This window comes from Hyperolius riggenbachi, chromosome 1 (genome assembly GCF_040937935.1).
Source record: "Hyperolius riggenbachi isolate aHypRig1 chromosome 1, aHypRig1.pri, whole genome shotgun sequence".
Lineage (NCBI taxonomy): Eukaryota > Metazoa > Chordata > Amphibia > Anura > Hyperoliidae > Hyperolius > Hyperolius riggenbachi.
The window spans coordinates 563,505,727-563,577,815 of record NC_090646.1 but is presented as its reverse complement, the minus strand read 5'-3'; the positions used below and the strand labels follow the sequence as shown (position 1 = coordinate 563,577,815).

The 72,089-nt window shown below is 45.3% G+C and overlaps 1 long non-coding RNA gene across 2 annotated transcripts; it reads right to left on the bottom strand.

Moving 5' to 3' along the window:
• Nucleotides 1–14,245: 14,245 nt before the first annotated feature.
• On the bottom strand, nucleotides 14,246–59,147 carry LOC137557556 (uncharacterized). 2 transcript variants are annotated; one of them, XR_011029591.1, is made up of 8 exons: nucleotides 59,059–59,147; nucleotides 40,816–40,946; nucleotides 38,268–38,360; nucleotides 32,620–32,756; nucleotides 29,895–30,032; nucleotides 26,350–26,538; nucleotides 16,734–16,871; nucleotides 14,246–14,504 (listed from the first exon to the last, which is right to left on the bottom strand). It is a non-coding gene; the product is annotated as an uncharacterized lncRNA (long non-coding RNA). The 2 variants fall into 2 exon arrangements; XR_011029590.1 differs by lacking the exon at nucleotides 59,059–59,147 and adding an exon at nucleotides 58,784–58,871.
• Nucleotides 59,148–72,089: the final 12,942 nt, after the last annotated feature.

Sequence of the window (72,089 nt, the reverse complement as noted above, 5' to 3'; positions counted from 1 at the left end):
AATGGGGAATAATGCAGGCAGCGGAGGACGGCAAGAGACCGATGAGCCTGAAGGGGGCTGAAGGAAGTCCCAGGTATGTATATTTTTTATTTCTTCGGAACTCAGGTACACTTTAAAGGAGAACTGTAGTGAGAGGTATATGGAGGCTGCCATATTTATTTCCTTTTAAGCAATACCAGTTGCCTGGCTATTTAGCCAATCCTCTACCTCTAAAACTTTCAGCCATAGGCCCTGAACAAGCATGCAGGAGATCAGGTGTTTCTGACAAATTAGACAGATATGACAAGATTAGCTGCATGCTTGTTCCTGGTGTGATTCAGACACTTCTTCAGCCAAATAGACCAGCAGGGCTGCCAGGCAACTGGTATTGCTTAAAAGGAAATAAATATGGCAGCCTCCATATCCCTCTCACTACAGTTCTCCTTTAACTAGGAGGTAAATGGCAGGTTGGGTTGTCTTGCTCTCTAAGGCCCAGTGCACACCAAAACCGCTAGCAGATCCACAATAAGCTAGCGGTTTTGGGAGCTGATTTCAGAGAGATTCTAGGTATGTTTAGAGAGGTTTTCTAAACATACCTAGCGGTTTTGGGTAGCAGATTACACATATTGTTACAGTAAAAGCTGATACTGAACAGCTTCTGTAACAAAAACGCCTGGCAAACCGCTCTGAAGTAGCGTTTTTCAGAGCGGTTTGCGTTTTTTCCTATACATTACATTGAGGACGAAACGCTTCTGCAAACCGCAAATGTGCAGCAGGAGGCAAGTTTGCGGCTTGGCAAAAACCTCAAACCGTCGGTGTGCACCATCCCATTGCAATACATTAGCCAAGCGTTTTTACAGGCGGATGCGGCCGGCGGATCGCTCCAAAAACCGCTCGGTGTGCACTAGGCCTAAGGAAGCGGGTTGCAGGTATTTATGCGGTTCACCACCACTTATACTGTAGTACTGGATTCTCCTTGGAATTAGATCTTTTTGACTGCTGCTTCATATGACTGCATCTCATCCACTGACTCTGTGAAAGTCATCAAATTCGCAGATGACACCACTATCATTGGCCTTATCGGTAGAAACGGGGAGTTGGAGTACCGCAGCGAAGTAGAGAGAATATGCAACTGGTGCAAGGACAACAACCTAGTCCTCAACGCAGCAAAGACTGTCGAGCTAGTCGCTGATTTCAGGAGAAACCCTCCCACCTGTCCTCATTGGGGGAACCGAAGTTTCTAGAGTGACATCTGTGCGGTTCCTCGGCACGACTCTGACAAAACAATCTGAAGTGGGAACAGAACACCACCAAAATCCAGAAGAAATCTCAGCAGAGGCTGTTCTTCCTGCGCCAACTGAAGAGATTTGGCATGCCCAGGGAGCTGCTGACTAGTTTCTATACTTCCACCATAGAATCCATCCTCTGCTCCTCAGTCATTGTCTGGTATGCTGGTGCAACGGTCAGCGACAAACACAAACTGCAGAGAGTCATAACGGACGCGGAGAAGATCATCGGATCTCCTCTTCCACCTCTCGACCTCCTCCACTCAAATAGGATGAGGAAGAGGGCCACCATGATCTCCCGTGACCCCGCTCACCCTGGCAGCCGCTACTTCAAGCTCCTCCCGCTGGGCCGTCGCTATAGGGCTATACCATCCAAAACCACCAGGCGGAAGAACACCTTCTTCCCCCAAGCTGTTCGACTTCTGAACTCCAACCTCCCCCTATCTGGCCCGCATACCAGCGCACTCTAGCTGGGCTCATCGAAATTGACTCGTGGCCACTACCTGCACCTTTACTATTATCATTATTTACCTGTGTTTGTAATAGCAATGCATTTAAAGTGTACATGTTGTGCGTCTGTCTTGTATTATACTAATTTAGGCCTATGCCATGTGTACCACAAATAATTCCGATTACAGCTTTTGCTGTACTTGGCGAAATAAAGTGATTCTGATATGACATATAGGAGTCATATGGGATATTGATTATCTTGGTACTGGTACTCTATACGGCTTGCACTTTACCTGTGTCGCACTAGGCATATAAAGATGTTTTTATTAGATTTGTACTTTTATGATTATTGACTGTTTTTGAGGCTTATGCGATTGTCTTATAGCTGCACATTTTCACTGTGGTTATCCGCAATTATCTTACGTGAGTTGCTTGTAACTAATTTACTGGAACCCATTGCCTGTACTGTGTGATTCTATACTAATTTGCATATACTTATGTACAGTGTTCCCCCACTGACTACTTTTTTGCTCCAATTGCATATACTATGCAGCCACCTGTCCCCATTGTGGGTTTTTAATCTGTTTTGTCTCCCTCCTTTTTGTAAGTTTCCCTGTGTGGGTTTTTGTCTATGTGTTAATTGATTCATGACTTATTAATACAAATCGATACTTCTAAAGAAACTGAAGTTTAAAACTTGGTTTCACTTTTTGATTAACCACTGAAGAGATTAAGCATCAGTGTTTATTGTATGGGAAGAGTACAAGTGGTAACTGATAAGCACCAGACACTTTGATTTGGGTAAGCACAGAGCAGTGAATTTCTTCAGCAACTATATATGGAAGAAAGACATTTCATTGCGTGCTGTACAAGAGTTTGATTCCACCAACTCTTTTCTCTTAACCTCTCTGGCATTCAAATCCTGCAGGACTTCTGTACAAAAAACTGTTCAAATTATTTTCAGAAATAATCAATGGAAAAAGTAAAGTAATATATTGTAGCATGTCTGTTACTTCATTATGCAAATAATGTAACATTTATTTGAAGTATAGCTCATCTCCAGGCAGGAATCTAACTATATCATCAACTGGTTTAGCAATGAGAGTACCCAAATGTTACCTACTTGAGTGAAATGGGGTTACCGCATCTAAAATTCCTGTCTTAAAACTGTAACCGATAGTCTTGCTTCCAAGCTCTGCTGGCTAAGAAGCATCACTTTGAGCACGACCCTCCTCCCTGGTACCCACCAATCCCAACAGATGAGGAAGCAGATTCGGGTCTTGTCCTTCCCACAGAGGTTTGGTGGTACTGAAGAGTTTGGGCGTCAACGTACAGTGCTGTCCATAATTATTCATACCCCTGGCAAATTTTGACCTAAAGTTACTTTTATTCAACCAGCAAGTACTTGTTGATGGGATGACACAGGTGTCTCACAAAAGGTAATAAGACGATGTACAAGAGGCATTAATGTGGAAAAAAACAAACATTTCTCAGCTTTTATTAACATTTGAGCAAAAAGTGTCCAGTCCAAAATTATCCATACCCTTCTCAATAATCAATAGAAAAGCCTTTATTGGCTATAACAGCAATCAAATGCTTTCTGTAATTGCAGACCAGCTTTTTGCATGTCTCCACATTTATTTCTACCCATTTATCTTTATCAATGAGCCCCAAATCTTTCAGGTTGGAGAGTCTTCTTGCCATCACCCTGATCTTTAGCTCCCTCCACAATAGGACTCAAGTCAGGACTCTGGCTGGGCCACTCCAAAATGTTAATGTTGTTGTCAGCTAACCATTTCTTCACCACTTTTGCTGTGTATTTTGGGTCCATGGCTATCATTCATAAAGCATTTCCGCATGCGGTAATGCAGAAAACAGCTGACTTTACCAAGCACTTAGCAAAATGTAAATTCATAAAAGCAGGCAGTGAGGTAAATTACCGACTTTTGCGGTAATTACCTCAACACGTCAGTAAATGTCAATTCATAAAGATTAGAGCAGGTGGTAATGGCACGAAGAATACCGTCTACTTTGAGGAGGTGATAAAAGAGCGATAAGAGCAAAGCTAATGGAGAATCACAAACAGAAGCAGTGAAATATCCCCAGCTATATACACAGCTTATAGTCCTACTGAATAGACTGTTGGAATTTGTATTATGGCAAGAAAAAAGCAGCTAAGTAAAGAAAAACGAGTGGCCATCATAACTTTAAAAAATGAAGGTCAGTCAGTCCAAAAAATTGGGAAAACTTTGAAAATGTTCCCAAGTGCAGTCTCAAAAACCATCAAACGCTACAAAGAAACTGGCTCACATGCGGACCGCCCCAGGAAAGGAAGACCAAGAGTCACCTCTGCTGCGGAGGATAATTTCAACCGAGTCACCAGCCTCAGAAATCACAGGTTAACAGCAGCTCAGATTAGAGACCAGGTCAATGCCACACAGAGTTCTAGCAGCAGACACATCTCTAGAACAACTGTTAAAGGAGAACTGTAGTGAAAGGTATATGGAGGCTACCATATTGATTTCCTTTTAAGCAATACCAGTTACCTGGCTATCCTGCAGATCCTCTGCCTCCAATACTTTTAGCCCTAGACCCTGAACAAGCATGCAGCAGATATGGTGTTTGACATTTTTGTAAGATCTGACAAGATTAGCTGCGTGCTTGTTTCTGGTGTGATTCACACTACTGCAGCCAAATAGATCAGTAGGGCTGCCAGGCAACTGGTATAGCTTAAAAGGAAATCAATATGGCAGCCTCCATATACCTCTCACTACAGTTCTCCTTTAAGAGGAGACTGTGTGAATCAGGCCTTCATGGTAGAATATCTGCTAGGAAACCACTGCTAAGGACAGGCAACAAGCAGAAGAGACTTGTTTGGGCTGAAGAACACAAGGAATGGACATTAGACCAGTGGAAATCTTTGCTTTGATCTGATGAGTCCAAATTTGAGATTTTTGGTTCCAACCACCGTGTCTTTGTGCGACGCAGAAAAGGTGAACGGATGGTCTCTACATGCCTGGTTCCCACCGTGAATAATGGAGGAGGTGGTGTGATGGTGTGGGGGTACTTTGCTGATGACACGGTTGGGGATTTATTCAAAATTGAAGGCATACTGAACCAGCATGGCTACCACAGCATCTTGCAGCGGCAATATTCCATCCGTTTGCGTTTAGTTGGACCATCATTTATTTTTCAACAGGACAATGACCCCAAACACACCTCCAGGCTGTGTAAGGGCTATTTGACCAGGAAGGAGAGTGATGGGGTGCTGCGCCAGATGACCTGGCCTCCACAGTGACCAGACTTGAACCCAATCGAGATGGTTTGGGGAGAGCTGGACCGCAGAGTAAAGGCAAAAGGGCCAACAAGTGCTATGCATCTCTAGGAACTCCTTCAAGACTGTTGGAAGACCATTTCAGGTGACTAACTCTTGAAGCTCATCAAGAGAATGCCAAGAGTGTGCAAAGCAGTAAGCAAAGCAAAAAGTGGCTACTTTGAAGAACCTAGAATATGACATATTTTCAGTTTCACCTTTTTGGTTATGTACTATACTTCCACATGTGTTAATTCATAGTTTGGATGCCTTCAGTGTGAATCTACAATGTTCATAGTCATGAAAATAAAGAAAACTCTTGAATGAGAAGGTGTCCAAACGTTTGGTCTGTACTGTAGGTGTCCATTAAAAGTACTTAAAACAGAAAGACAGATCCTAAAATGAGTCAGGAAAGAGTTAACTGAAGTGGAGATCACTGCTGCCATAAACATCTCTGGCTAACAAGAAAAAAGGGTCATAAATCTAGGGTTAGAAAAAAGGTAAAAGGAGTCATTCTGACAGCTGTAGGAGAGAGTGAGAAGTAACTATCAGAGCTGACATTCCTCTGTAGCAGTAGAGTATTGTACAGTATCATCCTGATTCAAAACTTCTTGAAATTCCTCTGTTAATGTGTGCATTAAAACTGAATGCAGTTCTGTCTGCTTTACTGCAAACTTGCACTTCTCACACAGCAGCATGTATGTCCATCATACAGAGGACAGGGTCATCAGCAGATATGCAGGGAGTACGGGAACTCTGGAATTTAGACATCAATGCAGAGCAGGGCGCTGTGCTGCGGACCAGAAGAGATGATTTACCTTAACATATGACCTCTTCTCTCTCCAAGTCCTGCCACCCTTCTGATCTTATCTGATTTTATCGCCATGGCCTTTGTGGCCTTCCCAGAAATACAGCCCTCACTTCTATCACAGTTGTGAAAAAGTTTATGAAATACCGAATGCGGTATTTTCCCGACCAGATTTTTTTTTACTGCACATGTTTTATGAATGATGGCCATTGTCATGCTGGAATGTCCACTGGTGCCCAAGGCCAAGTTTCTCTGCAGACTGCCTGATGTTGATAAGAATCCTCATGTATTGCTCTTTTTTCATGGTGCTGTTTACTGTGATTAGGTTCCTTGGTCCATTGGCTGAAAAACACCCCAAAAGCATTAGGTTTCCACCACCATGTTTGACAGTGGGGATGGTGTTTGGGTTGAAGGTTTCTCCTTTTTTACGCCAAATGAAGGAAACATTGTGACCAAACAATTAAATTTTTGTTTCATCTGATCATAACACAGAAGACCAGAAGTTTTTTTCTTTGTCCAGATGAGCATTTGCAAAGGCCAAGCAAGATTTTGTTTGCCTTATATGGAGAAGTGGCATCCTCCTTGGTCTGCAGTCATGGAAGCCAGCAGTGTGCAGTGTCCATAGGATTGTCTGACTAGAGACATTGCCACCAGAAGAGCCCAGATTAACCAGGATAGCTTTGGTGGTGATCCTTGGATTCTTTGTCACTTTTGGCTTCCGACCACGTCCTCTGAGATTTCCCACAGTGCGGAACATCTTGTATTTTGTAATAATACTTTGCACTGTAGCCACTGGACCTACAAAACATTTAGAAATGGCCTTGTAGCCCTTTCCCGACTTGTGAGCAGCCACAACGCGCAGCCGCAGGTCCTCACTGAGTCGAAATTTTCCAGGGGTATGAATAATTAAGGGCAGAACTGTAGATTGCATCAGAGATGTGTGTGCGGCGGCTATCACAAGGGGCAACACACAATGATATCGACCAGTTCCACTCTGATGGGAAACTAAGATTTCGAAAGTGAATTGAAAAAAAATAATAATATACATTTCCTAATAAAAAACTGCAGATGTCTATGTCCACCTGTGCACATGAGTGCCACCACTGTACACACACATATTATAATATATATTGAATGGCCATAAAGAAATTACAGGATAAATGCAAAATAATGAGCAATGTGTAAATGCACAAAAAAAAAAAAAAAAAAAAAATTCAAGCTGCAAGTGTTATACTGTATTACACGGAGTACCGACTTTTACCTTTCTTTTGATTACTAATAATATATGATACCACAAACCTTTTAATAGAAGTTCTATTCGAAAAGTACAGTGACTGTTAGTGTACAATCAATAATTGATATATAGAAACCGTAATAAAACAAAATTATCCAACATCATAAATACAGTGCAAGTACTGTGAAGAAGATATTGGGGGCGATTAGCAGCCACCCTTGTTTACACATAGTTCGGGGCATTAATTCACCTCTGGTTGTCATTAACATTTCTGCTGGTTCCGTGAGGCTGGGCCACTGCAGATGAAAACCCCCAGCACTGCCAGACTGATACATGCCATTGCCTTTGGCTAATCATTACGCTACAGATTGAAAGATTGATGGGTTGCATTCATGTCATCCAGGTCATGATGCCAACTAGCAATATTGTCTACCTTTCTACCACTTCCTGGAGCAGACTATAGCAGCAGTGCTGCACAAACAACATCTTGATCTAGTCATCCTACTTTTACGATGATATTTTTGCCATTTGTATGTACATTTCTGGGTGGCATCGACAATGCAAGACACTCAGCTCTCCATTCTAGTCACCAATGTGTTCAATGCTCTGTCTCAGGGACCACTGCTTTCAGCCTTTTATTCCTCCATGCACGCAACTTTTATTATGTACTTCTGGATGGTGTTATTAATGCACTCTACCCAGCTCATGTTGCCAGCTAGCAATTCGGTCTCCCTGGTGATAGTTGACCAGAGGTCACACTGCTACTGCTCTCACTAACCCACACTCTGTCTCAGGTCCTCCATCCTTGAGCCTAACGTCACTGTGCTACTTCTAGACACCTTTATGGGTGGGATTCATTCCAGATGTCATCAAGTTCATGATGCCAGTTAGCAATGCTTTCTCCTGCTCTTTTGACAGCAGAGACTGCAGCTAGAGGGCTGAGCAAACAGGGAGCACCACCGTTTCTTAATATCAGGTCTAATGTTACCATGTCCTAGTGTTTACCATGGCCTAATGCTTCCGCTGCAATATGTAAACTGCCCATCACTTCCCCTCCCCCCCCCCAGGGACCCGGCCATTTTTTTTACAATTCAGCATACTGCAGCTTTAACATCTTATAGCTCAGCCATACAACTTAGCATGAAAATGAATTGTGCCTCCTTTTCTTTCCACCAACAGAGCTTTCTGTTGGTGGCAGCTGATTGCTGCAGCGAGTTTTTTTTATTATTAATTGCATTTTTCCCCCGAGATCCAAGCAGTCTGTGAGTGGGATTGCTTTGTCAGCCTCTCCTGGGCACAGCTCAGTTACTCAGTGGAGGTGCGTGCGTGATCCCCGCTAATTCCCCCCCCCCCCCCAGGACTTGACGCCAATCTGCGTTAGGTGGTCCTGGGGGAGGCACTCTGTGGCTGCCGATCGGCGTTAGGTGGTCGTAGAGTGGTTAAAGGACAACTGAGTGAGAAGAATATGGAGGCTTTATTTCCTTTTAAACAAAACCAGTTGCCTGGCAGCCTGCCGTTCTATTTGGCTGCAGTAGTGTTTGAATAACACCAGAAACAAGCATGCAGCTAATCTTGTCAGATCTGACAATGTCAGAAAAACCTGATCTACGTATGCTTAATTAGGGTCTGTGGCTACAAGTATTACAGGCAGAGGATTTTTATACAGTTGACCATGACATCTTGAAAAGCAGGCTCCATGAATACTGTGGCATTGATGGCATAGTTCTCCAGTGGTTCCAATCCTTCTTGAGTGGCAGAACCCAAAAAGTGTCTATGGGGCACTTCCTGTCCACCTCCGTACCAATTAAGTATGGGGTGCCCCAGGTTTCAATCCTTTCTCCCCTGCTTTTCACAATTTACAGGTTACCGCTTGGAAAACTAATCCAAAAACATGGCCTGACATACCACTGCTATGCTGATGACACCCAACTATATCTTTCCTTCAAATCTGATGTGACAGACCCAACTCAAACTATAAACGCCTGCTTAGCTGAACTACAGCAATGGATGAGTGACAACTGGCTTAGATTAAATGCAAATAAAACTGAAGTCCTTCTGATCGGAGGGCAGCGCATGACAACAAAACAACTTTACCTGCAGTCTTCACCACTGGGTATAGGAGGCACAGATCTACACAGCTCTGCGCATGTGCGTAGCCTGGGAGTTCTAATTGATGGGGATTTAAACTTCAGAACCTGAAGGACACTGCGAAAAACAAGCACCTCATCCGCCCAGAAGATCTGCCAACCTTCGTCCGTGCCTTTATTACATCCTGGCAGGACTATTGTAATGTTCTCTACGTCGGCCTTCCAAAAAAGGACTTGTTCCGCATACAGCTGATACAGAATACTGCTGCCAGACTGTTGACCAACCAACCCCGTCACTGCCATGTAACATCAGTCCTACACTCCCTTCACTGGCTACCCATAAAATGGAGGATCCTATTCAGCCTACTGACATTTAAATCACTGCATAATCTGGGCACTGGATGCATGAAAGAAATGTTGCAGCTCCGTAGCAATCCCCGCAATCTCAGATCCACAGGTTCTAATCTAGTCAGTGAGTTAAGCAGGCCATACACTGGCTCGATTCACGGCCGTTTCGACAGCAGATCCGATCCTGGGATCGAATCTGCTGCCAATCGCTTGCGCTAAACGCACCCGCCGATCCGATTCCCTCCCGAAATCGGATCGGTCCGTCGATCGCGCTGTGCGGGAAATTACCCTCGATCGCCCGGCGGTAGGAGCGCGTCGCTTGCGGCGTTCGATTCGGGCCCGATCCGAGCATGTGTACATTACCTGAAGCTGGCTCCGGGGTCCTCTTCTCCTCGCTGCACCGCATTTCTGCATGTCCCAGTGTACGCTTATACTTCCTGTGTCACTCCGGTGACCAGGAAGTTGAAATAGAGGGCGCTCTATTTGAACTTCCTGGTCACGGAGTAACACAGGAAGCGCCGGGATGGAGCAAGAATAGCGGTGCGGTGCAGTGCGGAGAAGACGCCCGGGAGCCAGCCTCAGGTAATGTATACGGGGGGGGGGGGGGGGGGGGGGGACAGACGGCAGGAGCAGCTGAACAGATTGTGATCGGTTTCAGGCTGAAATCGATTCACAATCTGTTTGCAGTAAAGGCAGCCATACGATCCCTATCTGATCAGATTCGATCAGATAGGGATCTGTCAGCTGGTCGATCTAATGGCACATCGACCAGTGTATGGCCACCTTTAGCTAGGCCCCTTTGTTAGGTAGTTAGCGCCCAGCCCAGTACACCGCAGTCACTGATTAGTCCCTGATTAGTGTCATCACTGTCGCTAATCAGCATTGGTAATATATAGTATCTGTAAGTGATCAGTACTGATCGCAGTCAGATCTATATCAGTACATTAGGGTCACCTTAGTGTAGGCGCCACTAAAAATGCAGTGTTTGCCCGATCAGGCCTGATCATTCACCCACACTTGCGTTCAGCTAACCCCACCACAGTGACAGATTTATTTTTTTCCGGATCACTGCAAAAAACACAACACAATAGCTGTGGCGCTCTAAAGATCAGTATTGATATTTTTTATCAAAACTGAGCGATCGCAGCTTTTTGACTTCACAAGTACTCCTGTTTGCTAGACAGGTTCTCTTTTTCCTGGGTAGTCTCAGAGGAATAACCCCTAAATTTAGCAGTCCTACATGGCAAGAAAGGGGTATTCCCTGGAAGAGGCCTACAGGATTCTGTCCGAGAGCGATTGGGACGCCTCATCCGACGAATCATCTGGGTCAGAACACAAACCTGTAGAAAGCAGTGGCTCTCTGACTGATAACGATGACGAGGTTGTGGTCCCTAATAGCGCCAGGCATACCAGACCCCATGTCATTGGACCGCAGGATCAGCCTTAAGGGCAGCAGAGTGGTGCTACCGCTAATCCAGGTTTTCATGGTGAGGCATACACCAGCAGTGCAGCACATCCTGGACTTGGCACGAGTACTTCCGTATACCCTGGTGAAGTGGCGAGCACCAGCATGGTAGTTGAAACTGGTTCGGTGGCACGTGCAGTAAGACCCCGGTCACAGCCACCAGAAACAAGGGCCCGTAGAACCACTACACTCTCAGAGGTGCTGGCAAATACCAATTGGCAACCCCCTGGGTCCGCCGCACGCATGGTGCCCCCTTTCACCGCCCAGTCTGGAGTCCAGGTGGAGACAGATCATCTAGGATCGGCCCTAGACTTTTTCCATCTGTTCTTTACCGAGGATCTCTATGACTTACTCGTGGCAGAGACCAACCGTTACGCCACACAATACATCACCACGAATCCGTGAAGCTACTATGGTTAGCTTTTTCGGTGGAACCAGTTCAAGTTTCCAAATTTAAAATCTTTTTGGGCCTTCTCCTCAACATGGGTTTAACTACAAAAAATGTATTGCGGTCCTATTGGTCTACGCACCCAATACATCACATGCCCATGTACTATGCTGCCATGTCCAGGACATGTTTTGAGATGACCCTGCGCTTCCTGCACTTCAGAGACAACACAACCTGTCATCCAAGAGGCCACCCTGCTTATGACCAGCTCTACAAAATTCGGCCCATCATAGACCACTTTTCATCAAAGTTTGCAGATGCTTACACTACTAAACAGAACATCTGCGTAGACGAGTCCCTGATACATTTTACCGGGCACCTTGGCATCAAACAATATATCCCAAACAAACATGCCCGGTATGTGGTCAAGATGTATAAGCTTTGAAAGGGCCACAGGCTATACTTATCGTTTTATGATCTATAAAGGAAAAGAAGGTCGGATGCCCTGACTACTTGGGAAGCAATGGCAAGATTGTGTGGGACTTGGTGTCACCCCTATTCCAGAATGGGTACCATCTCTACGTGGACAACTACTACACAAGTGTGGCCCTCTATCAGCATTTAAAGTTAGTCGGAATTCCCTGTTGTGGCACCGTGCGACCTAGTTGCCGGGACTTCCCCAATGACTCAGTAGTACCGGATTAGCACGGAGGAGGGCTGCCTTGCGTAACAAAGACCTTCTTGCAGTGAAAAAGGAAGGACAAGAGGGACGTTTATCTTCTGTCCACCATTCACGGAGACACAACAGTCCAAATTGAATGAGCAATAGGAGTCGTTAAAAAACGCCCCTCGCCTTCCACGACTATAATTTAAACATGGGAGGGGTGGACTTCAATGACCAGATGTTGGCTCCCTATTTAAATTTACTGTAGGACCAGGCGCTGGTATAAAAAGGTGTCTGTATATTTGATTAAATTGGCAATGTACAATAGTTTTGTTCTCTACAGTATGGCTGAGAGAATGGGATCCTTTCTTCAATTTCAGGAAGAGATCATTTCGGAACTCCTGTATCCAGGAGGGGCCGTGCCCAAAGCCACTGCTGTGGTTAGCCGGCTACATGAAAGTCACTATGTTTAGGTCTTTTCGAGTGCCCCATCTCAACGCAGCCCAAGAAAAGCTTGTGTCAGCAAGAAGGCTGGAATAAGGCATTACACCACTGTTTACTGTCCAACCTGTCCTGAACAGCTTGCCCTATGCATAGGGGAGTGTTTTGAGAAGTACCACTCACAGATATGCTATTAGAAGTAGGAAACTCGAGACATAGCAGTAGGCACACAAAGGTCTCTTAAGGCTCATTCACACTGGTGTGATGCATTGCGGCAAATTGCCTAGCGAAAGTCCCCGCTACGCTGGAAGTGGTTGACTCAATGCTAGTGCATACCTACGTTACGCGCGGCTCCTGCGGCGATTTTTGTCGGCCCCGAAGTCATGTTAGTGTATGGCAAGGCGTTGTGGCAAATTGCATAGCAAAAGTCCCACTTTGCGGTCCCCACTACGCCGGAAGTGGTTGATTTAATGCTGTTGCATACCTATGCTACTGCGTGGCTCCTGCGGCGATTTGAGTTAGCTCAGAAGTCATGTTAGTCTATGGCGACGCAAATATTTTTTACTTCCTACTTGGTCAAATGCCAGACAGGGAATACCATGTACTAATGCGGTATTCCCTGAAGGTCCGTTTTCAGCGATGCGGTGCGGCGGGCGCAACCTACCGGATACGCCAATATGCAGTGTGAAACCAGACATCAGGTTTCGAGAGACCCTCAATACACAGGGCTGCCAGAAACCTCTCCTATCACTTGGGACAAAGTGCATAGTGTACTTTGCCACATCTCTGTGCGATTTGTGCTTTGCACACTGTCCCATGGGGAAGGAGAAACTTGTCTTTGGAAGGTAAGTAAAAAAAAAAAAAAAAAAACACAGGTAAGCAAAAAAGTTAAACGTTCCAAATGTTAATGTTTGGTTAAAAAGGTTCAATAAAGTTTATCAAAGTTAATGTTAATGAATTTATTGCATTGCTGCTTGCTTTTCTTCTCTTTTTCCATCTTTTCCTCTTCCAGGTGGACCGACCAGCTGCAGCACTGATGGCGCATTCTGACAGAAGCATTGCACATCTGTCAGATTACACACAAGTCGGTGCATGCAGCAATGCAGACTAGATTTCTCCTCCGCAGTAAGATACGTTTGTCGAGGCATATGAGCTGAGGGGAGGTGTTGGAGTTTGGCAAGCACTTTGTGTCAAGATTGGCAAAAAAATTTTCATCCACATCGAACGATGTGAATGGAGAAATTGGTTGTGCCAGGGCATACGAGCCAAGTGGGTTTGGACAGTTTGGGCGGAGCTCCTATGTCCTGGCAGATGCCTTGCCTCTCTTTTTTTCAAATTTTTTGGGAGATATTTTTTCATCCACATTGATCAATGCGAATAAGCAAATCTTTGACGTTTATTTTTCCATTCATAGAAAAAAAAAAAGTGCATCACCCGTATGCCCAATATAAGGAGTATAGCAGAAACTCCTCATACTGGCCATATATGTAATGATTGCGGAGACCCTAAAATGCCAGTACAGACCCCACAAAGGACCCCATTTTGGAAAGAAGACACCCCAAGGTATTCACTGAGGGGCATGGCGAGTTCACAGAAGATTTTTTTTTTGTCATAAGTTAGCAGAAATTTTTTTTTTCTGACAAAAAAATAAAATTTTCTATGAACTCACTATGCCCCTCGTGGAATAACTTGGGTTGTCTTCTTTTACCCAAACCAATAAATAAACACTTATTGGATTTTTTATAATCAAAGACCTGTAGCACAATAAATTTGGACAAAAACTTGTATAGAAATGTTACTTTATTTGAAAAATGTTACCACAGAAAGTTAAATCTATCATCATCAAAAAAGTTTGTTTTTCCTTTTGTGGTCCTGCTTGTTTTTAGCTGCCAACTGTCTGTGCCTCCTCTTCAGGCCACTCCACAGCTTCTGTCCTTGGAAAACAGACAGCGAGGGCGCTGGAATCTCACCAGGTTGCCCCTCGGGCTCTGGGATATGACATTTTTTTAAATCCGTATTTGAGAGGACTTCTGATCATTTTCTAAAAAAGATAAAATGTAGAAGCCATGATTATTAATCGTGTTACTTATGAGAATATGAATACAATGCTACTGCAAAAAATAATAAAATTTAAAATACATATAAAATGTACATTTTTCCCCCAGAAATAAAATGCACTATAAATTACTTTTATACCATGTTCCTATCGCTTACTGTAAGCAGAAACAAAAAAAAACCAACAACAACAAAAAAACACAGATCTGACAGGTAAGTAGAAGATAGGCTAATCCAAAACCTAAGAGGGTTTCCCATGTCCTCTTGAAGAACAACACCGCTGCCTGGGACTCTGAAAGCTTCTGCTTGTGCAGATGCAGCCATACTTGTGCAGGTGCAATACGTCAGGGAGCATGGCCAGGGGTAGAGTATATATCCAATAAGCTCTTGTCGGATATGTTCAGAGGGTCTCTGCGCAGCATCTGTGGCTTCCATCTACCTACCGTAAATAAGCTAATTTTTTTTTTAACTGCCTAGGGTTCACTTTAAATATCTATGTGCATCACTACCTTTCCCTTTGATATCCCCAGTTATATAGGTTACAATATGTGTCTCTAGATAGAAGAAGCATCATATGGTTGGAAAAAAAGTTTAATATGAACAATATAAAATTCTATGGACTTTTAGATTACCAATTGGATATCACACAATGTGCAGTAGAGGCAGAAAGGCACTATGTGGTTGAATTACAAAAACCATTAAAACTTAAAGGAAACCTGAGACCGGGGAGGGGAATATCAAATATATATCCGGAGGAGTATGGACACCGTGCGGAGGCTGCAACAGGACAGATAATGTGCAGCCTCTAGATGGTTCTCAGCCAAGGAGGCACCTCTGCCAAGAATAGGGCATGCAGGAGAGGACTGGGGCCATTTTGCTGGCCTAGCCCCAGCTTTTAGTGCGTTTCTAGCTTTCGAGTTTACCCCACAGCATATCTATAGATCTTTAGTAGGTGGTAACTGCTGATGATGGCAGGGATCACCTCTGATAAAGACTTTTGTCACCTATGACTGCAGACAAATATTGGGAGCTGCCTACGACTGCTGAGAGATAATGGGGGCCATGTAAGACTGCTGAAAAATATTGGGGGTTAGCTATCAATGTTGGTTTAGGAAGGCTCATATGGCCACAGCCAGATACTGGGAAGCACCACTTACGACTGCTATAAAATAATTGGTGTTACCAATTAATATTGGCAGGTATGGGGAGGCTTATAGGACTGCTGGCAGATATTTGGGGTCACCTATAAGTGCTGGCCGATAGTTGGAGGCTGCCTAAGTCTGCTGGAGATTATTGGGGATCAACTATTTATACTGGCAGCACCCCAATACCTCCCACGCTTCTACAAGAGATCCAGACTGCCAGATCATCTTGTAGGAGTGCTGGCAGAGGCCCTTTTTCTCCTTAACCCTCCTGCCTGTCAGCCACTTAACAACTCTACATAGCTCTGCAGGCAACTGCAATGGTTTGTGTGCAAACCTCAAACAAAACAAAAAATGGGGGACCAAGTAACCTACCTGTATGTTTTTGGGTTCTGGGAGGCAACCAAAGTATCCAGCCAAAATGTACACAAGCCCGCAGAGCTCATACAAACTCCACACACACTGTGGATGATTCACCAACCAGCCGTTAAAATAGCACATGTAGTGCAAATAGCTCAACTTTAGTTGCTATCATGCATGTTGCTTCAGTAACACGTTAAACAAGTAGAGTACCACTTGTTATACTAACAACATGCGTGTAACTTACAACACCGCTACTTCCATAAGTAATCCATGAGCTCGTTGCACACCTCAACCCCATCGTGTCAAAGCTTGGTTTTAAAGCTACTGATTTGGGATGAAGTTCAATCCTTGATCACGGTTTCACTTTAAACTAGGAACCCTAGCACTGAAGGGAAAAGTGCTATCCAGCAAGCCACCCAGTACCAAAGTAGACAACCAATGTTATATAAAAGTACAGGAATACATGGCATATCTTAAGAAAAAAAAACAAAACAAAACAAAAATGCACAACTCAACTTTTACTATTTCTATTGCATCTCCATTCCAACTCATCTGTTTGCTTCCCACTTTCAGGCAATGTGGTGAAGTTACTAACCCATTGGGGATCCTATTGGGTGGAAGAAGCAGTAAAGCACAGCCTGCTTTGTGTGTCGGCAAAACAGGGGACTCCCTGTAGTGCAACAATGTGGTATGGGAAGCATAACCCTCACCTTTAGGACCACGTTATGATGTAATCCAGCAAAGTCTATGGCCACAAATTCTCCAAACATATGGTCAAAGCCAAACCAAAATCAGAGATTTTCACATGGCCAACGTTATCTGGGAAGATACTCTGGAGTTTCAGTTCTCTGTGAAAGCAAAAAGCCAGTTATTTCTACAAATATTTCCATTCTTCAGTTGAGCAGCAGATAACATATTTGAGTTGCAAAATGGGTGTTCATAACAAAAAGATTAAAAAAAACAAAAAAAACACCAGTATTACTGCACAAATGAATGTTTTAAAGAGAACCCGAGGTGGGTTTGTGATATCCTATTTGTATACAATGACCAGCCTGTGTCCTTCTATAGTGCGTCCATCCCCCCCGACTCTGCTGTCCCCCCATTATAAAAAAAAGCGCCAGGCTAGCGACATGCACATTGTCGCTAGCCTGTTATTTACCTCTGCCCTGCCACTCACCGCCGCTCCCCGCCTTCTGTATAGCGCTGCCTCCCGCCTGTGTCCCTTCCCTCACCGCCTCTGTAAGCCAATTGGAGGGAAGGGACAAAGACTGGGAGCCGCTGCTGGACGCGCTATAGAAGGCCACAGAGGTCATTGTATACAGAATATGCCTCTGTGTCTTCCACAGCCATATTCATGAAGGAATGTCATGCACAATTAGGCATACAATCAAAAGAACAACAGTATATCTACGCCCCTTGAGAGTTCATCTTAGCTGTAGGGGCTTACATATTTCGCCATTCTTCCCCAATGCTGGCAGTTAGAACGCTGATCGGTGAATGGGAACATGTGTTCCCAAAGCCAATCAAAGTGTCAGTAATGAATGATCACCAGCATTAGCGAGATGTTGGAGGTCATTCATAAAATGTAAGTAAAAACAGATACACAGTACACAGGCATTAATCGTGGGGACATCTTGTGGACAAAAAGTAAAGTACATTATTTTCACTTGAGTTCTTTAAATGTTGTAATAACCAGGACTAATGAGCAAATATGTGTGGGTTTTATCTACAGTAGCATGGTTTCTTTTTAAAACTATAAGGGTTGAAAACAGATAAATAGTATATTTTCTTATTTTTCACTTTAACCACTTCAGCCTTTAGTGATCCTGGCCATGGATCTAATAGGAAAATCCACAGTCCCCTCAGGAGTGCACTCCTATATAGAAAAAAGGACCGACAAGATACAATCTTCGGGCCCATATACTGCATAGCCAGGTCGGAGCCGCCATCAGGGGGGGGGGGGGGGGGGAGGGGGTAGCAGGGACAGCCATCACAACAGTGATGGGCCGCATGCTCTCAGGGAACTACAGGGGGCCGGGGGCCCCCGGATTTCCACAATGCTGTCTGAGCAGCAGGAGAGCTGGGGTTGTTGCCTCTGTCCCCAGTCTCTCCAGCGTGGTGCACGGCAGAGAGGAGAGTCCCTCCTCTCCTCTCTGACACTGAGGGGCGGGGCTGAGAGGAGACAAGCCGAGATTTGAGCCAGGAGGAGGAAGAAGTTAGACAGACAGCACAGATCAGACTAGGAGAGAGTGCATTGTGTGCAGATCTGCAGGTATTTTGCACACACACACTTGGTCCTGAGCTGCTGTAGATTCAGTGACCAGCTGTCTCCCTCTCCCCCAGCCTGAGCAGCTGTGACATCAGAAGCTGCTGAAACAGGGCTGCCTGGCTCTCCCCTCCTGTCCTGTTAGCTGCCTGGCTCCTATCACTTGTCTCATCACAGTTCAGCTCTCTCTCACATTTCAGTTTGTTAATTATGCAGTGTTCCCCTTCTCCTCCCCCCACACAGTCATTTCCCTTCATTCCCTAAAGCCGCATCTACACGCGCTGATGCGGCTCGATCGATAAGATCCGACAGGACGGATCTTGCTTCCGCCGATTCCCGGCTCGCTTCCCACGAGGGGACAATGGCAGGGAATCTAGCGAAAGATAAGCGGCGCCGGCGGGGACAAGCGGGGTATCGAATCCAGCGCCCGCGCGGCGGGAACACGGAAGAGGCGATCCGGCGGCTAATCGAGCCGCCGGATCGCCGCCTCACCTACACGTGTAGATGAGGCTTAAAGGTAGCCATACATCTAGCAATGTATGGACAGATTCAACCAAGAGATAAAAATCTCTCTCTTATCAAATCTAGTAAGAGAGAGATCTGGCAGCTGCCCTTACACCGCAGGCCGATTCTCGATCAATTTCATGCTGAAATAGATATGGAATCAGCCTTGTGCGTCGCCTCGCTGCCCTGACGCTGTCCCCCCTAATGTAAATGTCGAATCCCCCGGTGCCCTGTGTAAAGTATACATTACCTGTCCGTGGCCTGTGCTTGTCCCCCGTTGCCCCTGGGATATCTCCTCTGCATACATGCTCACCCCACGATGTTTACTAGTAAGGGCATGTGTGATGTCACACGCGCACCTCTACTAGGAAACCACATGGGGCGTGTGTGTATGGAGAGGAGAATGCGCTCGGAGCAGTGGAGGGACAAGCGTAGGCCACAGACAGGTTAATGTATACTTTACACAGGGCACCAGGGGGACATTCTTCATTGGGGGGACAGGGCCGAGGGTTTCGACGCGTTCGTCGTTTGTCAGGAAGTTGCACGCCATTCCCGCCGCGCACTCAATCGTGCAAGTCGCCCAACATCTTGCAGCATGCACGATCAAGAATGCAACCAATTTTCATGTATGGCCAACCTTTACTCTGCTATTCACACATGGGGTGTTCCTTTTGTTATTCCTGCCATAGTAATGTCCTACCATATTATTATGTTTCGCAGCACATTACAGATTACATAGTCAAGTCACTAACTGTCCTCAGAGGTGCTCACAATCTAATCCTACCATAGTCATAGTATAATGTCCTACCATATTATTATTATTATGTATTTATATAGTACTGACATCTTCTGTAGCACTTTACAGAGTGCATAGTCATGTCACTGACTGTCCTCAGAGGAGCTCACAATCTAATACCTACCATAGAGATAGTCTAATGTCCTACCATATTATTATTATGTATTTATATAGCACTGACCCTTCTGCAGCACTTTAAAGAGTACATAGTCATGTCCCTGACTGTTCTCAGTCAATTTAATCACCTAATCTTGTGATCAGTAAACTTAACTTGAAAATGTTATCCCTTTTCCCATAATTCTATTATATCCCATAATCCTATTATCTAATTCCTAGCCTCCCCCTTTGGCCAAAATGCCTAGCCTTTAATCTCTCCTACTAACTAAACTACAATTTGTTTGTAAATACCTAATACAGTACCCTGATCTATCAGTATCTCTAACCTCCTTCCTTTTCCTATGTCTGATAACCCAATCATAGTCAAGCTGTTTTCATGGGGCAACCGGAGGCACTGGGCCTTGGGCGGTAAAAAGTACAAATTTGGCCCTGCCAACGCACTGGCATTAAAAAGAATACCTTAGTGGAAAATATGAAAAAGCGGCGGGAGCAGGCATGTGTAGTGGGCACTCCACATGGCCACCGATCCTCCGTCCCCCTCCGCTAGTCAATAGCGACTCCCCAAACTCACTTCTGGGTCGGGGTGGTGATGGTTTACTGCACAGGCACTGCCTGGCGAAGCGTATCCTTGTATGCGTTTACGCAGCCAGGCGGGAGTGCTCTGTGCAAGCGCACTATGTAGCTGTGATGTCACAGCTACGTAGTGAGCATGCGCAGAGTGCTCCTGTCCACGTAAATGCATACAAGGATATGCTTTACTGGGCATCACCTGCACAGAAAGCCGCCACCGCCCGACCCAGAAGTTCGGGGAGTCGCTACTGACTAACGGAAAGGGACAGAGGAGAACGGAGGAAGCAGTGGCCATGAGGAGAGCCCACTACACATGCCTGCTCCCCCCGTTTTCCACTAAGATATCCTTAATCCTATGCTATGAAAGTTACTGGCGGGCACGGGGTGGAGTGGCTAGTGGGTGGACACAGTAGCCAGTGGGTGGGCCGGGGGGCCCAGTCCTGATGATGTGTGAGGGGCCCCAAAATTTCTGATGGCAGCCCTGAGTCAGGTAGTAGGCAATTCCCAGAAGTAACAAATCTTCTGCACCATACACAATTAGATCCTTCCATGTGCTGTGATCAAAAAGCACGCCTCTGTGTATAACACACTGACGCCCTTATTACAGACACAATGTTCGTGTCTAACCTCTACTCCTCATGCACATAATCCCCTAGAAAACAGGGCACCGGAGACTCACGTGACCCAGCAACAGTGCGGACGTTGCCAGCACGGAGGACTCAGAACCCTCTATTCCTGCAGCGTGATCATAGTGTTGAAACCAGCCAATCTAGGCGTAATAAAGCGGGCATATCGGCATCTGGTGTGCGGAAAAAGGAGGAGGAAGAGAAGCAGAGGCACGGGGAACGCTGGGGCGGCATAGACTTCCGGGTACAGCCTCCTCACGTGACAAGTTTCGTCACTAAACACGTGACTTCCTCAGACGTGACGTCAGCTGCGTGGTTGCGCCCTTATATAGCCATAGCAACCACGTCGCAGGCTTGGTTAGATGCCAGGAGAGATATTAGTTTAAAAACAAGTCACCAATGCGCTTTTAACAATTAATCATCAGCAGTAAGCCAGAGTGGCACAGCGCAATGAGGGTAGAGTCACAAGAAGGCACTCCACAGGCAAGAACTTGCGTTCAGTTTTATTGCATGTCGATACACACTACATGTTTCGGGCTCCACCCTTCATCAGGTGTAACCTCCCACCACCTCCATCTTCAATTTATACTCCTGACCCCACCCTCTCCGCCTGAGCACATCCATCATCATTTTTTCTTTCCCCTCCTTGGGGGCTTGCTTTACACTGATTTTTATGTTTAATTTTTAGTCTATGTTGATTTATCATCATTGTGTATTTTTGAAATTGTTCTGGTTATACCTGATGTAGGTGATAGCTTTATAGTATCTGTGAAGTAACAGATTATACCTGATGTAGGTGATAGCTCCATATTATCTGTGAAGTAACAGATTATTATTAAGGATGTGATGTTTAAAGTAAATATCAGTATGTTCACGTGGTGACTGACCCGCCCGGAGAGGGTGGGGTCAGGAGTATAAATTGAAGGTGGAGGTGGTGGGAGGTTACACCTGATGAAGGGCGGAGCCCGAAACATGTAGTGTGTATCGACATGCAATAAAACTGAATGCAAGCTCTTGCCTGTGGAGTGCCTCCTTCTACTATACTATACTCTGTATCACTGTGTGGAGCAGGGGTGGTGTGCCTGCTTGGAGAAGTTGCACCAGCACTGGCTCTCCCGTAGAGGATTGAGCTTCCAGAGTCAAGTTCTATCACTTACTATTGGATTACAGTCACAAGAACACTTAAGTTCAAGTCCTTACTCCGACCCTGCGGGGATAGACTGCCAATCATATATAAACTTTGACTCCTTCTGCAAAAGTTGTTTATCATAATCGCCCCGTCGGGGGCTGATATTTAGTTTATATATCCCCATAAATTTTGAATTTGGTGGATCCATTTATAGACAGAAGAGGGGGGTGACCATGGGGGCTGAATGTTCCCCTGCCTATGCTTGCCACCACCTAGGTTATTGGGAGCAGGAGGTGGTGAGGGGCAGGCCTGGGTACCGGGAACACGTAGCCCTCTGGTTAAGGTTTGTGGATGATGTCTGTGCTGTGGAGGGGTACCAAACAGGATCTGGATTTGTTTATTGCTGACCTAAATGTAAACAACAGAAACATCTTTCTAACGTATACTAGTGACCCTTACTGCTGATGATTAATTGTTAAAATCGCATTGGTGACTTGTTTTTAAACTAATATCTCTCCAGGCATCAAACCAAGCCTGCGACGTGGTTGCTATGGCTATATAAGGGCGCAACCACGCCGCTGACGTCACGTCTGAGGAAGTCACGAAACGCGTCACGCGAGGAGGCTGTACCCGGAAGCCTACGCCGCACTAGCGTTCCCCGTGCCTCAGCTTCTCTTCCTCCTCCTTTTTCCACACACCAGATGCCTATATGCCAGCTTTATTACGCCTAGATTGGCCGGTTTCAACGCTATGATCGTGCCGCAGGAATAGAGGGTTCCGAATCCTCCGTGCTGGTGATGTCCGCACTGTTGCTGGGTCATGTGAGTCTCCGGTGCCCCGTTTTCTAGGGGATTATGTGCATGAGTAGAGGTTAGACACGAACATTATGTGTCTGTAATGAGGGCGTCAGTGTATTATACACAGAGGCGTGCTTTTTGATCACAGCACACGGGAGGATCTAATTGTGTATGGTGCAGAAAATGTATGTTACTTCTGGGAATTGCCTACTACCTGGCTATACAGTATATGGACCTGAAGATTGTATCTGGACATGTCAGTCCTTTTTTCTATATAGGAGTGCACTCCTGAGGGGACTGTGGGTTTTCCTATTAGATCCATGGCCAGGATCTTTTGCTTGTTTTTAAAGGGGGCGTGTATGTGTGTTCACTGTATGTAGCTTTTTCTAATAAATTTTGTACTCATTTTTGGAACCAGTCTTGCGCTCCCTGTACTCCTTTTTTGTAAAAGTATTCGGCCCCCTTGAAGTTTTCCACATTTTGTCATAATACTGCCACAAACATGAATCAATTTTATTGGAATTCCACATGAAAGACCAATACAAAGTGGTGTACACGTGAGAAGTAAAACAAAAATCATACAGGATTTCAAACATTTTTTTTTTTACAAATAACTGCAAAGTGGGGTGTGCGTAATTATTCAGCCCCCTTTGGTCTGAGTGCAGTCAGTTGCCCATACACATTGCCTGAATGACTAAATAAAGTTCACCTGTGTGTAATCGAATGTCAGTACAAATACAGCTGCTCTGTGACGGCCTCAGAAGCTGTCTAAGAAAATATTGGGAGCAACAACACCATGAAGTCCAAAGAACACACCAGACAGGTCAGGGATAAAGTTATTGAGAAATTTAAAGCAGGCTTAGGCTACAAAAAGATTTCCAAAGCCTTGAACATCCCACGGAGCACTGTTCAAGTGATCATTCAGAAATAGAAGGAGTATGGCACAACTGTAAACCTACCAAGACAAGGCCGTCCACCTAAACTCACAGGCCGAACAAGGAGAGCGCTGATCAGAAATGCAGCCAAGAGGCCCATGGCGACTTTGGACGAGCTGCAAAGATCTACAGCTCATGTGGGGGAATCTGTCCATAGGACAACTATTAGTCGTGCACTGCACAAAGTTAGCCTTTATGCTTCCATAGGGGCAAGAAGAAAGCCATTGTTAACAGAAAAGCATAAGAAGTCCCGTTTGCAGTTTGCCACAAGCCATGTGGGGGACGTAGCAAACATGTGGAAGAAGGTGCTCTGGTCAGATGAGACCAAAATGGAACTTTTTGGCCAAAATGCAAAACGATATGTGTGGCGGAAAACTAACACTGCACATCACTCTGATCACACCATCCCCACTGTCAAATATGGTGGTGGCGGCATCATGCTCGGGGGTGCATCTCTTCAGCAGGGACAGGGAAGCTGGTCAGAGTTGATGGGAAGATGGATGGAGCCAAACACAGGGCAATCTTGGGAGAAAACCTCTTGGAGTCTGCAAAAGACGAGACTAGGGCGGAGGTTCTCCTTCCAGCAGGACAACAACCCTAAAGATAATGCCAGGGCAACAATGGAGTGGTTTAAAACAAAACATATCCATGTGTTAGAATGGCCCAGTCAAAGTCCAGATCTAAATCCAATCGAGAATATTTGGCAAAATCTGAAAACTGCTGTTCACAAACGCTGTCCATCTAATCTGACTGAGCTGGAGCGGTTTTGCAAAGAAGAATGGGCAAGGATTTCAGTCTCTAGATGTGCAAAGCTGGTAGAGACTGGCAGCTGAAGTTGAAGCAGAAGGTGGTTCTACAAAGTATTGCCTCAGGGGGCTGAATAATTATGCACACCCCACTTTGCAGTTATTTTTTTTTTTTAATGTTTGGAATCATGTATGGATTTTCGTTCCACTTCTCACGTGTACACCACTTGTATTGGTCTTTTATGTGGAATTCCAAAAAAATTGATTCATGTTTGTGGCAGTAATGTGACAAAATGTGGAAAACTTCAAGGAGGCCGAATACTTTTGCAAACCACTGTATATCTTGTTTTTTCCGCTGGAATATTAAGGAAAAAAATGGGAAAAACATTATTTCTCAATTATCGGACATTATAGTTTTAAAATAATACATGCTACCGTAATTAAAACCCACGTATTTTATTTGCCCATTTGTCCCGGTTATTACACCATTTAAATGATGTCCCTATCACGACGGAGCAGTCTCATAGACGGCGTCGTTTCATATGGGGACTTAGATCAATGAATGGGAACTGTGTTCCCATTCATTGATCTCCGGGCTAAAGGAGGGCGGTGGCAATAGCACACGGCGGCCAGTGGCAAGCTAATGTAGTAACTAGTAACCTCCGCATTGATCTCTGGTTCTATCTGATGTTTACAGTGTTGCTAGACTTAGGGGCCCTACTACTTTGAGGAGGCGGCTCCTATAATCAAATCGCTACGTTTTAGGTCTAGGACTTGCTTTCCTTTTTGTAAGCCAACCACAGGATCCTTTATTGCGTTATGCACACAAATGTATGAGGTCACTTTTTACAGACTAGTTGCATTGCCTCATAGACTTGATTTTACTGTAGCCGTTTTGTTCCTGCAGTTGGTGATGCACCTGCGGCCTCTCCCTCCACCCATATGCTTCCATGTGCTACCGATATACTCCTGGATGGTTCCTATGATGTTAGATAAGCCCCACTTGATCTTAACTGCATGCCCTACTATTGTTACGCTAGCACAAGCACAGGTTACAGCTACTTAGCCTGACCAAAACCCCTTATGTCCAAATGGGTGATAAGGGAAGGTAGCAGGGGCTCACTGCTCCCTTTGCATGCCTCTGTATGCTTTAGAGCCTAAGTTCTCAACGTGTGGTATGCGTACCCCTGGGGGTACTTCTGATGGTTCCAGGGGGTACTCAGGCTTGACATACCTAACCAAGAATAACAAATTTCGAGTTTTAGAGTATTATAAATCTTATTTAAACAACACAAAAGTAGTATTTTAGCTAATTAAAAGCAATAGTAAATGCTAGGAAATTGTTTAGAACCAATTATCATGTACTACGATTAAATATATATTTGTCAAGGGGTACTTGTGATACGGTTTACTATGCTAGGGGGTACTTGGTGAGTACAGGGTTTTAAAAGGGGTACATACCAATAAAATGTTGAGAAACACTGCTTTAGAGTACCTAGACATTCAGGACAATCTCATGTTCCATTCTTAGTGGTGACAGTTATGGGAACAACTAATTTACGTTCCTAAATGACTGCACACCATTGGAAAAAGCAAAGTCCATAAAGAGATGGATAAGCAAGTTTGATGACTGGTTTTACACTAAACCCATTAAAACATATTGGTAATGAATTATAGCCGATTGCTCGCTAAATTACAGCATACACTACAGCATTTAGTGGGCCAAATCCCAAACAAAGCCTATGGATTAAGATTGAAATGTCAATTAAGTTCATGTGTGTGTCAAAGCATGCATCACAATGGGGGGGGGGGGGGGGGGAGGAAGAGGGTTTGTTTTTACTTTTGTGGTCCTGCTTGTTTTCAGCTGCGAACTGTCTGTGCCTCCTCTTCAGGTCACTCCACAGCTTCTGTACTTGGAGAACAGACAGCGAGGGTGCTGGAATATCACCAGGTTGCCTCTCTGGCTCTGGGGCAGGACTTTATTTAAGTCACTATTTGAGAGGACAATGTTGTGCCTTCTGATCATTTTCTAAAAAATACAAAAATTTATAACCCGTGATTAGAATTTCTGTTACTTATGAGAATATGATTTAAAGGCCACTATCACAAAAAAAATGTAAAGTTTAAAATACATATACAATGTACATTTTTCTCCAGAATAAAATGCACTATACATTACTTTTATACACCATGTTCCTGTCGCTCACTGTTAGCAGAAACAAAACAGATCTGACGGGTTTTGGATTAGCCCATCTCCTACTTACCTAAGAGGGTTTCCGATGTTCTCCTGAACAACAACACCGCTGCCTGGGACTCTGTGAAAGCTTCTGCTTATTGTGCAGAAGCAGATATACTTGTGCAGGTGCAATACGGCAGGGAGCATGGCCACAAGAATATATCCAATAAACTCGTAGGATATGTTCTGCGCAGCATCTGTGGGGGGAGCTTCCATCTACTTAAGTAAGCTACTTTTTTTTTTTCCTTTTTAACTGCCTAGGGTACACTTTAAAATATGTGCATCACTCCCTCCTCCCTAGATATAAGAAGTAGTATAAGTGGTTTGCAAAAGTATTCGGCCCCCTTGAAGTTTTCCACATTTTGTCAAGGCTTTGGAAATCCTTTTGTAGCCTAAGCCTGCTTTAAATTTCTCAATAACTTTATCCCTGACCTGTCTGGTGTGTTCTTTGGACTTCATGGTGTTGTTGCTCCCAATATTGTCTTAGACAACCTCTGAGGCCGTCACAGAGCAGCTGTATTTGTACTGACATTAGATTACACAAAGGTGCACTCTATTTGGTCATTAGCACTCATAAGGCAATGTCTAATACAGTAGAAGAGTAGATCCGGGCACCAATACACTGCGAATTCCACTTTTATTTCATCCCACACACAGACAGATACAAGAGCATGGGGCTGGAGACCAGCCCCATGCTCTTGTATCTGTCTGTGTGTGGGATGAAATAAAAGTGGAATTCGCAGTGTATTGGTGCCCGGATCTACTCTTCTACTGTATTGGATATATGCCCTATTTACCGGAGGCACATACTAGCTTTGACCACTGACCCCCGCAAAGGTGCCATTCAGCAACTAGTGCCGCCTCCTGCTTCTTTCTACTGACTGACAGATAAGGCAATGTCTATGGGCAACTGACTGCACTCAGACCAAAGGGGGCTGAATAATTACACACACCGCCCATTGCAGTTATTTGTAAAAAAAAAAATGTTTGGAATCATGTATGATTTTCGTTCCACTTACCATGTGTACACCACTTTGTATTGGTCTTTCACATGGAATTCCAATAAAATTGATTCAGGTTTGTGGCAGTAATATGACAAAATGTGGAAAACGTCAAAGGGGCCGAATACTTTTGCAAACCACTGTGTATATATCGTTCCCTCACCGACCTCCTGTACTGCCTGGATCTTCTGCAATTCACCTATATTTCAGGTACGCTAACGGTACACCGCTGTCTACTGTTCACATAAAATAACGTGCTCTAGAAGCCTCCAAGACTGCAGAAAAATATTAGGGGTTAGCTATCACTACTGGTAGATTTAGGAAGGCTCATATGACTGCAGCTACACACTGGGAGGCACCATTTATGACTACTGTAAAATATTTGGTGTTACTAATACTGGCAGGTATGGGGAGGCTGATGTGATTGCTGGTGGATACAGGGAGCTACTTGGCAGAAATTTGGGGTCACCTATAATTGCTGGCTGATAGTCTGAGGAGGCTGCCTAAGACTGCTGGAGAATATTGGTGATCAACTATTTATACTGACATAAAGACTCCTGTGAATTAAGAGCAGCCTATGTCTGCCAGCACCCCAAGCAAACCTCAAATATAAAAAATGTAGGGGGGGGGGGGGGACATTTAACCTATGTTTTTTGGGATGTGGGAGGAAACCAAAATACCAAGTCAAAATCCACACAAGCCCATGGTGGTCATATATACTCCACACACACTGGGGATAATTCACCAATTAAAATAGCACACACTGCAAATAGCTCAACTTTAGTGGTCGCACCTGTTGCTTAAAGGGATACTGTAGGGGGGTCGGGGGAAAATGAGTTGAAGTTACCCGGGGCTTCTAACGGTCCCCCGCAGACATCCTGTGCCCGTGCAGCCACTCACAGATTCTCCGGCACCGCCTCCGGTTCACTTCTGGAATTTCTGACTTTAAAGTCAGAAAACCACTGCGCTTGCATTGCCGTGTCCTCGCTCCCGCTGATGGCACCAGGAGCATACTGCGCAGACCAAAGACCATACTGGGCTTGTGCAATACACTCCTGGTGACATCAGCGGGAGCGAGGATGCAGCTGCGCAGGCGCAGTGGTTTTCAGACTTTAAAGTCTGAAATTCCAGAAGTGAACTGGAGGCGGGGCCGGAGCATCGGTGAGTGGCTGCGTGGGTACAGGATGTCTGCGGGGGGCCATTAGAAGCCCTGGGTAAGTTCAACTCATTTTCCCCCGACCCCCCTACAGTATCCCTTTAAGTATGGGCCAGTGCACACCAAAAGCCGCTAGTGGATCTGCAAACGCTAGCGGTTTTTGAAGCTCTTTTTTCAGAGTGATTCTAGGCATGTTTAGAGCGAGTTTCTAAACATGCCTAACGTTTTTTAGAATGTTTTTGTGTAGCAGATTTTAATATTTTATTACAGTAAAGCTGTAACTGAACAGCTTCTGTAACAAAAACGCTTGAAAAACGTCTGAAAACGCTAGATCAGAGTGCAGTTTTCCACTTTCCTATACTTGTACATTGAGGCAGAAACTCCTCAGAAATCTAAAAATTGCTGCAGGACCAGAGTTTGCGTTTGGGGGAAAAACAAGCCGCTCTGGTGTGCACCAGCCCATTGAAATACATTAGCCAAGCGGTTTTCTATCCCCAAGCATTTTTTAAAAAAATGCTCAGCACTGCTCTTGGTGTGCATCAGCCCTAACACATTACATAACTAGAGTACCACTCGTTACACTAATGTGTGTTACCTACATAACCGCTACTTCCATAAGTACTCCATACACTCATTTTAACGATTTCAACTGGGAATACTAGCACTGAAGGAGAGAGTGCTATCGAGTAAACCACCAAAGTAGACAACCGATGTTACATAAAAGTACAGGAATACATGGCAGCTCTCCCTGGCCCATCTGAGGAAAAAAAAACTCAAACTTTTACTATTTCTAAGTTCCTAGCAGCTGCATGTAAGGAGTCTTCATTCTTGCTTATCTGTTTGCTCCCCACTTTCAGGCAATGTGGTGACGTTACCAACCCACTGGGGATCCTACTGGGTGAAAAAGGAGTAAAGCACAGCCTGCTTTGTGTGTCGGCTAAACAGGGACTCCCTGTAGTGCAAAAATGTGGTATGGGAAGCATAACCCTCACCTTTAGGATCCTGTAATGAGGTAATCCAGCAAAGGCCATGGACACAAATCCTCCAAACATATGGTCAAAGCCAAGCCAAAATCTGAGATTTTCACATGGCCAAAGTTATCTGATAAGATACTCCGGGGTTTCAGGTCTCTGCGAAAACAAAGCCGGTTATTTCTACAAATATTTCCAGTCTCAGTTGAACAGCAGATAACATATTTGAGTTGCTGAGAGTGTGTTGCAAGAAAAAAACAAAACAAATATTTCTACAGATGAGCGGTTTAATGTTTACAGGGTACAACATTTTTTACATACCTGGGGCCCCCTCCACGCAGATCGCTCCCTAGCTGTCGTCCTCCTGTGTTGTCCGGTAGTAGCCCTGTTCGCTTCACCAGTCAGCGCAGGCCGGCCGCATGCACTCCCCCATCACACTTGCATGCTGCGATTTGTCCAGCCTGAGATTTGTGTTGCCTGGTTATGTAGCCCTAAGGTATTCTAGACCTTGTAGTCCATACACCAAATGTGCATCATTACTAAAGATTAACAGGGGCACTCTTCATTGCAACCCATTCAGGCATCATCTGACCTGTCATCGTGAAGAAAGCAGCTAAGATCATTGGTTTCACACTTGCACTGCCCACTGTTCACTATATCCAGAGTCAGCATCATGTAGGGGCCAAAAAACTAGTTTACTATACCCAAATATTTATTATATCCGAGTTCACCATACCAGCCGTTGCTATCAGACTTATAATGGACTTTGGCCGGGACCTGGAGAGGCAGTTTACTATACCCAAATGTTTACGTATGCCAAAGTTTATCATGAGATTATACTGTAATTGTATATTGCCTGCAGACTGCTTTCTATGAGTAGTGGTTAGCAACTTGTTGCAATCATTTTGATGAAATCTCTCCACAAATTGATGCAGTTCACCTGCATTCAGGATTACACAGTAAATACGTTTCAAGTAAACAGCCAAGAGGCGTGCACCTTCCATTGCTTGAGGCTTCTATTTGTGCCGTGGTTACAGGTCACATTCCTATTACATTACTTATCGATAGAATGGGAGCAAGTCAATGAGCGAATAAGTGAAGGGGAAAGCCACACCATGCAATACAGACATAGGCCAGCAAGAGGAACGTATTGAATGGTTTTCTTCCTGTTATGCAGAGCACTTCCTGGACACAGAGGTCCATACAGACAAGGATGTGGCGGGATTAGTACCTTTTCACTCACTATTGTCAGCAATTTGAGCGCCGCAGTTTGTTTTCTGCTTGCTATCAAGAGTTACACAGTAAATACTTACCAGCAACAGGGCAGTTTAAGGCAGGGGACACACCTGACTGTTTTCGTACGCATTTTCTGCACAGAAAAACTGAGAACTGATGTTAATCTATGGGCTAGTTCACACTTCGTTTTTTTCTGTGCGTGAAAAAAGCATTGACATTCTGCATCATGATTTTGCACATTTTGTCAGTTATCTATCATTTACATTAGCTGCTGTGAAAAAAAGCACTACTTAGAAACACACTTGGTGTGCAGAAAAACACGCGCAGAAAACTGAATGACAAGTATGTTCCGTCTCAAGGCTAGAGTGCATGCAGGGCGAGAGTGTAATAATCCCCCGCAGTATAGGTGAGCCAGCTATAGGTCCCCCGCAGTATAGGTAGCCAGGCATAGTTGCCCCCAGTATAGGTTAGCTACGTAGGTGCTCCAGTATAGGGTAGCCAATATAGTTGCCCCCAGTATAGGTTAGATAGGTAGGTGCCCCCTATCTAACCTAGATAGGTAGGTGGGTGCGTCCAATATAGGTAGCCAGTACAGTTGCTCCCAGTATAGGTTAGATAGGTAGGTGCCCCCAGTATAGGTAGCCAGTACAGTTGCCCCAATATAGGATAGATAGGCAAGTGCCCCCAGTATAGGTTAGATCGGTAGGTGCCTAGCAGCGGTGGGGGAGAGCAGTCATAGTAGTTATAACTCACCTTCCGCCGCCGACCCCCCGCAGCCTCTAAAATCTCTCCCAGGTGTCCATCGCATTGGTAACAGCGCCCCCTGTGATGACAAGCGGTCACGTCATCAAAGGGGGGCGCTGTTACCAACGCGATGGATGCCTGGGAGGAGTTAGAGGCTGCAGGGGATTGGCGGCAGAAGGTGAGTTGTAACTACTATACCCGCTCCCCCTGCTGCTGGGGCCGACCAGCAACAAGATGAATTGTCCCTTACAGAGCCATGTGAGGCCTCTCCACACTTCACTCGCCTGTTTCCTCTCCAACGACAACTGACCTGTTGGGATATGGAGGTTCCCATATTTTAAACAATGTCAGTTTCCTGGCCTCCAGCTGATCTGTTATACATCAGTAGTACCTGAATAAACACACCCAAAATAACCATGCGGCAAATGTAGTCAAACTTATTAGAGGCAGCGGATCGGCAGGACAGTCAGGCAATGTGCATGGTTTAAAAGGAAATAGATATGGCAGCCTCCATATACCTCTCAGTTGTTCTTTAACCACCCAGGCGGTGATTATTTCCGGATTTTAGGGGTTAAAAGCGGTGCAATGTTTTTGCACATTTTCATAAATCATAGTGCACAGAGATCTGCAGCAGACCAGCATTTACTCGTTTCCCTGGGATCCAGCGCTATCCCCTGTTCATAAGTAAGAGATGTCTGTAACTTGGGTGTTTGTAACTTAGGGACATCCTGTAGCACAACAATCTGATGGGGAACAAAATTCTTACCTTTGGGATCTTCTAATGAGGAAATCCAGCCACATCTATGGCCACAAATCCTCCAAACATAAGGTCACAGCCAAGCCAAAGTCTAAGATTTTCACATGGCCAAAGTTATCCGAGAGGATAATCGGGGTTTCAGGTCTCTGAAGATGAAAAAACAAACAGTCATTTGTACCAATATTTCTATTCTCAGGTGAACGGCAGACAATAAACTTGAGTTGCTGAAAGTGTGTCACGTTATTTTTTCCCACTCTCTTCAAATCAGGTTACTTTCCTTAACCACTTCAGCACCACAGGGTTTTTGGCTTAAAAACCAAAGCAATTTTCACATTTCAGCGCTCCTCCCATTCATTCACCAATAACTTTATTGCTACTCATCAGATGTAAATGATCTATATCTTGTTTTTTTGCCACAAATTATGGTTTGTGAGGGTGATATTTGCTTTTAGTAATTATGTTATTATCTGTGCATTTTAAAGGGAAAAATGAGAAAAAAAAAAAGAAAAAATACACTATTTCTACATTTCCATCCACTATAGTTTTCAAATAAACAATGTTACCATAGGTAAAACCCACACATTGTATTTGCTAATTTGTCCTGGTTATCTCAACATTTAAATAATGTTCCTAGTACAATGTATGGCGATAATATATTAGTTTCTGGTTTGTGTTTTTTGTTTTCTCATTGTACTCTATCAGTAATTAAAAGCCCTTATCTTCATGCTTAACAGTAATACACTCTCATGGCATACATATTTTAAAAGCTAAGTCCCTAGGGTAACTATGTATTCTCTTTTCAATGCTGTCACTTTTGTTTTTTTTTTACAAGTATTTATTTGGGGGTACAGAGTACATGAAAATAACAGTTTTATTGCTTTTCATTCAGTTTTCCGGTAAAAACAATCACATGACTTAGCCCTCAGTTGTCAAACAACACAAAATCTATTCTCTCACTTGTCACGGTTAAAATGATACCCTATATACATAATCACAGTGTTCTCCCCAGGTGCTCCACCCGCTAGTTTTGGTGACCACCCAGCTGTCATTGGCTAATCTCTTCCTCTGCTGTAAGCAGAGAAGTGCCAGCCCTGCATTCTCTCATCTTGTCCCACCCGGCTAGTTTTGGTGACCACCCGGCTGTCATCGGCTCATCTTCTCCTCTGCTGTATTGCAGAGAAGCGCCGGCCCAGCATTCTGTTATCACGCCCCACCCGGCTACTTTTTCTTGCCACCCGGCTACTTTTTCTTGCCACCCGGCTGGAAAAGATTTCTGGGGAGAACACTGTAATCAGATAGCTTATTGGGCATACAGCACACTGTTTACCACAAGTACGCCTATCTACTCCCCTGAGCTTCAGATGAAGTTTTGTGGGGAGTAGATAAGCGTAGCAAGGGATTCAAAGTGGTTAAAGGGACACTTAAACCAGAAAAAAAATGAGTTTTACTCACCTGGGGCTTCTACCAGCCCCCTTCAGCAGTCCTGTGCCCTCGCAGCCACTCACTAATCCTCTGGTCCCCCGCTGCCAGCTAGTTTCGTTTTTGCCGACGGGCCCGACAGGACTAGCCACGTGTAGCTTTCTCCGCATTCCCGATTGTAATTAGCGCTATTGTGGACCGCAACGCATACAAAAATACGTATTGCCGCATATCCATGCGTAGGTAATGCGGCAACGCGTATCTTTGTACGCTTTGCGGTCCGCAATAGCGCTAATTACAGTCGGGAATGCAGAGAAAGCTACGCATGGCCGGGCCTGTCGGCAAAAACGAAACTAGCTGGCAGCAGGGGACCAGAGAATTAGTGAGTGGCTGCGAGGGCACAGGACTGCTGCAGGGGGCTGGTAGAAGCCCCAGGTGAGTAAAACTCATTTTTCTGGCTTAAGTGTCCCTTTAAACATTCTGCACATTATGAATTTAATTAGGAATCTCTTTACATATACACACACACACACACACACACACATATACATACACACACACACATAATTTCCCTGTGTCCCACGTCCCTATGTCAGTGCTTTTGTGCTACAGCACATGTCCAGCACTAACAGCCGTTGGGACAGGATGCACGACGGGCCAGAGTGCGCGTGTGGCGGACGGGCGCAAGTACGCTGTAATGCTGCGGCAGTGACAGACCTAGAGGCTATTACTAAAAAGGGACTCAGAGCTCAAAAAATAAAGGAAATTGGTACTTACCTGGGGCTTTCTGCAGTCCACAGTAGGTCGGAAGGTCCCCCGGCGTGGTCCTGGCTCCTCTCCCGGTCCCTCCGCTGCATACAGCACCGCAGACACCCGGGCCGGGTGTCGGGCTCCCACCTCCTGAACAGGTACGCTCTTTGTGGTGACGTCGGCCGCTGCACGTCATCACACCGGCCGGCGTGACAGTACCGCACATGCGCGATTTAACCATGCATGCGCAGTACTGTCACGCCGCCCGCCGTGATTACGTGCAGCGGCCGACGTCACCACAAAGAGCGTCCCGGTTCAGGAAGTGGGAGCCCGACCCGGGTGTCGGCGGTGCTGTATGCGGCGGAGGGACCGGGAGAGGAGCCAGGATCACGCCGGGGGACCTCCCGACCTACTGTGGGCTGCAGAAAGCCCTAGGTAAGTACCAATTTCCTTTATTTTTTTAGGTCAGGGTCCCATTAAACGGGCTTAGATCAGCTATTTTTATATACAGTGGCTTGCAAAAGTATTCGGCCCCCTTGATGTTTTCCACATTTTGTCACATTACTGCCACAAACATGAATCAATTTTATTGGAATTCCACATGAAAGACCAATACAAAGTGGTGTACATGTGAGAAGTGGAACGAAAATCATACATGATTCCAAACATTTTTTTTTACAAATCTATAACTGCAAAGTGGGGTGTGCATAATTATTCAGCCCCCTTTGGTCTGAGTGCAGTCAGTTGCCCATTGACATTGCCTGTTGAGTGCTAATGACTAAATAGAGTGCACCTGTGTGTAATCTAATGTCAGTACAAATACAGCTGCTCTGTGACAGCCTTAGAGGTTGTCTAAGAGAATACTGGGAGCAACAGCACCATGAAGTCCAAATAACACACCAGACAGGTTAGGGATAAAGCTATTGAGTAATTTAAAGCAGGCTTAGGCTACAAAAAGATTTCCAAAGCCTTGAACATCCCACGGAGCACTGTTCAAGCGATCATTCAGAAATGGAAGGAGTATGGCACAACTGTAAACCTACCAAGACAAGGCCGTCCACCTAAACTCACAGGACGAACAAGGAGAGCGCTGATCAGAAATGCAGTCAAGAGGCCCATGGTGACTCTGGACGAACTGCAGAGATCTACAGCTCAAGTGGGGGAATCTGTCCATAGGACAACTATTAGTCATGCACTGCACAAAATTGGCCTATATGGAAGAGTGGCAAGAAGAAAGCAATTGTAAACAGAAAAGCATAAGAAGTCCCGTTTGCAGTTTGCCACAAGCCATGTGGGGGACACAGCAAACATGTGGAAGAAGGTGCTCTGGTCAGATGAGACCAAACTGAACTTTTTGGCCAAAATGAAAAACGCTATGTGTGGTGGAAAACTAACACTGCACATCACTCTGAACACGCCATCCCCACTGTCAAATATGGTGGTGGCAGCATCATGCTCTGGGGGTGCTTCTCTTCAGCAGGGACAGGGAAGCTGGTCAGAGTTGATGGGAAGATGGATGGAGCCAAATACAGGGCAATCTTGGAAGAAGACCTCCCTGAGTCTGCAAAAGACTTGAGACTGGGGCGGAGGTTCACCTTCCAGCAGGACAACAACCCTAAACATAAAGCCAGGGCAACAATGGAATGGTTTAAAACAAAACATATCTATGTGTTAGAATGGCCCAGTCAAAGTCCAGATCTAAATCCAATCGAGAATCTGTGGCAAGATCTGAAAACTGCTGTTCACAAACGCTGTCCATCTAATCTGACTGAGCTGGAGCTGTTTTGCAAAGAAGAATGGGCAAGGATTTTCAGTCTCTAGATGTGCAAAGCTGGTAGAGACATACCCTAAGACTGGCAGCTGTAATTGCAGCAAAAGGTGGTTCTACAAAGTATTGACTCAGGGGGGCTGAATAATTATGTACACTCCACTTTGCAGTTATTTACTTGTAAAAAAAATGTTTGGAATCATGTATGATTTTCGTTCCACTTCTCACATGTACACCACTTTGTATTGGTCTTTCACGTGGAATTCCAATAAAATGGATTCATGTTTGTGGCAGTAATGTGACAAAATGTGGAAAACTTCAATGGGGCTGAATACTTTTGCAAGCCACTGTATAAAGAACCAACTTAATATGGAGACCTGTACAACAAATAGAGGTAAAAATACAACATTAAACGGAACCTAAACTGAGAAGGATTTGTATTTTTTACTTTAAAAAAAAATACCCGTTGCTTGACTCTCCTTATTCTGTGTCTCTAATACAAGCATGCAGATCAGGTGCTCTGACTGAATTAGCTGCATGCTTGTTTCAGGTGTGCGATTCAGCCACTTCTGCAGCCACAGAGCTCAGCAGGACTGCCAGGCAACTGGTATTGTTTTAAAAGGAAACATCCATATCCTTCTCAGTTTAGGTTCCCTTTAAGTAATGATATAAAGACACACACGTCTCACTGCCTAGGGAAAAGAGAAACTGGAATATAAAAGATAGTTTACAGAGTCAAAAGCTGAAACAAGACTAACTGCAGTTTGATTCTATCCAGGCTTCTCTGCTCAGTATGTCAGTAAGTGAATCCTCCTAGATTGCTTTTGTGGTTAGCCGTCATCCACTGGCATGATGGGAAGGGATGGAGTATTCAATAGTAGTATTCCAGAGTATTAATATATCCCCCCCCCCCCCCTCCCCATGCGCTGCACTAGAAATTCTTCCATGATCTAGTTACAATATGGAGTGCCCAACCCTACTCATGCCTGTGGATGGCAGCTAGCTAGTAAAAAGTGATAGCATTGCAAATTTGAGTGTTAGTATATGCCAAATTATTACTATCTATATACATTTTGAGTGGTTGATTGGTTTTGTTCAGTGTCTTGCTACTGCTTTCATTGATGCTCTTGAAATGCAAATTTTCATAAATTTCACCATTTTGAGCCAAATTATTACAATTTGTGAACAGGTGAACGGTTGCGTTCATGATATTGTTATGGCTTTCTGTTTCAATCGGTCGTAGCATTCAAATTTAAAAGTACACTTTTTTTTTCCCCCACAAAAACCTCTACCAAATATTACGTGTGCACAGTCAAATGTTCTTTTTGAAGAAAAAAGTGGTTTTTTTTGTCTTGCATAAATACTTCAGAAATCATTTGTGAATGATCTGGTCAACAGAAGACCGTCAATAAAATGTATTTTCTGTAGCTCAGGAGGTCAATACATAAATAAGATATTGTGGTCCTCACTGAACCCGCTAAAACCGGAATCTTTTGTTTTATTTTTTTAAGGTCCCTGCATCACCATAGCCTTCAGGGAGCAGTGATATAAGCGATACAAGTTGTATAGGGTAGAGGAAAAAAAGACGTAGTATGGTGGGTAAATCTATTGTAATCTAGAGGAGCGCCGTCCAACTGGTGGCCTGCATACGGCCCGTGAGAGCTCTTGCTTGTCCGACCTGTTTACTGTATCAGTCCCCCTCCTCCTCTGGCAGGCCCACCTCTTTCTCCTGCTTGGCTCTGCCTCCCAAAGCCTGGACGTTGATGCTCTGCCTCCTCCAAACAAAAACTCTTGATCGCCTGCCACGCCATGTCTATGAAGTTGGACGGAGAAAAGAAACAAACAGTTTAAAACAACAGCACCACATAGCATCACTTTGCGTACCAATATCAATAGAGGATAATTCCACTCAGGGGGATCACAGAGTGATTCCTCTGGTGGTAGACCCTGGGTTAAGCTGCACCTCTTAACATAGTGAATGTAAGTAACCTCCGATCTGAGTATATACAATAAACCATAAATCTAAATAGTGCAAAGGAACAGTAAATGTGATTTGCAGTCAAATTACAGGAAAAAAATAAAGAGTGCTATACACAACAATGTATATACTATTAATATGCCAGAGGATGGCCTATAGATAGATGCAGTGAAGCAGCCCATAAATTGATCAAAGTGAGAAAGAGTTATGGAGGTGTGTACTCAGATACTTGCAGTAGGTACGAGCAGTGTAGGCAGGCATGGAGAGAAAGAGGATCTAAAACAGACCCTACTAGTTTCGCGGGAGTTACCCCGTTTTTCAAAAGCAGGGCAACGCCCGTAAAACTAGTAGGTGATCGCAATTTCGGTTTAAAATTGAGAGATCATTCAGGCCTAGCATATATTGACACATTTATTGTGCAATGGTTATTCATGGCATGGAGGTTTTATGTGAAGCAACTTTTAAGTGGTTTTAAATGTTCCTTGAAACACAATGCAATGTCAGATTTTGATACTTTGGATAAACAAAATTTTGGTTGTATAAATAACATTGTTGTATACCTATTCAACCTATTTCTGGAATGGTGCAGTTTTAAAGTGTACCAGAGACTAACAGAGATACAAGATTTATACATACCTGGGGCTTCCTCCAGCCCCATCCGCATAGTTCACTTACATGCCGCTGTCCTCAGCCTTCTCGCCGGTACCAGGTCCCGTAATATTTCGGCCAGTCTGAGCAAGCACAGAGCACTTTTTCCGGCGGAGAATAGTACTGCGCAGGCGCAGTATTCTCTGCTGGAGAGACAAAGGGAGCGCACTGCGCATGCGTACACCTGGCCGCGACTGGCTGACATTACGGGACCCGCTACCAAAGAGGGAGAAGGCTGAGGACAGCGGCATGGGAGCGATCTGTGCGGATGGGGCTGGAGGAAGCCCCAGGTATGTATAAATCTTATATCTATTTTAGTCTCAGGTTTCCTTTAAAGGCTTTCTTTTCTCCATCCAATGTATGCATATTTTTCACCCTAGCACGCTCACAATTATGCAGCTGAAGCGGTCAACTTTCTAGATGTCTGTGAAGTTATACAGCACTGGTCTAGACTATGAAAAGAAAAAATAGAACGTGCAATACACAGCTGTCCAAATGACAGCTGTCTAAGGGAAAATACACACACTTCCAGCCCCCTCCCAACAGAAAAAGAGCAGGAAGTACTCATTAGGGCTGCCTCAAGTGTCCCTTTTAATATAGGGAACAAAAATGGGCACTGCAACAAATTCGGGTGCAAATTGGAAGCACATCGTGCTCCTGTAACCAAGACCGATCTACGCATGTGCGGTGCAATTCTTTTGAGAACTGCACAAGCACAGAACGTTCCCGATAAACGAGAGCACGATCAAAGAGGCATATGTATGAGCATGCATGTATAGTAGCTGCTACTAGAGCTCCAGTCACAGTTTTTTGAGGGGTCAGCCAAACATAAGTTGGAGAGCAAAAGATAAGATGGGGCTCAGGGGACAACGAGGGACCTGATTGACTAAGGCCCGGTTCACACTTGCGGTTCTCTGCCAAACGGACCGGATGACCTGACCGGATCTGAACCGTACGGTTCTGATCCGGATCCGATCCGGTCAGGTTGCATCAGGTGTTCATCAGGATGCGATCCGGATCCGTTTGGCAATAGTACAAACCAAATAAAATGTTGGGGTCTGGGAGGTCAGCAGAAGGGGGACCTGTGGAATCAGGCCCTCCGCTGTTTAGCACTCACCTCCACCTCCGACATGCTGCCAACATCTCCAGCTCGTTTAAAGTCACTGCTGATCCACTCCAAAATGCTTGCCCATGTGTCCCCATCCAAAATCGCCGCAACAATCCGCATAGGAAGTGGGGTAGAACATCCGGATTTTTAGCCAGTGTGTTGTGCGCTCTCCGGTTCTCATTGCTTTGTATTGGCCGGATGGTGCAGTCCGGCTCCGCCCCGGATACGGCTGCCGGAGGAGCCGGACCAAAAAATAGCGCATGTTGGGTCTTATGCCGGAGTCCGGATCCGGACGGAACGGACGCATGTGAACGCACGCATAGGCTTTCATTGCTATGCCGTGCGTCCGTTCCGTCCGTCCCGCATGCGGTCCGGCTCCGGCACGGCGATTCCGGACGGCGCCCGCTAATGTGAACCGGGCCTAAGGAGGAGGCTGGAAGAAGGCCAAGGCAAGTAATAATACACTTTTTTGTACCAAGTGTGTCTTAACTGTAAGCACAAACCTACAGTTTAATATGGCAGCATACCCCTCACCTCTGTGATCACATTATGTGGATAACTAGCAGTCCGTTTTCACCTGTCCTCCAAACACTTGGTAATAGCAAAGCCGAAGTCAGAGATCTTGAAGTGACCATAATAATGGATATTCTGGGGTTTTCAGGTCTCTGTGAAGACAAAAAGCAGATTTCTTCTAACATTATAGCTAATAAAATACAAATTGATCTATTTTTTTTTTTCACAGCAACCTTTGCATTTCTTTTTGGCATTCTGACTGGCTACCTATATTCATATCTCACCACCCAACATAACCGATTCCAGGCTATGAGGAGAGAAAACTACGCACTGTTTGGCAGCCATTATCCCTGTAAAGGTGGGTACACACATCAGATAAAAGTCTTTGGAAAATGAAAGATCACAAACCAATTTTACCCCCTTCCATGTAGTATGAGAGCCATACCTACACAGTCTTTTCTATGGAGCTGCACTCCTCATCAGATAAAAATCTTAGCAAGATGCTTCACACACAGATGCTGTAGACATGCAAAAGATCAGTATCTGCAAAAGATCAGTTCCTGCAAAAGATCCATTCCTGCAAAATGCATTCATAGTCTATGATATCGGCAGATCCTCATACTCACCTTGTTTAACAGACATTCATCTGCAGATCAGACAATCATCTGGAGATCCAACCTGGTGGATCTGATCTGCAGATGATTGTCTGTTAAACAAGGGGTGTATGAGATCTGCAGATATCATAGACTATGAATGCATTTTGCAGGAACGGATATTTTGCAGGAACTGATCTTTTGCAGATACTGATCTGTTGAATGTGTACAGCATCTTGCAAAGTGTGAGAAAACGCGGAAAAGCCGCCGCGTCTGCTGAAAGCAAGGCGGCTGATTCCGCGTCCAACGCGGCGGTTTGCACGCGTAGGCATGCGTCTGGTAGTGTGGCAGAACGCGGAAAAGCCGCCACATGTTCTAATAGCAAAGCGGCTGTTTCCGCGTCCAAGGTGGCAGTTTGTACGCAGCAGCGTGCCTTTGGAGTGGCTGGGTCTGTTAGTCCACATAGATGGATGAAGAGCTACGCGCGGGCCAGAAGTTAGGACCTTTATACCAGCAGGGGAAGTGTCAGCTGATCAGGACGATCAGCTGATTCCTGCTGGACTCATGATTGGCTGAGTGGCTCGGGAGGGGCAGCAGAGTTCAGCTACTATACAGTATATTCTGCTTGTTTGTCAGTTGCTGGTTGTCTGCCATTGCAAACACTTTGTGGAAGCATTCAGACCATAGTCAGATCCTTACAGTGTGTTTGAACCAGGAGGACTTAGGAATTCACACTGAGCCAGATTACCTTGTACTGTTTATTTGTTAGACCAGTTCCAGGGTGTTGAGATCAAGGCCCTCACACCCCAGACTAGGAATACTGTATATCTTCTGTGTATTCTCTAGCATAGTTCCAGGGTGTTGAGATCAAGGCCCTCACACCCAAGACTAGGGAACTGTATTGTCTTTGTGTTATATTCCAGACTAGTTCCAGGGTGTTGATGATCACGGACCTCACACCCAAGACTAGGGAATTGTATTATTTATGTTATGCTCCAGACTAGTTCCAGGGTGTTGTGACTACGGACCTCACACCCAGACTAGGATTGTGCTATTACTGTATTACATTAGCCCAGTCCAGGGCAATACCTTTCATATTAGCTGCAGGGCTTCCTGCAACCCAGCCTCGGTCCCTTGCCCAGGGGTCCACAGGCTACAGGAATATCACCCACAGTCAGGGGTGAATTCCTCAGGAGTCTTAGGCCGCCAGCTCCTCTGGTGGTCTCCACTCAGAGTTGTTACTGTTGCACCAAACACTCTCACTATTCTGGTGTCCAGAGGTTAGCAATACATCTGTATTATCGCTGATTCTGCAGATCATCGATAATCAGGCATATATCTGCATTCTTGGTGGTTCTGCAGATCGCCAATAATCAGATTCTCTCTGCGTGCTGACACCAATCGTTACACAAAGATTTCTATCTGATGGGGAGTGCAGCTCCATAGAATAGACTGTGCAGGTATGGCTCTCATACTACATGGAAGGGGGTAAAACTGGTCTGTGATCTTTCATTTTCCAAAGACTTTTATCTGATGTGTGTACCCACCTTTAGTGCAAAGATTTCAATCACTCACACTGTCCGGTCTTGGCATTCAGCCACATTTACTCATAACTGTCATTCCTCCAATCTCCCCCTTTTTCCTCTTCACATTATTTAACCTCCCTGGCGGTAAACCCAAGCTACGCTCGGGCTAGCCGCCGGGAGTATAGCGCGCAGCGGGTGGATTTTTAACCTCCCTGGCGCTATGATTATTTTCGGATTTAGGGTCTTAAAGCCATGAGCTTTTTTTTTTTTTTTTAACAATCTTTCAGACCTTAAAAAACAAGAAAAACAAAAAAACAGAGATCTGCAGCAGCTCCTGCATATACAATGAGGTGCGAAAGTTTTGGCAACCTTGTTAGTTAATTTTCATGATTTTCTTGTATAAATCGTTGGTTGGTACCATAAAGAAAAAAAAAGTATATCATATAGGAGACAGTGATATTTGAGAAGAGAAATGAAGTTTATTAGATTTACAGAATGCGTGCAATAATTGTTTAAACAAAATTAGGCAGGTACATAAATTTGGGCACCACAAAAAGAAAAACAAAATCAATATTTAGTAGATCCTCCTTTTGCAGAAATTACAGCCTCTATAAACACTTCCTGTAGGTTCCAATGAGTCTGGATTTTGCACCATTCCTCTTTACAAAACATCTCTAGTTCATTCAGGTTTGATGGCTTCCGAGCATGGACAGCTCTCTAACTCACACCACAGATTTTCAATTATATTCAGGTCTGGGGACTGAGATGGTCATTCCAGAACATTGTACTTGTTTCTCTGCATGAATGCCTTAGTGGATTTTGAGCAGTGTTTAGGGTCGTTATCTTGTTGAAAGATCCAGCCCCGACACGGCTTAAAGGGACACTTAAAGAGACACTGAAGCGGAAAAAAAATTATGATATTATGATTTGTATGTGTAGTACAGCTAAGAAATAAAACATTAAGATCAGATACATCAGTCTAATTGTTTCCAGTACAGGAAGAGTTAAGAAACTCCAGTTATCTCTATGCAAACAAGCCATTAACTCTCCGACTAAGATGGAGAGGGCTGTTATCTGACTTTTATTATCTCAACTGTAAGTGACCTGTTTACTTTTTCTCTGCTAGAGGAGAGGTCATTACTTCGCAGACTGCTCTGAAAGACTCATTTTGAATGCTGAGTGTTGTGTAATCTGCACATATTATAGATTGATGCAATGTTAGAAAAAACACACTATATACCTGAAAATAAAAGTATGAGAATATTTTCTTTGCTGCTAATCTTCTAGTAATTATTCATAGTACACAACCAATTCACTATCATATTTTTTTTTTTTTTTCGCTTCAGTGTCTCTTTAAGCTAGGGAAAAAAAAAATTTTTTTACTCACCTGGGGCTTCTACCAGCCCCCTGCAGCAGTCCTGTGCCCTCGTAGCCACTCACTAATCCTCTGGTCCCCCGCTGCCAGCTAGTTTCGTTTTTGCCAATAGGCCCGACAGGACCGCCCATGCGTAGCTTTCTCCGCATTCCTGACTGTAATTAGCGCTATTGCGGAACGCAACTCACACAAAGATACGCATTGCCGCATTACCTACGCATAGATATGCGGCAATGTATTTTTGTATGCATTGCGTTCCACAATAGCGCTAATTACAGTCGGGAATGCGGAGAAAGCTACGCGTGGCCAGTCCTGTCGGCAAAAACGAAACTAGCTGGCAGCGAGGGACCAGAGGATTAGTGAGTGGCTGCGAGAGCACAGGACTGCTGCACGGGGCTGGTAGAAGCCCCAGGTGAGTAAAACATTTTTTTTTTCTGGCTTAAGTGTCCCTTTAAGCTTTGTCCCTGATTCCTGGACATTGGTCTCCAGAATCTGCTGATGAGTGGAATCCATGCGTCCCTTAACTTTGACAAGATTCCCAGTCCCTGCACTGGCCACACAGCATGATGGAACCACCACATTTTACTGTAGGTAGCAGGTGTTTTTCTTGAATTGCGGTGTTCTTTTTCCTCCATGCATAACACCCCTTGTTATGCCCAAATAACTCAGTTTTAGTTTCATCAGTCCACAGCACCTTATTCCAAAATGAAGCTGGCTACCTCAAGCAGCTCTGTTTGTGCTGTGGGCGGAGAAAAGGCTTCCTCTGCATCACTCTCGCATACAGCATCTCCTTGAGTAAAGTGTGCCGAATGGTTGAACGATGCACAGTGACTCCATCTGCAGCAAGATGATGTTGTAGGTCTTTGGTACTGTTCTCACCATTCGCCGGTTCTGTTTATCCGAGGTTTTTCTTGTCTGCCACTTCAAGCCTTAACTTGAACTGAGCCTGTGGTCTTCCATTTGCTCAATATGTTCCTAACTCTGGAAACAGACAGCTGAAATCTCTAAGACAACTTTCTGCATCCTTCCCCTAAACCATGATGGTGAACAATCTGTCTTCAGGTCATTTGAAAGGGGGTCTCAAGACAACATGTTGCTACATTTCAGAGAAAATTAAAAAAAAAAAAAAAAAGAAAAAAAAAAAAGGGAAACCTACAATTGACCCCCTTAACCTCTTGCCGACCAGGGGATTTTTCAGTGATCGGTGCTGCGTGGGCTCTACAGCCCGCAACACTGATCAGGAGTGCAGCAGGGCGATCAGACTACCCCCTTTTTTGGGGATGTCCTGCTGGGGGGTCTGATCGCCGCCGGCTGCATTTGCTTAGCGGGGGGGCGTCTTCAAAGCCCCCCTCCACAGCGTTCTCCGCCGTCTCGCCTGCTTCCTCCCTCTCCCTGTGAGCTGCGCATTGAAGGATAGGCTTCAGCCTATCATATGCCGGCGATCCCCGGCCTTACAGCAGCGCCGTATGATGTAAACAGCGGGGATTTGTTCCCCGCCTGTTTACATTTTGCCGGCGAGCCGCGATCGGCGGCTCTCCGGCTGTTCACGGAGACACCCTCCGTGAACTGACATGGAAAGGCTGCTCTATCGTTTCCATGGTAACCCGCAGACGACCAGTTTACGCCAATCGGCGTTAGCTGGTCGTCAAGAGGTTAAATACTCTCTCATAATTGGATTCACCTGTGTAAGTAGGTCAGGTGTCACGGAGCTTAAAAAGCCAATTTGAGTTCCAATAATTAGTTCTAAAGGTTTTAATAAATAACATGACAACAGTGCCCACATTTATGCACCTGCCTAATTGTATTTAAACCATTATTGCGCACTTTCTGTAAATCCAATAAACATTTCACTGTGTGTCTCCTATATGATATATTTAACTGACATTTTTTATCGTAACATCCAACGATTTATACAGGAAAATCATGACGATTAACAAAGTTGCCCAAACTTCCGCATCCCACTGTAACTCACTCAGGCATAGGATTACCAATCTGAGCTGTGTATTTCTGTCCCAAGCCTGACTCGGGATTACCGCTAAGGAGGTTAATCAACTCCTGGGGGATACAGATGTCGGTAGCTGTTCTCCTTCCTGTCCTCTGAGGCTCTGAATTGCTCTGGTGAGATCGCCATCAGTGATCTCGCTACAGAGTTACACCGTCACCTGGAGGGCGAAGGGAAAATTGCAGCGCTGGAGCCCAAGGCGGTGAGTGAGAGCCAGAAACTCAGCATGATAATTCTTCCACTTCTTGGTGGCTGTCTTATAGGCCTCTTTTCCACAGTCTGTTAATAGGCAGTGAAATGCTTCTCAAACTCTCACAACTTCACTGCTGCCCAGTAACTGCTTGCTGCTGCCTGGTAACTGCTTGCTGAGCACACATCTCAACAGTCCGTCGAAAAGAGGCCTTAGTGAACTGAAGTGTGATTCCTGTCTTACACTTATACCTGCAATTTTCAGCCGCATTGGAATATTAGTGAATTTGTATTTTTTTTTTTTTGCAATTTAAGCAAAATTTTTGGTTTCTAATTTTACTTTTGTTTGACCACGCATTTAATTGATTTTTTGAATGCAATTTTCCTGTGCATATCAATTTACATGACAATGGGCTCTATTCACAATGAGTTACCGCATGCGGTAATGTATGGTGTGAAAAATACCTACCAAAATATCTCCTTTTTGAAATTCACAATTTTTCACCCTAAATTACTGCTTGAGGTAAAAGTGCGGTAAAAAATGCAATTTTCTTCCTCCAAACTGAGATTCTTAAAGAGACACTGAAGCGAAAAAAATGTTATGATATTATGATTTGTATGTGTAGCACAGCTAAGAAATAAAACATTAAGATCAGATACATCAGTGTAATTGTTTCCAGTACAGGAAGAGTTAAGAAACTCCAGTTATCTCTATGCAAAAAAGCCATTAATCTCTACGACTTTCAAAGTCGTGGAGAGGGCTGTCTTCTGACTTTTATTATCTCAACTGTAAGTGAACAGTTTTCTTTTTATCTGCCAGAGGAGAGGTCATTAGTTCACAGACTGCTCTGAAAGAATAATTTTGAATGCAGAGTGTTGTGTAATCTGCACATATTAGAGAATGATGCAATGCTAGAAAACACACTATATACCTGAAAATAAAAATATGAGAATATTTTCTTTGCTGCTAATCTTCTAGTAATTATTCATAGTACACAACCAATTCATTATATAATTTTTTTTTCGCTTCAGTGTCTCTTTAACCACTTCCCGACCGCCTAACGCACAGAGGCGGCCGGAAAGTGGACCCCGCAAGGACCAGCTCATGCCCAAAGGCGGCGGTCCTTATAGGGGCATTGGCAGCACGATCGCGTCATTCATGACTCGATCGGGCGCCGGCGCCTGGCTCCGCCCCCTTGCGCTGTAACCCGCCGGCCGTTCGGAAGCGCCGGCGGGTTACTAGCACCCGGATCGCCGCAAACAAAGTGTAAACATTACAAAGTGTATTATACAAAGTGTATTATACAGGCTGCCTCCTGCCCTGGTGGTCCCAGTGTCCGAGGGACCACCAGGGCAGGCTGCAGCCACCCTAGTCTGCACCAAGCACACTGATTTCTCCCCCCCCCCTGCCCCAGATCGCCCACAGCACCCCTCAGACCCCCCCTCCCCCCCCAGACCCCTGTTTGCACCCAGTCACCCCCCTAATCACCCATCAATCACTCCCTGTCACTATCTGTCAACGCTATTTTTTTTGTTTAGGTCCCAGCTACCCCCTGGGGACTCCTGATCACCCCCCCACCCCTCAGATTCTCCCCAGACCCCCCCCCCCGTGTACTGTATACCTCTATCCCCCTGATCACCCGTCAATCACCCCCCTGGCACTGCCACCCATCAATCAGCCCCTAACCTGCCCCTTGCGGGCAATCTGATCACCCACCCACACCAATAGATCGCCCGCAGATCCGACGTCAGATCACCTCCCAAGTGCAGTGTTTACATCTGTTCTCTACCCTAAACACCCACTAATTACCCATCAATCACCCCCTATCACCACCTGTCACTGTTACCCATCAGATGAGACCCTAATCTGCCCCTTGCAGGCACCTAATCACCCGCCTACACGCTCAGATCACCCTCAGACCCCCCCTTATCAATTCACCAGTGCAATATTTACATCTGTTCTTCCCTGTAATAACCCACTGATCACCTGCCAATCATCCCCTAGGAATGCCACCCATCAATCACCCCCTGGCACTGCCACCCATCAATCAGCCCCTAACCTGCCCCTTGCGGGCAATCTGATCACCCACCCACACCAATAGAGCGCCCGCAGATCCCACGTCAGATCACCTCCCAAGTGCATTGATTGCATCTATTTTCCCCTCTAAACACCCCCTGAGACACCCATCAATCACCTCCTGTCACCCCCCTAGCACTCCTATCCATCAGATCAGGCCCAATACAACCTGTCATCTAAAAGGCCACCCTACTTATGACCGGTTCCACAAAATTCGCCCCCTCATACACCACCTGTCATCAAAAATTGCAGATGCTTATACCCCTGAACAGTCATTTTGAGACATTTGGTTTCCAGACTACTCACGGTTTTGGGCCCATAAAATGCCAGGGCGTGATAGGAACCCCACAAGTGACCCCATTTTAGAAAAAAGATACCCCAATGTATTCTGTTAGGTGTATGACGAGTTCATAGAAGATTTTATTTTTTGTCAAAAGTTAGCGGAAATTGATTTTTATTGTTTTTTTTTTCACAAAGTGTCATTTTTCACTAACTTGTGACAAAAAATAAAATCTATGAACTCGCCATACACCTAACAGAATACCTTGGGGTGTCTTCTTTCTAAAATGGGGTCACTTGTGGGGTTCCTATACTGCCCTGGCATTTTAGGGGCCCTAAACCGTGAGGAGTAGTCTAGAAAACAAATGCCTCAAAATGACCTGTGAATAAGACGTTGGGCCCCTTAGCGCACCTAGGCTGTAAAAAAGTGTCACATGTGGTATCGCCGTACTCAGGAGAAGTAGTATAATGTGTTTTGGGGTGTATTTTTACACATACCCATGCTGGGTGGGAGAAATATCTCTGTAAATGGACAATTGTGTGTAAAAAAAAAAAAAAAAACAATTGTCATTTACAGAGATATTTCTCCCACCCAGCATGGGTATGTGTAAAAATACACCCCAAAACACATTATACTACTTCTCCTGAGTACGGCGGTACCACGTGTGGCACTTTTTTACACCCTAAGTGCGCTAAGGGGCCCAAAGTCCAATGAGTACCTTTAGGATTTCACAGGTCATTTTGCGACATTTGGTTTCAAGACTACTCCTCACGGTTTAGGGCCCCTAAAATGCCAGGGCAGTATAGGAACCCCACAAATGACCCCATTTTAGAAAGAAGACACCCCAAGGTATTCTGTTAGGAGTATGGTGAGTTCATAGAAGATTTTAATTTTTGGCACAAGTTAGCGGAAAGTGACACCATGTGAAAAAAAAAAAAAGACAATATAAATCAATTTTCGCTAACTTGTGACAACAAATCTTCTATGAACTCACCATACTCCTAACTGAATACCTTGGGGTGTCTTCTTTCTAAAATGGGGTCATTTGTGGGGTTCCTATACTGCCCTGGCATTTTAGGGGCCCTAAACCGTGAGGAGTAGTCTTGAAACCAAATGTCGCAAAATGACCTGTGAAATCCTAAAGGTACTCATTGGACTTTGGGCCCCTTAGCGCACTTAGGGTGCAAAAAAGCAGGGCTGTGGAGTCGGTCCAAAAATCCACCGACTCCGACTCCTCAGTTTAGGATTCCACCGACTCCGACTCCTCTAATTTGCATATTACAATTTTGTTGATTAAAAGTATGTAACATGAAATTTGTCTCTTAACTGCCAATGCTTAGGAATTTTACAAGACAACTGAAGTGAGAAGGATATATAGACTACTATATTTATTCCCTTTAGACTAAAACTAGTCCTTGGTAAGAGTACTTGTAAAAGGTACAAACCGGAACAAAGAACATCTATCAGGCCCTAGGCAATGTAAGTGTGGGTACATGTAAGAATGATGTGCAGGTACTCTGCAGGGGAATGAGGAGATTGTAAACAGACAACACCTCTGTGTTCAATGTGCACAGCATTCTCAGTGGATTCCCTGCAGCTCTGTGGGGAGTGCATATGTAGAGTATAGTACTACTGTGTAACAAAGTAAACCTGAGACAGATGAAATTAAAGTTTTATACATACCTGGGGCTTCCTCCAGCCGCCTTCAGGATAATCAGTCCTTCGTTGTCCTCCTCCACCACCTGGATCTTCTGCTATGAATCCAGGTACTTGAACCAGTCGGGTGTAGTGCGCATGCACACACTCCGCCGCCAGGAGCATACTACGCCTGTGCAGCACTATTGCGCAGGTGCAGAATGTTCCTGGCTGTGGGAGCGGCATGCGGCCGGACAGCGCTGACTGGCTGAATTACCAGGACTCATAGCAGAAGATCCGGGTGGTGGAGGACAGCGAGGGACTGATTAGCCTGAAGGGGGCTGGAGGAAGCCCCAGGTATGTATAAAAACTTTACTTTTCATCCGTCTCAGTTACCCTTTAATTTGTAGTCACCAAACCAAATTTTAACAACATATCAAATTATTTGATTTCATCAGCAAAGAGAGTGCGTACATTTGCATAAATCAGCATCAATGCAGAATTATTTCCATCTCATTGACCATCTCTATTAGTGACACAGCTACACATCAGGCTTTATTTTTACAGCATAGATGTTATTTAGTATATATAAGAGATTCCTGTGTACACATCATATATACAGTCAATCAGATATGTATATCTGACCTTAAAAATACGGGGACTGCTTTATTGAAGCAGCACAAGTAACTCATTTTGATTGGTTTATTTCATTTTTGTGGACTAAGCACAGCTATTACTGTATATATACATTATTTTTAATGACTATTATCTGAGAAATAGAACATTTTATCATATTTTCTATTTTAATTACAGTTACAAATTCATTAGGAGTCGGAGCATTTTTTCCCGACTCCAGGCACCCAAAATTGCCCGACTCCACGACTCCACAGCCCTGCAAAAAAGTGCCACACATGTGGTATCGCCGTACTCAGGAGAAGTAGTATAATGTGTTTTGGGGTGTATGTTTACACATATCCATGCTGAGTGGGAGAAAGATCTCTGTAAATGGACAATTGTGTGTAAAAAAAATTAAAAAATTGTCATTTACAGAGATATTTCTCCCACCCAGCATGGGTATGTGTAAAAATACACCCCAAAACACATTGTACTACTTCTCCCGAGTACGGCGATACCACATGTGTGGCACTTTTTTGCAGCCTAACTGCGCTAAGGGGTCCAAAGTCCAATGAGCACCTTTAGGCTTTACAGGGGTGCTTACAAATGCCAGGACAGTAAACACACCCCACAAATGACCCCATTTTGGAAAGTAGACACTTCAAAGTATTCAGAGAGGGGCATGGTGAGTCCATTGCAGAATTAATTTTTTTTTTGTCGCAAATTAGAAGAAATGGAAACTTTGTTTTTTGTCACAAAGTGTCATTTTCCGCTAACTTGTGACAAAAAATAATATCTATGAACTCACTATGCCTCTCAGTGAATACTTTGGGATGTCTTCTTTCCAAAATGGGGTCATTTGGGGGGTATTTATACTATCCTGGAATTTTAGCCCCTCATGACAGGGGGTCAGAAAAGTCAGAGATGCTTGAAATTGGGAAAATTCACTTTTTGCACCATAGTTTGTAAACGCTATAACTTTTACCCAAACCAATAAATCAGGGCTGTGGAGTCGGAGTCGTGGAGTCGGGCAATTTTGGGTGCCAGGAGTCGGAGTCGGGAAAAAATGCACCGACTCCGACTCCTAATGAATTTGTAACTGTAATTAAAATAGAAAATATGATAAAATGTTCTATTTCTCAGATAATAGTCATTAAAAATAATGTATATATACAGTAATAGCTGTGCTTAGTCCACAAAGATGAAATAAACCAATCAAAATTAGTTACTTGTGCTGCTTCAATAAAGCAGTCCCCGTATTTTTAAGGTCAGATATACATATCTGATTGTGACTGTATATATGATGTGTACACAGTAATCTCTTATATATACTAAATAACATCTATGCTGTAAGAATAAAGCCTGATGTGTAGCTATGTCACTAATAGAGATGGTCAACGAGATGGAAATAATTCTGCATTCATGCTGATTTATGCAAATGTATGCACTCCCTTTGCTGATGAAATAAAATAATTTGATATGTTATTAAAATTTGGTTTGGTGACTACAAATTAAAGGGTAACTGAGACGGATGAAAAGTAAAGTTTTATACATACCTGGGGCTTCCTCCAGCCCCCTTCAGGCTAATCAGTCCCTCACTGTCTTCCACCACCCGGATCTTCTGCTATGAGTCCTGGTAATTCAGCCAGTCAGCGCTGTCCGGCCGCACCCCGCTCCCACAGCCAGAAACATTCTGCACCTGCGCAATAGTGCTGCACAGGTGTAGTATGCTCCTGGCGGCGGAGTGTGTGCATGCGCACTACGCTTGACTGACTCAAGTACCTGGACTCATAGCAGAAGATCCAGGTGGTGGAGGAGGACAACGAAGGACTGATTATCCTGAAGGCGACTGGAGGAAGCCCCAGGTATGTATAAAACTTTAATTTCATCTGTCTCAGGTTTACTTTGTTACACAGTAGTACTATACTCTACATATGCACTCCCCACAGAGCTGCAGGGAATCCACTGAGAATGCTGTGCACATTGAACACAGAGGTGTTGTCTGTTTACAATCTCCTCATTCCCCTGCAGAGTACCTGCACATCATTCTTACATGCACCCACACTTGATAGATGTTCTTTGTTCCGGTTGTACCTTTTACAAGTACTCTTACCAAGGACTAGTTTTAGTCTAAAGGGAATAAACATAGTAGTCTACATATCCTTCTCACTTCAGTTGTCTTGTAAAATTCCTAAGCGTTGGCAGTTAAGAGACGAATTTCATGTTACATACTTTTAATCAACAAAATTGTAATATGCAAATTAGAGGAGTCGGAGTCGTGGAGTCGGTGGAATCCTAAACTGAGGAGTCGGTGGATTTTTGGACCGACTCCACAGCCCTGCAATAAATACAGGCTGAATGGGTTTTTTTTTATTTTTTATCAAAAACATGTTTGTCCACATTTTTCGTGCTGCATGTATACAGAAATTTTACTTTATCTGAAAAATGTCAGCACAGAAAGTTAAAAAAAAAATCATTTTTTGACAAAATTCATGTCTTTTTTGATGAATATAATAAAAAGTAAAAATCGCAGCAGCAATCAAATAGCACCAAAAGAAAGCTTTATTAGTGAGAAGGAGCCAAAATTAATTTAGGTGGTAGGTTGTATGAGTGAGCAATAAACCGTGAAAGCTGCAGTGGTCTGAATGGAAAAAAAGTGCCTGGTCCTTAAAGGGACACTTAAGTCAAACAAAAAAAAAATGAGTTTTACTCACCTAGGGCTTCCAATAGCCCCCTGCAGCTGTCCGGTGCCCTCGCCGTCTCCCTCCGATCCTCCTGGCCCCGCCGGCAGCCACTTCCTGTTTCGGTGACAGGAGCTGACAGGTTGGGGACGCGAGTGATTCTTCGCGTTCCCAGACACATTAGCACCCTCTATGCTGCTATATGGTATATGATATATGTTATAGCAGCATAATGGCGCTATTGTGGCCAGGAACGCGAAGGATCACTCGCGTCCCCAGCCTGTCAGCTCCGGTCACCGAGACAGGAAGTGGCTGCCGGCGGGGCCAGGAGAATCGGAGGGAGACGGCAAGGGCACCGGACAGCTGCAGGGGGCTATTGGCCCCAGGTGAGTAAAACTCATTTTTTGTTTTTTTACTTAAGTGTCCCTTTAAGGGGGGTAAAGCCCGCGGTCCTCAAGTGGTTAAAGAAGATGTGTGATGACATCACAGCACATTAAAATAAACATATTACTGTTTCCCCCGTTATCCCCCCCTCTTCAATTCTATTTTCACCGTTCCCCACTGCCAATAAATAACTTATCTCCTCCCTGCTGTCAGCCTTACTCCAGGGGGGCAGATCTTCCCCCTGCTAGCTGGAACACACAGAAAAGTCAGGGATGACTCATCAGATAAGGTGCAGCAGGGGGAGGGATATGCAGATAGCAGGGAGGAACAGCTGCTGTATAGTCTGCCTCTTCCTGCAGTACAATATCGTCTAACTAGACGAATACCATATTTTTCAGACTATAAGTCGCCCCCAGGTTTAGAGGACAAAAATCAGGGAAAAAAATGACTAAACCTGGTACGTCTATGGTGCAGGGGCATCTTGTAGACCTTTTCCCCCCAAGCTGTCTCCATCTAAGCTACAACACCCAGATACACTACATTAACCTCTGCTGACCCCACTAGCTATACTACACTACACTACACATCCCTGCTGGCCCACCAGATACACTAACTGTTCTACACTTACTCCTGTTAACACCACCAGCTACACTAGTCTATCCCCAGCTGACCTCAGCAGCTACACTACACTCACCCCTGCTGACCCTCCCAGATACGCTAACTACACTACTGCTGTCCAGACCTTCGCCACCTTTCAGCTTCTCCCCCAGGTCCGCTGGCGCAATCTTGTACAGCTTTTTAACAGGATCCAAGCCTCCACTTTCCTCACGGCCAGTACAGCCAGGCGTACTGTGTACAAAGTTGCAGCCAAGTCCCAGTGGTAGCTAGCCGGAGCTCCGCTGCCCTGCTGTTTCTCCCCCAGCTCTCCTCGCTGCCACATTGGCTCTTACAGCGCATCCGGGGTCACAAATCTTCACTGCTGGGCACACATCACTGGCACCACAGGCAGAATGTTAAAAGATGCTGGCACTGCAGGCAGCATATTAACAGATTGGAGAGGATCATGCTGGAAGGTAGTGTAAGACCCGTCACTCTATTGCCAGCTAGCCATGCCCCCCACCCGCACTCTGCATCGTACATTCGCACTGACTTTCCCCCCTGTTTTGGGGGAGAAAAAGTGCATCTTATAGTCCGAAAAATACGGTAATTAGAAAGGAGCAGGAGAGAGACAGCACATCTGTTTCTAGACAAGACGGGAAAAACATTTGTACTTATGACAGGAACATCTCTTCATTTAAATTGCTTTTGAAAAAGGGCCACAAAACCCCTTTACTTGAATCAGGGTGCGAAACTTGATGTTAAGGATTTTTTTTATCACTTACAAATGGCAGGCGAAAATTTTCACTTCTCTACTGGTGACCTTAAGGGCTCGTTTCCACCATAGCGAATCCGCATGCGGCGACGAGATGCGGATTCGCTTGTTACACTGAAGTGGCCGGGGCTGTTTCCACATGTGCGGCGTGCGGGAGCGATTTGGCGGCGGGCCAAATCTGCACGACGGGACCCACAGAATTCGCCTGCGTCGAGAATCCGTGCGAATCGCCGCTAATGTATTTAATAGTAAAAACGCATGCGTTTGTTACATGCGATTTCGCACCTTTTTCAATGTTATTTTGCCCTGGCAGTGTCATGGTTAATTTCGCATGGCACCCTGCCATGCGAAATCGCACGCGAAATCGCGGGTAAAACCGCATGTGGAAACGCATCCGCATGCGTTTCTACAAGCGTCGGAATGCCGGCGAAATCGCGTCGCAACAGTGGAAACGAGCCGAGCCTTTTGAGCTATACGTAGAAGGATGCAGAGGATGAGTGTGTCTAATCGAGGGGTGTGAAACTCAAATACAAAGTGAACCAAAATTGAACACTGGGACTTAGTCAAGGGCCAGCCTCAATGGGCTCTATTCACAATGACTTACCGCATCCGGTAAAGTACTTGCGGGAAATTAGCGACCAAAACAACGCCATGTTGACATTCACAAAATTTTCCACATGTTTTTTTCCAAATGCTGAAAAAGTGCGGTAAATGTTCGGAAGCAATGCAGAAAAAGTTCTGCAAAAGTCGGTATTTTCCGCAACAAATCCAAATTTTCAAAAAAATTAAGGCGCATTATATCTGCGTTAAGTACCGATTTTTTATCACCTACAAGTAGTAGGTGATATATTTTGCTTCCCATTGATTTGAATGAAGTCTGGAGGCTTAAGTGCTGTGCTTGCTGGACTTTGACTTTTTTTTTTAACAATTTTTCATGCGACCTTTTTACCGCATGTTTAAAGGCTGTTTAGTGAATGTGGAAAAAATGCGGAGATTATCGCTGGCGTTAATTTTGCGGTAAAAAAAAATCCTTTACCGCATGCCTCATTGTGAATAGAGCCCAATGTCTAGCGTCCACCTTCCTCCCTTATAAAGTTCCCTGTGTCTAAAGGCTTCCCTCCAACTCCTATACAGTCCTGCAGTGTCTAATGGCCCTCCACTATACAGTTTCCCAGTGTATAGTGGCCCTCCTCCCTCCCCTATACAGTTTCGTGGTGTCTAGTTGCCCTCCTCTATACAGTTCCCTGGTGTCTAGTGGTTCTCCCTACCTCCCCTATAGTGCTTTGGTGTTTAGTGCTCCCCCCGGCCCCCACTGTTCTCGGGCTTCACCGCCAATATAGCTTCCCTGGTTATACAAATCCTGCAATATATCTCCAGTGCATCTACTTCCTGCTTTAATGGAAGCAGACATTAACATCCTGGGTTTACAAATTAGCTGCTCTGCTGAGGCGCCCAGATGGCACAGCTGAGAGCTCAAATTACAGTTGTGATTAGTCACAGATAAAAGGGAATTAGACAGGCTAAACTCTCCAAATACACACAGGGTGTATTTCTATACATTTTCCTTCTGTCCTGTGCAAGAGTTCACGTCCACTTAAAATGTGACAGGCTATCCTGGGTCGTCTCTGTGTAATTGGTGGCAAGCATATGGGCTGCCCTACTGTGGTCAAAAAAAAGCTTTATTTCCACACATCTTACTGACCAATTACTGCGAAATTACAAACACTTAACACATTTACCGCAAAATGTCACCGCACTTTTATCAAACATTAATAGCAAGTAAATCACACTCTGTAATTTTTTTGTGAATACTCAAAAAAAATTTGGTAGTGATCACTGGAGGTAATTTTGCGACGAAAAGTGTTACCGCACATGTTATTGTGAATAGAGCCCAATATATCTGATTAACTTCAGACAGAATCAGATGTGATTTTTATATTACAAACAATTTTTTTTTCAGCATTCCAATCAACTTACATTACAGATAGTCACTGGTTAATGAACAAGATAGGGAGTGTAGGTTCGTTCTTAACCTGAATCTGTCCATAACTGGAAACACTGCCATCTCTGTCCCTGTACCTCCAGTGCCCCCCCCCCCCCCCTTCTGTCACCCTTAATCCCCAATGCCTTCATCTAAAATGAGAAATTTGCATTTTGAGATATGCTCATTTCTGTAGCAAAAAAAAAAACAAAACAAAACAACAACAAAAAAAAACACCTTCCCAAATTCCTGTTGGCACCCCATATGGCAGCACAGCAAAAATTAGGGGACATACAATAACCTATTTTAGATTTTTTTTTTAAAAAAAAGGGCGGGGGTTAACCTATATATTTGGGGCACTAAGTATTTTTAGGCAATTTTTGGGGCAGGATGTTACAACCCCTTTTCAGGGTGCCCTTCTGTCCCCCTGCAGCAAAATTTACCGTATGTTCATTGGTTTATAAATCATTTTTCTTTCACATTTTCTGCCTCTTCGTATTAGCAGGTCGCTTGTAAGTTGTTGTACTACCTGTATGCGGAAACCCCTGCCCCCTTCCCCCCCAAAAAAACCCACATCAAAGTAGTTTGGGTTTTCAAATCTAATGCAATGCCATTGACCAGTGGCGTAGCTAAGGAGCTGTGGGCCCCGATGCAGGTTTTACAATGGGGCCCCCCCAAGCACTCTATACATAACAATTCATACAGTGCACCAAAACGTGCCAATGGCAACTACAGTGTCAGAGGTGCTAGAAGGGGATGGGGAGCAGCTTGTTAATGATTACTACTATTCAAAGTATCTATAGAAGTGATTATTATGAGCACAGGACCAATAGAGAGCTAATACTGTAGTTGAGGGATTGCCCTTCAGGGCCCCTCTGGCCCAAGGGCCCCGATGCGGTCGCAACCTCTGCAACCCCTATTGCTACGCCCCTGCCATTGACTTGCATTGCCTGTGTAGCACTGGGTCACTGCAACCATACTGCTGGCCAAGATAATACAGCACTTAGCAGACAGGGCCTGGTTCAGTAAACAGAGTATGCAAACCCTGCATGCAAGATTACACAATCCCCACTGCAAACACATCCCCAGAAAACCTATCAACAGGGTGCCCAGCAAGAATCATAATTAGCCGCAAATACTCCCAAAACATGCAAAGTGTTTATGCTACAAGTATGTAGCATTTAACCCCCCCCCCCCCCCCTATTAAAAAAAAGCCACACAATATTCGCCCAATCATCCATATCACTGCCAGGAAGATTGCCCGGGTGACAGGGAGCACCTTTAAATAAGCAGCACACGCCTTCCAGGCGCCTCTCATCCTGCAGTGTCCAGCGGAGCCGCTTAGTTCCCGGCCGCGCGCCATCCAGTCTACAATAAAGTTCCAGGTGATGCGGCCTGGCACGTATCACTCCGCATCTCTTAATCTCATAATGGAAATTGGACAGGCTGGGAAGCTGATCGCTCCGCTGAACACTGCTGTGACAGTCTCCGACAGCAAGCATGCTTCCATTCTCACGAATGAAAGCCCAGATGCCAGCGGGGCAGTTTTCATACTTTTCTCTCTAAAGTCCCGCGCGGAGGAACTCTGTCAGTGCCCACATTCACCATCTTCTGGCGGGAAACCTGACCGCGCTAACCTGTGCGGAGACAAGTGACGCTTCTGGGTGGGGCTTCACTAGTCCACATCACCAGGGGGAGAAGGCTATAGTAAACGTGCAGCCCTGTGGCGCTACCAAAAGTGATGTGACTGCAGCAGATGGGCGGGCAAAGCAGCACTAGCCCGAGAAGCGAGTGTTGTGTTTCTACAGGAGCGGGCTTCCAGAAAATGGCCACACACGAAGGGCTAAAAGGATTCTTAAAAAATTCTCTCATTTGACATAGAAGCACCGTGTAGCCAGGTGGCACGTGCTAAATTAGGTTGGCTCTGGAAGTTTTTCAATCTTGCAAATAGTGTTTTTCAGGTTTGGTTCTGACTTTTCTTATGTCTGTGTAGCTGAAAGCAGGGCTGGTTACACATGTCAAAATCCAATAGATACAGAAAATCTGATGCTTTAGGTAGAGTGACCAGATTTTTGTCGGTTGCGCTGCGCCAAAAAATTGGGGGATGCGCGCCGCGCCGAAAAACTGGGTGTGGCCATTACATTGTATGGGCGGAGCTAACATAATGATGTAACAGCGAGGCATAAGAAAGCAGTGTTTACGCCATGATGTGGTCAAACGCGGATTCGCATCATGGGTGTGCAGAAACTGTGTGATGCTATTTAATAGTATAACGTAACCCCAAAGTAGCAAACATAGCCAACTATGACCATTAAATAATAAATGCAGCAACAGTTACCCCAGACACCAGAAAATAAACGCAATGTGGGCACATTTCCGCACAAAATAAACGCAATGTGGGCACATTTCAGCACAAAATAAGCGCAATGTGGGCACATTTCAGCACAAAATAAACGCAATGGGCTCTATTCATAAAACTTTACCGCAAGTTTTCCGCTCAAAACAGCGGACTTTCCCGACCATTTAGCAAAGTGGGCATTCCTAAAGGCTGTTTCCGCAAGAAAAGTTACAATTCCCCGGCAGAGCGGGAAATTTCCGCCTCGTGCGGTGTTTTTCTAGATTTATCTAGAAAAAAGTAACAAAATGTCCATTCATAAACATTAGAGGAAGCGGTATGTGGACGGGAAATACCGCTTCCTCGGATGTAGCGAGAAGCCTGCGGATTACATACAAGTGAATGGGGCAGACCTCCCAGAGAGAGCAGCGCACGGAGGGACTCTGCCGGCTTAAGTGTTTCCGCATGCCTTCCGACATTTCAGCACAAAATAAATGCAATGGGGCACATTTCAGCACAATATAAACGCAATGTGGGCACATTACAGCACAAAATAAGCGCAATGTGGGCACATTACAGCACAAAATAAACGCAATGGGCAACATTTCAGCTCAAAATAAACGCAATGGGGCACATTTCACCTGGAAAAAAAAAATGTAATCACCTGGCAGAAGTCTCCTCTCGCTCCTGGCCGGCCTCTGGCGCACTGCTCCTGGGACCGTCTTGCTCCTCCTCCTACAGTCTCCCGCGCTGACAGGCAGAGCAGGGCTACGGCAAGATGGAGCCCGAAGCCCTTTACTGTAGACACAAATAGTCTCCAGTACAGGGCTTCGGCAGCCATCTTACCATAGCCCTGCTTGCCTGCCGGTGTCGAAACACCGGAAGACTAAGGAGGCTGGAGCGAGGCTGCGGGCAATGAACTGGCACTGCGTCTATAGAAGCCGCTGCAAGTTCATGCAGTCACAGTGGCCAAAGTCCTGAGGCCGGGATGTCCCGCAGCTAAAAGCGGGACGTTTCCGGGGACCTCATGCTGCCTGGGACAGCGGACCCCGAATCCGGGACGCGTCCCCGTCTGGTCACTCTACTTTAGGATGTAATCACACGCAATGAAGCTTTTTTTTTCCCTGGATGGCTAAACTGCTCGTTTGGTCGAGCAGTTTTTCTTCCTGTCTTACATACAACTCCCGGGTGGGGGTTGGAGGCTGATCACCGCCTGTGCCAAGTGCTAGCAAGTGGCTGTGGCTGTGAGCAGTTGGCAGGCAGTGAATTCACTGCCTTTCAAATGCTAGTGGAAAAGAGTCCTTTGGCTCGATTAATATTAGGCTTTGCCAACGGAATCGGCCATACGGTTCCGTGGTCCATTCCGCTAAACGGACAGAAAAAACGCAGCAGGACCCAATTTTCCGTGCCGCTTCGCTCAGCGGAACGAAAACGGAAGGATTTGCAGCACAATAGGAACCTATCGAAAACGGATGGGTACTATTCCGTTAGCCGGGCGCAACCACTAGGTGGCGTTAATTACTATTCCCCCTCCAGGCCGCCATGGATAGTAGGGAAAGATGTTACTCTGCTGCCAGCGATCTGGAGTTTTATCACCACCTAGTGGTTGCGCCCGGCTAACGGAAAAGAACCAACGGACGTTTTACAGCACACTGGTTGTAAAAACGGACCATTTTCCAGGATCCAGATGGCCGGATCCGTACGACCGGCTCCTCAAAAAAAAACAACACAGATTTGAACCGGGCCTTAACCACATAACGACCGCCCCCAGCCGATGGGCGGCGGCAAAGTCTGGGCCCAAACGACCGCAATACGCCCATCGGCGGGGGCGGCTGCGGGAGTGGCTATGCGGCGATCGCGTCATTCGTGACGCGATCAGCCGCCGGGGACTGGCTCCGCCCCCCGTTCGCCGTAACCCGCCGGCCGTTCGGAAGCGCCGGCGGGTTACTGGCATCCGGATCGCCGCTGCAACAGTGTATAATAGGCTTTGTAATGTATACAAAGCCTATTATACTGGCTGCCTCCTGCCCTGGTGGTCCCAGTGTCCGAGGGACCACCAGGGCAGGCTGCAGCCACCCTAGTCTGCACCAAACACACTGATTTCCCCCCCCCCTGCCCCCTGATCGCCCACAGCACCCCTCAGACCCCCCCCTGCCCACCCCCCAGACCACTGTTTGCACCCAGTCACCCTCCTAATCACCCATCAATCACTCCCTGTCACTATCTGTCAACGCTATTTTTTTTTTAAGTCCCTAATCTGCCCCCTACTCCCTCCTGATCACCCCCCCACCCCTCAGATTCTCCCCAGACCCCCCCCAGACCCCCCCCCCCCCCCCCCCCGTGTACTGTATGCATCTATCCCCCCTGATCACCTGTCAATCACCTGTCAATCACCTGTCAATCACCTGTCAATCACCCGTCAATCACCCCCTGTCACTGCCACCCATCAATCAGCCCCTGATCTGCCCCTTGCGGGCAATCTGATCACCCCCCCACACCAATAGATCGCCCGCAGATCCGACATCAGATCACCTCCCAAATCCATTGTTTACATCTATTCTCTCCTCTAAACACCCACTAATTACCCATCAATCACCCCCTATCACCACCTGTCACTGTTACCCATCAGATTAGACCCTAATCTGCCCCTTGCGGGCACCCAATCACCTGCCCACACGCTCAGATTGCCCTCAGACCCCCCCCTTATCAATTCGCCCGTGCAATATTTACATCTGTTCTCCCCTGTAATAACCCACTGATTACCTGTCAATCACCCATCAATCACCCCCTGTCACTGCCACCCATCAATCACCCCCTGTCACTGCCACCCATCAATCAGCCCCTAACCTGCCCCTTGCGGGCAATCTGATCACCCACCCACACCAATAGATCGCCCGCAGATCCGACATCAGATCACCTCCCAAATCCATTGTTTACATCTATTCTCTCCTCTAAACACCCACTAATTACCCATCAATCACCCCCTATCACCACCTGTCACTGTTACCCATCAGATTAGACCCTAATCTGCCCCTTGCGGGCACCCAATCACCTGCCCACACGCTCAGATTGCCCTCAGACCCCCCCCTTATCAATTCGCCCGTGCAATATTTACATCTGTTCTCCCCTGTAATAACCCACTGATTACCTGTCAATCACCCATCAATCACCCCCTGTCACTGCCACCCATCAATCACCCCCTGTCACTGCCACCCATCAATCAGCCCCTAACCTGCCCCTTGCGGGCAATCTGATCACCCACCCACACCAATAGATCGCCCGCAGATCCGACATCAGATCACCTCCCAAATCCATTGTTTACATCTATTCTCTCCTCTAAACACCCACTAATTACCCATCAATCACCCCCTATCACCACCTGTCACTGTTACCCATCAGATTAGACCCTAATCTGCCCCTTGCGGGCACCCAATCACCCGCCCACACCTCAGAACGCCCTCAGACCCCAGCCCTGATCACCTCGCCAGTGCATTGCTTGCATCTATTTCCCCCCTCTAATCACACCTTGAGACACCCATCAATCACCTCCTGTCACCCCCTAGCACACCTACCCATCAGATCAGGCCCTAATTTGCCCCGTGTGGGCTCCTGATCACTCGGCCAAACCCTCAGATCCCCCTCAGACCCCCTTCCGATCACCTCCCCAGTGCATTGATTGCATCTATTTTCCCCTCTAACCGCCCCCTGAGACACCCATCAATCACCTCCTGTCACCCCCCTAGCACTCCTATCCATCAGATCAGGCCCAATACATCCTGTCATCTAAGAGGCCACCCTGCTTATGACCGATTCCACAAAATTTGCCCCCTCATAGACCACCTGTCATCAAAATTTGCAGATGCTTATACCCCTGAACAGTCATTTTGAGAAATTTGGTTTCCAGACTACTCACAGTTTTGGGCCCGTAAAATGCCAGGGCAGTATAGGAACCCCACAAGTGACCCCATTTTAGAAAGAAGACACCCCAAGGTATTCTGTTAGGTGTATGATGAGTTCATAGAATATTTTATTTTTTGTCAAAAGTTAGCGGAAATTGGATTGTTATTGTTTTTTTCACAAAGTGTCATTTTTCACTAACTTGTGAGAAAAAATAAAATCTTCTATGAACTCACCATACCCCTAACGGAATACCTTGGGGTGTCTTCTTTCTAAAATGGGGTCACTTGTGGGGTTCCTATACTGCCCTGGCATTTTAGGGGCCCTAAACCGTGAGGAGTAGTCTAGAAAACAAATGCCTCAAAATGACCTGTGAATAGGACGTTGGGCCCCTTAGCGCACCTAGGCTGCAAAAAAGTGTCACACATGTGGTATCGCCATACTCAGGAGAAGTAGTATAATGTGTTTTGTGGTGTATTTTTACACATACCCATGCTGGGTGGGAGAAATCTCTCTGTAAATGGACAATTGTGTGTAAAAAAAATCAAAAATGTGTCATTTACAGAGATATTTCTCCCACCCAGCATGGTTATATGTAAAAATACACCACAAAACACATTATACTACTTCTTCTGAGTACGGCGATACCACATGTGTGACACTTTTTTGCAGCCTAACTGTGCTAAGGGGCCCAAAGTCCAATGAGTACCTTTAGGATTTCACAGGTCATTTTGAGACATTTGGGTTCAAGACTACTCCTCACGGTTTAGGGCCCCTAAAATGCCAGGGCAGTATAGGAACCCCACAAGTGACCCCATTTTAGAAAGAAGACACCCCAAGGTATTCTTTTAGGTGTATGATGAGTTCATAGAAGATTTTATTTTTTGTCACAAGTTAGCGGAAATTGATATGTATTGTTTTTTTTTTCACAAAGTGTCATTTTCCGCTAACTTGTGACAAAAAAAAAATCTTCTATGAACTCACCATACTCCTAACAGAATACCTTGGGGTGTCTTCTTTCTAAAATGGGGTCACTTGTGGGGTTCCTATACTGCCCTGGCATTTTAGGGGCCCTAAACCGTGAGGAGTAGTCTAGAATCCAAATGCCTCAAAATGACCTGTGAATAGGACGTTAGGCCCCTTAGCGCACCTAGGTTGCAAAAAAGTGTCACACATGTGGTATCGCCGTACTCAGAAGAAGTAGTATAATGTGTTTTGGGGTGTATTTTTATACATACCCATGCTGGGTGGGAGAAATCTCTCTGTAAATGGACAATTGTGTGTAAAAAAAATCAAATAATTGTCATTTACAGAGATATTTCTCCCACCCAGCATGGGTATGTGTAAAAATACACCCCAAAACACATTATACTACTTCTCCTGAGTACGGCGGTACCACATGTGTGGCACTTTTTTGCACCCTAAGTGCGCTAAGGGGCCCAAAGTCCAATGAGTACCTTTAGGATTTCACAGGTCATTTTGCCACATTTGGTTTCAAGACTACTCCTCACGGTTTAGGGCCCCTAAAATGCCAGGGCAGTATAGGAACCCCACAAATGACTCCATTTTAGAAAGAAGACACCCCAAGGTATTCCGTTAGGAGAATGGCGAGTTCATAGAAGATTTTATTTTTTGTCACAAGTTAGCGGAAAATGACACTTTGTGAAAAAAAACAATTACAATCAATTTCCGCTAACTTGTGACAAAAAAAAAAAATCTTCTATGAACTCACCATACATCTAACGGAATACCTTGGGGTGTCTTCTTTCTAAAATGGGGTAATTTGTGGGGTTCCTATACTGTCCTGGCATTTTAGGGGCCCTAAACCGTGAGGAGTAGTCTTGAAACGAAATTTCTCAAAATGACCTGTGAAATCCTAAAGGTACTCATTGGACTTTGGGCCCCTTAGCGCAGTTAGGGTGCAAAAAAGTGCCACACATGTGGTATCGCCGTACTCAGGAGAAGTAGTATAATGTGTTTTGGGGTGTATTTTTCCACATACCCATGCTGAGTGGGAGAAATATCTCTATAAATAGACAATTTTGTGTAAAAAAAATAAAAAAATTGTCATTTACGGAGATATTTCTCCCACCCAGCATGTGTATGTGTAAAAATACACCCCAAAACACATTATACTACTTTTCCTGAGTACGGCAATACCACATGTGTGGCACTTTTTTGCGGCCTAACTGCGCTAAGGGGCCCAAAGTCCAATGAGCATCTTTAGGCTTTACAGGGGTGCTTACAATTAGGCACCCCCCAAATGCCAGGACAGTAAACACACCCCACAAATGACCCCATTCTGGAAAGTAGACACTTCAAGGTATTCAGAGAGGAGCATAGTGAGTCCGTGGCAGATTTCATTTTTTTTTGTCGCAAGTTAGAAGAAATGGAAACTTTTTTTTTTTTTTTTTTTTGTCACAAACTGTCATTTTCCGCTAACTTGTGACAAAAAATAAAATCTTCTATGAACTCACCATGCCTCTCACTGAATACTTTGGGATGTCTTCTTTCCAAAATGGGGTCATTTGGGGGGTATTTGTACTATCCTGGAATTTTAGCCCCTCATGAAACATGACAGGTGCGCAGAAAAGTCAGAGATGCTTGAAAATGGGAAAATTAACTTTTGGCACCATAGTTTGTAAACGCTATAACTTTTACCCAATCCAATAAATATACACTGAATGTTTTTTTTTTTATCAAAGACATGTAGCAGAATAACTTTCGCGCTCAAATGTATAGGAAATTTTACTTTATTTGAAAAATGTCAGCACAGAAAGTTAAAAAAGTCATTTTTTTGACAAAATTCATGTCTTTTTTGATGAATATAATAAAAAGTAAAACTCGCAGCAGCAATCAAATAGCATCAAAAGAAAGCTGTATTAGTGACAAGAAAAGGAGGTAAAATTCATTTAGGTGGTAGGTTTTATGACCGAGCAATAAACCGTGAAAGCTGCAGTGGTCTGAATGGAGAAAAAGGCTCTGGTCCTTAAGGGGCGAAAAGACTGTGGTCCCGAAGTGGTTAATGTGTGGCCTATCAGGACTGAGCACAATCCTGTGAGCAACATTGTGAGAAATGAATGCTTTACAGACACATCACTTGTTTATACATTAGCCTGATACATACTTTCAATTATGATTAGTAGTCATGGGAAGTCCGGCTCTTTTTAATTTTAATTCATTAAAAAGAACCGGATCATGAAACTAATCATTTGATTCATTTCACTGGGAAGGGTGTGGCTAGCAGTAACCCATTACTAGTCACTCCCCTCCCCTGCTAATTGGCCCAGACATCTATTATTCCTCCTCCTGGCTCCTTTTTCTTCAGCTGTGTGTGTGGGTCCACTGTAGTTCCTGTCTCATCCACTGAACTGATTCGGTTCGGTGTGATGAGTCGGATCACTCGACTCACAAGAAAAAAACGGATCAAATGAACCAATCACTCATGAAGCGGACATCACTAATGATAAGCCAATCTGCCCAATTTTACCACCTCCACGTAGTATGAAGGTTTACCTACACAATCTGCTCATAGCATTCAATATCTGGTGATTGGCCAATTATAGTTGAAAGTGTGTACCAGGCTTTAGATGTCTCAGTGGAGGAGGGTGAAGGAATGATTATGTGGCACACAATGGAGCAGGGAAACTACATGCTTAGCATTCTAGGGGCTCGATTCGCAAAAGGGTGCTAACTCAGCACACCTAAAGCTTTTATTGATCGCGTGCAAACTTTAGCACTGCCCATAGCGCGCGACACGTCGCACCGGGTGAGATGAATACATCCCACCAGGTGCGCCCGAAACGTTGCACCGTGCAACGTTTCGGGCGCTCCCGGTGCGGCGTTTTAGGCACACCCAGTGCAACGTTTCGCGCGCTACGGGCAGTGCTAAACTTTGTGCATTAGCCTAAGTTAGCCGGCGAAACTGTGGGCGCCCTAAAGGGCTTTAGGCGTTCTAATCGGCTTTTAGGCGTGCTAAGTAAGTTAGCACCCTTTTGTGAATCAAGCCCTATGTGTGCAGACGTGATGATATATTTTTCTGGTGTAACTCTCTGCACCGGTATCAGTGGAATCTGAAGTCCATTTAAGTGGCGTCTGTGGAGAGAGCAACAGAGCCTCCTCTTGATTTGATTGTGCTCCCAGGTACAGCCCATCTACCACAAAATTGCTGATTTATTTCCTGAGAAATGATCTGTTTTGATCTGAAATGGATTGGTGCCATCTCCAATATTTCGCCCCTTTAAGACAAACGGCAGAACAGCTCACCTGTCAGGCATTTCTGCCTCCCATCTGCTGGCCACAAATGCCTTTCGGGTTCAACTAAAGTCAGACAAATAATAGCAGTTGTAACCTTTGTAGCGTTTGCAAAATTTAAAATACATGTAAACACATTTAAATAAGAAGTACGTTTCTTCCAGAGTTAAAAGAGATGGAAATTACTTTTCTCCTATGTTGCTGTCACTTACAGTAGGTAGTAAAAAACTGACCGGTTTTGGAGTAGTCCATCTCCTCATGGGGGATTTTCATGCTTTTGTTTATTTTCAAAAGCTCTTAGTGAATGGCAGTTGCTCCATCCAACTGGCAAAAATGTGTGAAGCAAGCAGGGAGGCTGGCCAGCATCTTTGTATAAATACTTTACAGGGAATGTCTTTATGTAAAATAAAGGCCATGCTGAGTATCCTCCATGAGAAGATTGGGTAGCCCAAAACCTGTCGGTTCTGTCAGATTTCTACCACCTACTGTAAGTGACAGCAACATAGGAGAAAAGTAATTTATGGCTCATTTTACCCTGGAAAAAATGTACTTCTTATTGATATGTGTTTACATGTATTTTACATTTTAATTTTTTTCTGGATAGTGTTCCTTTAAGGATGAGCTCTGCAGTTCGGATTCCAAATGAAACTGAGCATTTACTCAAGCGGGCCTCGGCAGGGCAGGGTTAACTCACCCTGTTCATTGCCTATAGCTACTGCGTTCCAGATCATGTTCCATCACTCCAATATGTCTTCCTCCAAACCTAGCAGGAGGAAGTATTGGAGTGACATGGATCGAGACTTGGAGGCAGTGACAAGGGTGAGTTAGCTCCCGCCTCAGCCTGCTGGTGTAAAGCCTCTGTTTCGTTCAGAAAGCGAACTGCTGAGCTCACACCTAATAAATTAACATGTCTGTCACAGGCGGTTGCGGGGCCGCAGGCGCGTCCTGTAACCGCCCGTGAAGAAAAAGCGATCGCACTCGATTCCCTGCATCGATTGCGCTGCAGATCGATAGAATCTGGGTTGAGTGTGTAGGGGCAGCTGAGTCTTTTCCCAACAGAGAGATAGCATCAGCCTAACTGCAGGATGGCTCTTTTGATATGCTAATGAGCCTGGGCCCAGAGAGTCCCTGGCTTCAAGCTGTGCTGATGGCCCATCCATCAGGTATAGACCATGACAGAAGCAATCTAGTTGGGGGAAAAGCCAGACCCTCTGGCACCCTCCCAGCAGGGGAGCTGACACCTAGCTAGCTGCCCCAAACTTCAAAGAGCCTTTGCCTGGGAATGACCTGCTATAAATCCCCAGAGGTATCTCATATTCCATAAACTGCTATATGTATCATATTTTCTGTGTTGCCAGGCTGGCAGACCCTCCAAACTAACAGAGCATGTAGGGCCCTGCCTGGCGTTGGTTCTGAGAACATTTCAGAACCTTCTGAGGTAAAGACTGCCCGTTAGGCAGTTCAACAGTGCCCTAATGATACCACAGGGGTCCCACCCCTCATGTTTGGTATCAGGCTGCTGGGTACATCGAGGCAGACCTGAAAATATTAGTAAATCTGCCCTGACCTGTACAGTTCTGTGAGATAGAGCCCATATATGGTTAAGGCATGATTTCTGGTCCCCAGGACAAGGGGAGGACTCATCTCATGTTCTAAGGGGGTGTGTGGCCCCGCCCTCACTCCCTCCTACTGAATCAGGGGCATAAGAATGGCAGAGGGGCCAAACTCAGTGTCCTCCACCCTGAAAACATCTTGAACTCATCGGTGCCAGCTTGAGGATATGCTGGCATCCACCTGGTCTGAACTCTGAACTTTGATTGAAACCCAGAACTCTGATTTTTCCCACAAAAAGGACATCTTTCCAGGAACTAAGTATTTTTCTCCCTTCTTTTATTTTTTATACTGGCTATTACTGTTTTAATAATTGTTGATTTTAATAATTGTCTGTATATATTAATTATTTATATTGCGTGAATAAACGACTTTATCCAAGTCATTCACTGTCCGCTACCCTGCTTATCAGCACACACAGAACTGATCCCGGGTCTCTGAAGAGACGCTACTGTTTGTTTGTTTGTTGTTGGCTAGACAGAATACAGCGTGTTTTAACCGTTTTTATTCGCAGGACCAGTCAGTCAGTAAATCGGGTCCACTGGCCCATACCAGTGGTGGTGGCAAATCTACCCTGAACCATTGTGTGAAGTTGTAATCACCCGTATCTCACAGGCGCCCTCCTGGTTTGTCTGCGGCTAATTCTTAACGGTTCCTGCGCATTGACTGCGACCAGAGTTCGCACGATCTGTGCGCTGGCACCGTTTAGAAGGCTAATTGCGGTCTGACTACTAGGGCTCCTGTGACAGTGTTAGGCAGCGGTTGGGACCTGTGTTGTGCTGAAAGTATCTAAGATAGCGCTAGCGCTATCAAGAAACGAACTAATTCGTTGGTGTAGCTGGAAGGCAATATATTTTTTATATATACAGAGAGACTGTGTAGCCAGTACCCCTCCCCAAAAGTTTTATTTTATTTGGTGTGGAAATGTCCGGGAACTACAAGAAAATGTGCCTGGCGGACCTGCAAAATCTTTGCCAAGAGAGAGGCATTGATGTCGGCCGCAAGAAACAAGGGGACCTGGTAACGGAATTGTTTCAATGGGATACCCAGCAACTGCGGGAGCCGGGAGTGTCCGCTGAAGTGGACACCAGCCCATCTGACTCAAGGCAAGGGGAACCAGAGGCTGAAGATCCTAGGCGTACAGAGGTTGAGCATCCTGCGGGCCCTGTTGCAACAGTTACGCCAGAGACTGTCAGTATTGACCCCAATCCCAGAGTTTCTGAAAGTACTCGCCTGGAACCGGCCAGTACTGGACTGTCCGTTTGTACTGATCCGCTAATGCAGCAGGCATTACAAAAGCTGATGGACACTGACCTGGACAAGTACCTGCAGTACATGCGTGAGGAGCGCCAATCTGCGGAACGCACAGCTGCTGCTGAACGCCACGCAGAGAGGGATGCCGCTGAGCGAGAACGGGAGCGCCAACGACAGCATGAGCTAAACATGGCAAAAGTTCAACAGGCCAGCCGGAGTTCACCGCCCAGCCTCCCTGCTGAAGGAGCTGCACCACCCGTGAGTGCAAAATTTAAATTTGCTAATATTGAAAAGGACACAGACATTGACTTGTTTTTGCGGTCTTTTGAAAAAGCATACTGTCAGTATCGTCTGTCCCAAGACCAGTGGGCCAGACATCTGACACCTTTGCTGCGCTACAAAGCGCTTGATGCTTTCGCAGAATTGCCTGCGGAAAAGGATAATGATTATGCTGCTATAAAAGACGCTATCATTACTAAGTACCAGCTGACGCCAGAAGCCTATCGCAAAAAGTTCAGGGCCTGGCAGAAAAAGTCTTCTGATTCGTACCGAGATGTGGTCAGCAGCTTGCTCACCACACTCCGCCAGTGGACTCTAGGCCTCACCAAGGGGTCTTATGATGTACTGGAGGACTTGATAGTCCTGGAACAATTTCTGAACATTTGCCCTGCTGATGTACGACAGTTTGTGCTAGAACGTAAGCCGGCTTCAGCAACTGTCGCTGCAGACCTTGCTGAGACTTTTGCAACTACCCGGGTGGCTGATACACGCAGAACTGTCCCATCCAGCTGGAGAGGAGGTCAGCCCAATACCTCGGCAGACTCTCCTGCCCCTGTGAGCCGTCAGCCACAGAGGCCACCCAGCACAGCTTCTGCACCCAGGGCTGCAGCCCCTGGAGAGGTCACCTGTCACTACTGCCGCCAGCCCGGACACATGAAATTCGACTGTCCGGAGCGGAGACAGACACCACCAGCACCTGGATCATCTGTATCCCCTGTACCTCACCCACAGCAGAGGCAACCCGCCAGCGAACCACAGCCTGGATCATCAGATTTTGTCCTGTTTGCCCGCGGAAAGGAAATCTGCGACCGAACCGACCAGCAGCAACTTGTTAGAGTGAACGACAAAGTTGTCACCGGATTCCGGGACACCGGAGCTGACATCACGTTAGTTCACTCACACCTTGTGCCAAAGGAGAGCATCAGCTCCAGCCGATCCCTTGCCCTTACTGGAG